Genomic DNA, 68,206 nt, shown 5'->3' on the forward strand with positions numbered 1-68,206 from the left:
ATGCTCCCTATTCAACCCCAGGGTCCCCAGGCTGGAGGACTGGAGCATCAAGAGGCATGGAAGGTAGAGAAGTAGGTCCTTTCAACACGCCTTTCCCCAGTTCTAATGTGTGTCTAGCCCTGTGCTGAGAGAACTAATTTCTTCCTTGATCTAGGAGGACCTTCAGAATCACGTTGTCAGACAGGAGCTGAGAGACCGCCAGGCAGTATAGTAGATAGAACACAATCTGTGAAATTGGGAGGACCACACTCAAATCCCACTTTGGACAATTAGCAGCTATATCTAAGTGGTGTCACGATGCACAGAGTGCTGGGCCTGGAGTCAGGAAGATCATCTCCCCTGAATTTTTAAATCTGACCTCACCCATTACTAATTCTGCCCCAGGAGAAACCCTCAGGACCCAGCAGGTCTTCTCAGTGCCAGTGCCACGGGCTCTGATCCAATGGCAATCACACAAGCTCGCACAAAAGGTCAGTCCCGGAAGGCCTCCCGGATGCTCAGGTGGTGATGCAGCTTCTGGAGGGGTCCCAGAGCTTGATCCCATAGAGCCTTCCCTTGGAATATAGGCTTTCTGACATGCTAGGAAACAATTACTGATCAGATTTCCAGCATAAGCCAGCCCCTTCCTGTGGCTGGTTGACATAGTCTAATCTCACACAGGGCGGGAACTTTACCTGGTCTCTGAAAGATGGAGAATTGGTTAAAGCGGGGATATGATATGGATATTCCACTTGGGGAAATAACCTAGTGAGAAACTAGCCAGTCTGAAGGAGAGACACGGGGGCAGAAAAGAAAGGGGCGGTAGGACACGGTCAGTTTGGAATTCCAATTAACCGGGGGGAGGAGGGACAGATTTGGGATCAAAAGTCATTAAATTCACTAATTTATTCAACAAGTATCAAGAATTGGCTCTGTGCCAGGCTCTGTATTAAGTGCAAGAGCTATGCAGACAAATATGAAAAAGGTGATGCCCTCAAGAAGCTTACATTATATTAAATAACAAACTGAATTATCTGGCTCCCAACAGCAGGCGCAAGAGGAGATTGGATTGAGGTTTTGAATCTATAAATCAATTGGAGAGAGTCACGGCTAGGAAAAGCTCATGGAGACAAATGCCAGATCACTGAGTCACACCTGTTGGAGGGAGGGGTACAGTAACTAGTGTAAGGCTGTAGGAGATTTCCCAGACTATGGGTCTCCCAGTAATGCTTATGGGGATGTCATTCCTAGAATAAAGACTCTGGGTACTTTATCCAGGGAGGTGTTCATCTTTCATGGACACATACAGAACACTGGAAAAATCTCTCTGGAAAGAAGACTCATTTAATTGCTACCAATCCCTGCACTAGCAGGCTCTCTAACTCCAATGTATCAAAAGCAAGTTCAATTCAATTCCACAAACACTAAGTATTTCCTGTGTATAAGGCCCTTTTTTAGGTACTAAGGAATACAAAGAGAAATAGGACAAAGATCTTACTCTAATGAAGTTTACAATCCAAAAAGGAGAAAAAGACATTTCCATACGTAGTTATAATACAAGGTCAGCCTTTATATCAGGAATGCATAAACATAATAGTAAGTCATGAAGTATCATTTTCCCAGGTTGCAATCAGAAAGGAGAAGGTATTATTTGAAGTTTTATTAGAAGCAAAAAAATAAAAAGTTTGTTTTCCAGATTTCCATCACCTCTCAGGGACCTCTGGCAGAAGATTTTAGCATTTATTCAGTATTATTTATTATTTTTACTACTTATAAAATAGAATCTTAGAATTTCAGAACTGGAAGAGAAGAGTATCTGATAATTGATCAGGTACACCCTTGTGACATCACTAATTAAAGGTCATTCAGTCTTGAACATATGCTGGAGAATTCCTGTGCCGGAGAACTCAATGTCCTAGACTTATGAGGCTAATTCCAGAGACAGAAGAGGTGTCTCCCTATCCATTTTTTTCCATATTTGACCTTAAATGACTAATGAATAGTTCTATGATAAACTCTTTCTACAGCACTGAAAGATAAAAGCAAAGGTCAATCTACAACCCACATCTATTCCAATGTGTTTTATTGAAGTGTATATTTCATCTAGTGGGATTAAAGATGGGCAGCAAATGCAGGAAGCACAAAGGCTGCCAGGATCTCCCCATGCACTTGCTTCCAGGTGAAGGATACAATACTCTGGACCTGCTGAGTCGGCTACCAGCCACTGCACTATTGTCCCAGGATGAATTTTTGGTAGCGGTATTCTTGCTTACACAGAGAAAAGGCTACACTTCTCCACGATTTATCAGTAAAAGATTATCTTCATGATTGGCCTTGAATCTTTGGGAGCATTAATTGGTCAGGGTATGTGTGGCTGAACTTATGACAGTCTGTTATGAATTCATGGTTTATCTTTAAGACAACTCAGCTTTGGCATAAATTCAATCACTTCATTAACCTCAAGAACAGATAGCTCTTATCTTAGATGGAGGCTTAAGATAAGTTTAGGAAGTTTCTCAAAATTAGCCTAAGGATGATATGCATTCAGCAATCTTAGAAGGCACCTGCTATTTCAGGAAAGCAGGCTGCTCAGTTTAGGAATTAATAATTATCATGATAATGACCTTGGAAGAAGCAATTATTATTCTAGAATTGGAGGAGAAAAGGAGTAGAATCTCTTGAAAAAGTTACAAAAGGAACCAAAAAAGGAATGTTGACTACTTAATATGCAAGATATGAGATTATTAAGTGGTTATACCTGAAAAGAAATAACATGCAAGGAAAAAGAGAAAAAAATACTTATTATACATGTTTCTTCTATTTAAGAAAGTTGTTTTCCAAAATACAGGTGGTACTTCTTCTGTTATTAAATGGCTCTTCCTATTAGGAATGGCTTCCTTTTGTTGACCAGAAATCTGCCTCCTTGTAATTTTCCAAGCTCTTGCCCCATGCTGCACATTTGCCCCAGTTCTTCCTTCTACTACCACATAGAACAAGTTTAATCACTTTTGACATTTAGAATCCTTGAAGGCTGGCCTATGGGCCTAATAAATCTGTTCGGTTCCAGGATAAACATATTCAGTTATCAGATGTCGAGCCCACTCACCTTCCTAGTTTTCCTTCTTTAGGAATGTTCTTTCTTGCGAATGTTCAGCGTAGAAGCCAGAATATAATACAATACTCTAGCTATGGTCTTCTGCTAGGTAACTACAGTTTTGTAAGGAATCCAGCTTCAGGCCTGAGGCCTCATCAAAACTTGCAGGGTTTCCTGGGAATTCCAGCTTTACCTCAAGTCAAAATATCTTGGCTCCAACTCTTTCTTTTTTAGTAAATTTGTAAACAAGCCGGAATTTAGGAAAGGAAGTAGCAAGATAGCCAGGGAGCCAGACTTATGGGGAAAATATGTGGGTAACATGCCAGCCATATAGACATATAGACAAGTGGGCATACTGGCAGGCAGAGGGACAAGTAGACTGATAGACACATGAGGCGGCAGGCAGCCACGGAGACAGACAGTTAATCAATCAGACACACATTTATTTGGCAGGACAATATGGTAGGCAGTCAACTAACATTAAGTACCTACTATATGCCAGTCACTGTGCTACGCATTGGGGAGACAAAGAAAAGGGAAAAGAACACAATCCCTGCTCTCAAAAAAACTGACATACAAAACAGAATGAGAATGAAGACCAATGGACAGACATGGACATAGGAAGGCAGACAAAGAAACTGTCAAGATGGCAAGCAGAAAGCTGCTTTGTTCATGTCTCCATCTGCAGCTCTCCAGAAAGCTTTTAGCACAAATCTTGACTTAACAATCTCAAGGACAGTAAAAAATTAAGGTGTCTGAAGCACCATTTTCTACTTGTTAAGACTGAATGTATGCTGAATTCTAGTGCCTCACACACAGAGATATTCCAATTCTTAGAACACTGATGAGACAGCTCTGTCAGCTGCCTTCTGGCAGGTAAAGAATACCCCTAGGGAAAAGAGTCAACAAGAGCAGCTCCATGAAAATCACTGCTCCCCCCCATTTCTGAAACATGCACATGTGTGCATTTCCCTCACGTGAGTGGCTTTCTGCATGCAAGCATTGGCCAAATACGTATCCTACACAAAGGCCTTTTCCCACTCATGATGTATGCATTTGTGGGAGAGCAGGTACCAGGTTAGTGGTTCCATTTTTCCATTGCCATTTTTCTTACTATTCCATTTCATTAAAAGTCTTTACTTTGAACTGATTATTTCTTCTGGCCAACTAATGAAGGTGAATATATCAGTGGGGGCTCACAAACTGTGATTTTTTCAGCAGAATAAGAGAATGAGGGCAGAGAAAAGGCTCCCAGAGAAAGAACCTTGTATCCTGTTCTGTTCATCCTGAGGCTGAGCTACAGGGTCTCATTTCTTTTAGCTAGACCAAGTTAGTAGTGCCTCTCACTGGGAACTAAGGGCTCATAGGGTACCAGATGTAATAACTCCAATTCCCAACTCTGGTCTGGGAAGCAAAAAGCTTGGGCTTGGTAATGATTGTGGTTGAGAACCTGGGGACCGGGTATGTGGGCTCTGAGCTTCATAGGGGTGCCTGGATTCTCCGCTGGGGTCATACAGTACGGCATGTGATCATTCCAACAATCCTATAAGACAGGTTTTATTTTCCCCCTTTTTATAGCTGAAGAAACAGAGGCTTGGAAAGATTAAAGAGTTCACATGCTAATGTCAAATGATAAAAATCCCCATCATCTCACTTCACTAATCTGACTCAGTCCTGCCCTCTCTTCTCCTTACCCTGCAACAATTAGACCATAAGTTTTTTGAGTCCAGGGTCTTTGTTACTTATTTTAGTTGCACCTAAACTTAGTTACCTCATCTGTACAAGTGAAGGGGTTAAGCCAGGTGATCTCTAAGATCTCTTCCAACTCTAACAATTCCATGCCTGATTATGCACCTCATCCTCATGTCTTACCCTATGCTAGACTGTGAACTCCCTGAGAGTAGGAATGTTGTGCCACAGTTTCCTTTTAGTGTTCTGCCTCAGTTTCCCTAATTGTCCTGCCTCAGTTTCCCTAAATAATCCTGCCTCAGTTTCCCTAATTGTCCTGCCTTGGTTTCTCTAAATTGTCCTGCCTCAGTTTCCCTAATTGCAACCCCCCTTTTATGCTCATTAGCACTGAGATAATTAGAGCTGTGGAGATCTGACATTCCAGAAGATAAGACTCCAGATGTCCTATCTCAGATACCTAATTGGCATTGTTTATACTCTAAGTTTCAGACTTCCTGTCTCTAGCTAGACACCTCCTTAACTCCCAGTTTGTAAGAATTTATGGTCCTACCCCCAGTCTGTCAGAATCAGATTGATGGTCCCCTTCCTGGAGATTCCCGCTCACCAGAATTTGGACTTTGCCACCCCCCCACGCCTTTGTTTAGCTACACAAGCTTGGAGCTACATGTGTGTATATACATATATATATATATATATATATATATATATATATATACACATATATATACATACATGTCATTGAGAACTCACATTAGTTGCTGGATGCTTTGACATCAGTCCTGGAGGCATCATACCCCCAGCACACTCTCTCCTCAGAAATCCAAATAAAATATTTTTTAAAAACTCTCTAATCTCTATCCTGCCTCAGTTTCTCATTTCTGCATTCCATTCACAGGTCATAGGATTAGAGATTTAGAACTAGAGGGGACCTTAGAGTTTATGTGCATAAACTCCTCAATTTTATAGATGGGGAATTAAGGCAAAAGAGGATAAATGAATTACTTCTCAGGGTCACAAAGCTAGAAAATATCAAAAGCAGGATTTGAATTAAGGTCTTCAGTGTTCTATCCACTATGTCTCATACTTCCACTACCACCATCAAATTTTATAGAAGGTCTTGCTAACAGTAAGTGCTAAATAAATAAAACATGTCCCCAAAGCTAAAGTACAAACTGCATTAAGATTTTTGGGACACCTTGTTGTTTTTAATTGAATTAATTTCCAAGAACATAAGTATTTCACTAACAAAATCCCTAAAAGACAAAGAAAATGTGGCCAGAACAAACCTCAAAAGTCTTTTTCTCCCTGCTTTTCATTATCCTGCTGTCTCTGCTCCCTAAATGGGGAATACTTATGAATGCTAAAGTTATATTCACATTCCTGCTTTGACTGCTTCTCTAAATCTGTCTGGAGGGAACTGCAATTCCTTTGAGGTTTAGTTCATGGCCCCAGGCCCTCCATCAAGCCACCAACTAGAACTATTTACAGAATCTAAGTGCTTTGAAGCAAATACCAACAGAGGCTCCTCATATCCTCCAAGCTCCCAATCCTCAATTTATCACAGAAAACATGACATTTCCCTCCCAGGCCCAAAACCTAAACCTGTTACCAAACCCAGACATCCTACCCTGCGACAATAACTAACAGGAACTGCTAATAATTCCCAGGCTTCCTGGTCCACAGTTGACCCTGGCTCTGGCCTAATAGGAACTTTTTATTGTACTTGGGATGCTTGCCCTGTTGCCTCTGCTCAGGTTATACTTCTTTCCCTGCCTCCAAGCTGAACCATCAGTTCCCCAGTGACTGAAGTGGCCCAAAGCCCAGGAGCACCCATAGATGGAAGGAAGAGGAACATTATAAACTTAGCTCAAGTTTTCCCCTTAGCAATAGAACTCTGGGACTAAATTATCTCTGCCTCATTATTCAGTGCCTGAAATTAATATCCTAAATCTAAGAAATGGTGTACCTTAAACTGGTACCCTTGCTCTATTTATATTTTCTACCTATCCATCATTCTGGGCTCTCTCCAAGAAGCAGAGTTATATTACAATGGATGGATTCTCAGGTAGGCAGAGGTGAGGGTTATATTCAGAAATGAAAGTAATCTAAAAGAAGGAAAGGAAGGCAATGAGCACTTATGTAGAGTCTATCATACGCCAATCACTATGCTAAGTGCTTTTGCAAATATTATCTCACAATTCTGCAAGGCAGATGCTGTTATAATATTTATTTTATATTTAAAGATACTGTGGTAGACAGATTTGAAGTGACTTGCCCAGAGTCACAGTTAATAAAGGGTTTTGAGACTGGATTTGAACTCAGCACTTCATTCATATAAGCTGCCTTAAAAAAAAAAAAGATACAAAATATTAACAAAAAAATTTTTTTGAGAAAAGTTCTAAGAAATGGGGAACAGAGGCAGAGCGCAGGGCACAATGATGACATTATGTAGAATGGGCTTTCAGCTCTCCAGGCCTCATTGCCCACAGAACCCTGAACTCTTCTGGAGAAATCTCTCATCATCCTTTAAATGAGACTGCTAAGAAGGTTGTTGTGGCTGTGGTACATTAGGAAAATCAAGAGAAATCATTGCAAACCAGCTAGGAGGGAAAATTATTCAGTTCAATAACCATCTACTAAGTATTTTATACAAACTTAGATACTGGAGCTACATATAAGACAGAAAGATACAATCTCTTTAAGATCTTACCTAGTTAGTTCAGGGAATTGGAGATTTTTTTTTATTTACTATTTACTTTTATCCAGTTACATGTAAAAACAATTTTTAACATTTATTTTTAAAACTTTTGAATTCCACCAAGAGAACATTGTAACAGTAACAGGAAGATTATGTGATGATCAACTGTGACAGACTTGGCTCTTTTCAACAAAGCAGTGATTCAAAACAATTCCAATAGACTTGTGATGGGAAATGCCTTCCGTATCCAGGAGAGAACTACAGGGACTGAATGTGGATTGAAGCATAATGTTTTCACCTTTTTGTTATTATTTGCTTGGGTTTTTTTTCTTTCCCTTTTGATCTGATTTTTCTTGCACAACATCACAAATATAGAAATATGCTTTTTTTTAACATTTCCCTTATTTAAACTATAGCATATATATGTGTGTTTGCTATCTTGGGGAGGGGAGTGATAAAAGAAGGGAGAAAAATTTGAAACATAAAATTTTATGAAAATGAATGTTAAAAACTGTCTTTTATATATTTGGGGGGAAAAAAAACTTTGAGTTCAGTTCCAGATTCTCTCTCTTCTTTTCTCTCATCCCTCCCCCATTGAGAATGCAATCTATTCAATATAGATTGTACATGTATAGTCATGTAAAACATTTCTATAATAGACGTGATAAAAACCATGGAAGAGTGAATCTGATGAAGTTTGGTGCAGGTTGGCACAGGTCCTTCGTAAAAGAATTTACAAACCCGAAAAGTTAGACTGGCAAAAAGAAGTTTATTGACACTGAGAAGTTAGCTTTTGCTAGGAGGCTGACTTCCTCAGTGGCAAGGTGGCTTCTCAGTGAGCAGGGGATCATCACAGGCAGCTATGCCAAGGAGAGGTCCCTTGGCCTGGCATGGTCCTACTTTGGGCCTCTGCAAGGAAGTGCCCCAAGTTGCCCTTTTGTATAAGGAATTTGAAACTTTGGCTAAAGGCTGGGGGTAGTTGAGTTGAAATTACCTGGAACTCTTCGAATTGAATAGAAATTTTCCAATTGAATGAATAGTCCTAGACTAATCTCCAACTCAATATAGGTCGATACAAATCTAGATCTCCTGCTCCAGCTAAATAGGAGTGGTCCTGGACTCAACTAGCCCCACCAAGATAACAGAATGAAACCACTTTATCTTGATTCCCTTGGGTGGGTCTCTGAAGGGCAAGAATTTCTCAAGAGTTCCCCCCAAAGTCAGAGGACAGCTTCAGGGTCCCCCCCATCAAATCCTCAAAAAAAATTAAAAAAAAAAGAATGCTTCAATTCACATTCAGACTTGTTGCAAGGGAAAAAAGTTCATAAGTCTTATTTGACTTCATAACTCAGATGCGGCTCAGGTGGAATAATGGATACAGTACTATCCATTGGTCAGAAAGAGCAAAGTTTAAATCCTTCCTAAGACATTTATAGCTAAGTGGTCCAGGGTAAAATTCTTCCTGTCTCAGTTTTCTCATTTGAAAAATGAGCATAATAGAATCCTCCCTGATGTTCTACTGAGCACATTAACCTAACACTTGCTTTATTTTTTTTCATTTTCCTTTTTCTATTTTCTATTCTGTTTTTTTCTTATTTTGTATTTTATTTTAAAAAATTTTTTAATTGTAAAAAGAAAGAAAAGTGGGGATAATAATAGCACCTATCTCACAGTCATGAGGATCAAATGAGACAAAATACATAAAGCACTTAAAACTTTCAAGGTAATAGCAATGCTAGCTGTTACTATTATAAAACCTATGATCCCAAAGCCAGGCAAAAATCTCATTTCCATATCTGAACTGAGTAAGCATTGAGTCTCATCTCCCTGCTCACTGTGAGCTAGGTAGGGAGCAAGACATTAGGGTAAAGTGACAGGTTAAATCCCAATATAGATATAAGAAAGTCCTAGATTTGATCCATTGAGGGAAGGGAGAGATAGGATACCTAGGCTCAATGATAACTTCATGTGATAGGTGAGAAAGCAGGATGTCTGGACTCTCTGATAACTTCATTTGAGTAATAGAGAAGTAATAGTAATAGAGAAGTAATAGAGAAGCTTTTAGGCTTGTAAAGTATTCTTCACAATAACCCTATAACAAAGCTAAAGAAACTGAAGCTAAAAAATATTAAGAGATTATTTTTCAAGCTCAAGCAGTTAGTGTCAGAATTGAGATTTGAAACCAATTCTTCTCACTTCACTAATCTGACTCAACCTCCATACCCATTAGAATGCTATGTATCTCTGTTGCTCCAGTCTCAATGTCTTCATAATTAAAAAACGCAAGGGTTAGGCTAAATCACAAGGGTTAGGATAAATAAATCACCTATTAAGGTCCCTTCCAGCTCTAACAATCTGATTCTTAGACTGTGCTCTTTATTATTTGCTCGACCCCATACTGTTAGTCAATGTCTCAGTCTACAAGCACCTGACAAACACCTTGTACACAAATACAAGCAAAAATGAAATACCTTTAAGGAGCTTTCATTCTAGTGGGGGGGGGGAGACACATAAAAGGGAACTAAAACAGGGGAAAAATCATAGAAGGAGAGAAAGATAATTGACTTGAGCCCTTCATCAAAATGGAGGTTCCATGAACTCATCAATGAGAGAAAGGGCTAAAGGGGCATCTTCCAGCATGAAAAGGCAACTGGGACTGGCAAAAGCCAAAGACTCAAAAGCAGAGCAAGGAAAGGAGTGCTGGATGGCTAAACTCAATTTGCCAACAACTATTTATTAATCAACCACAGTGAATTGTACTAGATCCCAGAGATATAAGTACAACAATCAAAACAATCCTTACTCACAAGGATTTGTTTTCCAACAAACACATATATAAATATAGGCAACTTAAATGTTGAATAAATACACATATATGTTTGGACATACACACACACACAGCACAGAGTAGCTAAACACAAGGCAGTATGGGAGGGAAGCTACTCAACAGATGGAATTCACAGAAAAGGCTTATACAGAAAATTGTAAGACAGGCGTGTCATCCATGTGTGGGGAACAGCAATGCAGAGACACAGAATCATGAAACAGGACATCTGGTGTGTGAAGGATAGAGAGATCACAAAGTGTAGGAAGGGCAGTAGTTTCCAATGAGTCTGGATATAGAATTTGGAGCCAAGGTGTGTAGAGTAGAGCTTTCAAAAGTCAACAGGGGAATTAATATTTTCTCTTAGAAGGAATAGGTGGAGAATGGCTGAATAAATTGTGGTATATGAATATTATGGAACATTATTGTTCTGTAAGAAATGACCAACAGGATGATTTCAGAAAGGCCTGGAGAGACTTACAAGAACTGATGCTGAGTGAAATGAGCAGGACCAGGAGATCATTATATACTTCAACAACAATACTATATGATGACCAGTTCTGATGGACCAGGCCATCCTCAGCAATGAGATCAACCAAATCATTTCCAATGGAGCAGGAATGAACTGAACGAGCTACACCCAGAGAAAGAACTCTGGGTGATGACTAAAAACCATTACATTGAATTCCCAATCCCTATATTCATGCCCACCTGCATTTTTTATTTCCTTCACAAGCTAATTGTACAATATTTCAGAGTCTGATTCTTTTTGTACAGCAAAATATTGGTTTGGTCATGTATACTTATTGTGTATCTAATTTATATTTTAATGCATTTAACATCTACTAGTCATCCTGCAATCTGGGGGAGGGGGTGGGGGGTAAGAGGTGAAAAATTGGAACGAGAGGTTTGGCAATTGTTAATACTGTAAAGTTACCCATGCATATAACGTGTAAATAAAAGGCTATTAAATTAAAAAAAAAAAAAAGAAGAAGGAATAGGAAGCTGCTACTGGAGTTGATTGAGTAAGGAAATCACATGATCAAGTCTGTGATTAAAGGAAATTATTCTAGCAGCAGTGGGTGGTAAGGTGAACTAGAAGGAGAGAGATTTGAGGCAGTAAGCTAATTCGGCAGGTGAGAGGTGAGGAGGCTCTGAACTAAGGTAGTGGCTAGGTGAGTGAGGAGAGATGCTACGAAGGCAGAAATAGTAAGATCGAGTGACTGAATTTGTGGAGTGAAAGAGTGAGGAATCCAGGATGCTGCTGAAATTATAAACCTGGGAAAGATATAAAGTTTTTAAATGGGGGAGCATTCAGGGAAGGAGGAATGAGTTTAGTTTTGGACATGTCAAATTGAAAATATCTTTGGCACATCCAGTTTGAAATAAGTGATAAGCAATTTTTTGTGATAGAAGATAGAAGCTGAGGGGAGAGACAAGGGATAGAGTGGAGGGAAACAGGAGGAAGAGAAAAGAAGAGAGAGGGAGGGAAGGAGGGAAAGAAGAAGAGGGAGAAAGAGGCAATGAGAGACAGAGACAGAAGCAGAGAAAGAGAAAGAGATGATGGAGATACAGATGCACACACACACATATATATAGAGAGAGAGATATATAGGTACCTATGTCTATGTGTTGAGTGTACAGATCATTAGCACAGAGATGATAATTAAACCCAATGCACCTGATGAGTTACAGAGACAAAGAGAGGGAGTAGGAAAAGAGGGGAGGGGAGAGACCAGAAAAGAGAGCCTTGGGGAACAGCTACATTTAGAAGGCATGATATGAATAATTCAACCAAGGAAAATGAGAATGAGAGGTTAACTAGAAGTGGTAATCACTAAAACCCAAGGAAGAGAGAATGACACTAGGGTCAAATGCAAGAGATAAGGGAGGAAAAATGAAAACTGAGAAAAAGTCTTTACCCCCCTCTACTGGACCACAAGCTCCCAGGAAAAGAGCAGGAATGAAGTTTAATTATTTCTGTCCCCTCATTCATAATTCTAAAAGTCCCCAATCATTTAATCCTTTCAATTCCTTAATTTTCCACCCTTAGGCAGCCCACCTCCACCATAGATCACTTATCTATATGCCAGATCTATAAGATTTTATACACCAAGATGAAGGACTTCTACTCCACAACATATCCAACAAATGATTATTCAGATTTTGAGATGTCTATAACATCTCCTCAAGCAATCCATTCTAGTTTGGGGTGATTGTTGCTAGAAACTGCAAGAAAATTCTTTCTCACACTAAACCGAAATTTGTTGTTGTTAGATCATTTTAGTTATGTAAGATTTTTCATAACGCCATTCTTGGTTTTCTTGGCAAAGATACTATGGTTTGCCTTAACTTTCTCCAGGTCATTTTAGATGATGAAACTGAGACTAAGTGACTTGCCCATGGTCACACAGCTAGTAAATGTCTGAGGCTGGATTTGTCTTCAGGTATAACTGACTCCAGGCCTGGTGCTCTATCCACTGTGCCCAAAATAACAAACAGAAATTTGCTTCATCAATTCAACAAGCACTTATTTAGTCCCACCTATGTGCCAAGCACTACATTAGGTGTTAGCTATCCTAATACATATAAAAGTGGGGCAAACTCTGGCCCATGAGAAGGAAGAGGTAGGGAAGAACCCTGATACATACTGGCTATATGACCCCAGGGTAGTTATTAGCTTGTCAGTACCCTGGCTCTGATATCTATGGTTCTATGAAACCCAAGTGGCACTTGTATAATAAATACCCTTCCTTAGTTCAAGAGCTAGACTAGAGTTGGTGCCTTATTATGCAACATCGTCCATCTAAAATTCTCAACCAAAACCTTTACCATCACACTCTTACATTTTTCACCCCTCCTTTCATTACTCCCAGACCTCTCATTATTCCCAGGTTCTGTGCAACTGAAGTATCCTATATCACTTCATTACCAGTCAGTTTTTTTTTTTCCCCCATGTAGGATTATACTTAGCTTTGCTGAATGTTATTCTTGGTTGCAAACGCAGCTCCTTTGCTCTTTGGAACAGCATATTCTATTCCTTTCAGTCTTTTAATGTAGAAACTGCTAAATCTTGTGTTATCCTGACACTAGCTCCACAGTATTTAAATTTTTTCTTTCTGGTTATTTGTAGCATTTTCTCTTTGCCCTGGGAACTTTGAAACTTAACTATAATATTCCTATAAGTTTTCATCTTGGTCTCTCAGGTAGTGATAGCTGGATTTTTTTCAATTTCTATTTTATCCTCTAGTTCTAAAACTTCAGGGCAATTTTCCTTAATTTCTCTTTCCTGAAGCATAGTGTCTAGACTCTTGCTGATCATAACTTTCAGAGAGTCTAGCCATTCTTATATTGTTTCTCTGAAATCTGTTTTCCAGGTCAGTTTTTTTTTTCAATTAATAGTACTTTATTTTTCCAAATACATAGTTCTCAACATTCATCTTTATAAAACCTTGTGTTCCAAATTTTTTCCCTTTATTCACCCCTCCCCCCTCCTAGATAGTAAGCAATACAGATTAAACATGTGCAATTCTTTTAAACATATTTCCATATTCATCATGCTGTGCAAGAAAAATCAAATCAAAAAAGGAAAAAGCAAGAAAAAAGACAAATAATAAGAAAGGCAAAAATATTTTGCTTTGATCCATATTTGGTCCCCATAGTTTTCTCTCCAGATGTGGATGGTACTTTCTATCCATGTCTATCTATTGGAATTGCCTTAAATCACTGTTGTTGAAAAGAGAGAAGGCCATCCCAGTTGATCATCACATAATCTTGTTGTTTCTGTGTATAAGTTTTCTTGATTCTGCTTACTTCCCTTAGCATCACTTCAAGTAAGTTTTCTGAAATAAGCCTATCATCCTTTCTTATACAACAGTAATATTCCATTCCCTTCATATATCATGATTTATTCAGCTATTTCCCAACTGAGGGGCATCCACTCCATTTCCAGTCCCTTGCCACTATAAAAAGGGTTGCTACAAACATTTTTGCACTTGTGGGTCCTTTTCCCTCTTTTATGATCTCTTTGGGATACAGACTTAGTAGTGACCCTGATATATCAAAGGATATGCAGTTTTATAGCTCTTTGGGTAGAGTTTTAAATTGTTCTCCAGAAGAGTTGGATCTTTTCACAACTTCACCAACAATACATTAGTGTCCCAGTCCCACATTCCCTCCAATATTAGTAAAATGTCCTGTCATCTGAACTAATCTGAAGGTTATGTTATGCAAAAGTACAATGCTGTAAAAAACAATTATAATAGACACAGCTGAGAAATTTTTCATAAGTATGTTTATTTTGATGTTCCCTTCCAAAGTAATCTCCCCACACTCTGAGATAATTATAGACCATACACATCTGTTAAACCCAAGACAGAATTTACATTGTTATCAATTAATCATTCATAACTGTAAAGGGTTTTTTAAGATTTACCTGTTGAAGTTTTGTTTCTGGGTTGGTGTGCATATCAAAAATCCAAAAAGGCGGCTTTCTCCTGCAGAAATTCTTATAATGGCTGTGGGAGCTCCAAATGTCCATTTTTAGAGGAAAATATTAAATAGTATATGAAATTTAACAGAAGAGTACAATAAATCTTGGGATGAAGTCCAATTTCCTTTATTTTTTTTAAATGTCATATTGAAACTCTGTCTTTTCTCATCTTAGGTAAAAACCGTGCAATTCAAACCGGTGTTTCTTGAAGGTGAGTTTTTTCTATTTATTTGCTTGTAAAGTCATGTTACTCCTGTAGCTCTATAATTCACAATAGGTCTATGTAAGTTTTGTCTGGAACTGGTTCTTGTTAGCATCCAGTGGATTGTGGTAAAATGCAGTCTATTCGACATCCAAGAATTCTAAGAAATTTTCATACCTATTTTCTTCATAATTTTGAAGACTACAACTGAATGACCAGCAGATTCTATGGCCCCACTCCCCCACACATGTCAGTTGTTACACATTGCTGGGTAAAGTTAAATCTTAACTGCACACACTTCTGGTTAGAACCAGTTACAGAAGCTCTCCCACAAACTTGCTGATACAACACAGCTAGAATTCCACCTTCCTCATCTTGAGTGGCCTTCCTAGTTAATTTTTAGAAACCATGCTCCCTGACCCTAACACCTTACCAGCAATGTGACACAGCCAAAGCAAGTATTTGTCTGGAAATTCCATGTAAATCCAGCATCCTAAAGTACCATGCCTTTGAGCATGGCCCAAATCCCTCTGCTTGTCTGGGCTATCACCCACCATGTTACCCTACTGTAGCTCAAGATGGAAGTGAGGGAGCCAGCCAGCCTCCATGGGACTCTAGTCCTGACTGAAGGCTTCTCTGCTGAATTTCTGCATCATAAACCACTTTGAGGGATCTTTTTTTTTCATCCATTTATCACAACTCTACCCTAAATTTCCATGACAATGATTTTTTAATTACTTAAGCTCCATCCTTCTCCAGTTCTGCACCTATTTGTAAAATTGTAAATGAGTGTCATAAGACAAGAGCAAATGCTCCTGATTTTCAAAAAAAGAGATGAGACTGAAGTCTGCAAAAACAAGACAAATAGCTTGAATTTTTTTCCTAACAATATTCTAAGACACTATTATAGAGATAATTCACAAACACTGATAACTAGAGAGTACTAAAAGGCAGCATAGCTTTATCAAGAATAAATAATGGAATTTTGCCAGCCTAACCTCACTACTTCTACTGAAGGCAATTAGACTGGCAGATCAGGAGAATGATGTAGATGCAATTTGTTAGAATTGCTAGATTTGAACAAAGCATTTAGCAAAGGTTCTCACATTATCTTTCAGAACAAGATGGAGAGGTATGGACTATGTAACAGTATGGTTACTGAACAGATACAAAAAATAGTCACCAATGAAAGATCAATCTGAAAGGACTGTCCCAGCTATCTGTCCTTGACCCTTAGCTCAACATTTTGAAAGTAACTTAAAAGGCGGCAAAGAAGGCATGTTTGGCAAATTTGTAGAGGGCAAAAAAGTTCAGAGAAACATTTAACCTGTTGGGAGACAAACTTAAGTTGACAAAAAGATCTTTGACAAGATAACGCAATGGCCCAAGTCAAATAAGATGAAACTTCATACGGGTCAAAGTAAAGTTCTACACTTTGTTCAAAACCATCAATTTCTCAAGTACATGATAGGGAAGCATCAGTTCACATACACAGAAATCTGAGATTCCAGTGGACCACAAGTGCAGTAACTGTCAGCACAATGACAGCAGTCTAAAAAGTCAATGCTATACTAAACTTCACTAACAAGATCAGTGCCAATCAAGAGAGTAAAGGTTCTAATGCCCTCAAATATGACCAGACCACATCTAGAGCATTATGTTCAACTCTAGGTACCAGCATAACTTTATCAAAGGTCAAGAATGGAGTCATGCCAGTCCAAGCTCCTCTACTGAACCAAGTAGCCACAAACAAGTTTTGAAGACACAAACAAAATGTGGCCCAAACTGAGGAAGGCACCCAAGACAGAAAACTGGAGTACTCAGGAGGTTCTGTTGTAGTATAAGATAACTGTCTTCAAGTATCTAAAGGCCTATGAGGTGAAAGGAGGATTAGGTTTAATCGGCTCTGTCTCAGGGGAAAAACCAAAAGTGAGGAAGTTATGCAAACAAATTTACATTTTATGTCAGTAAAAATTTTGGGAAGTGCAAAAACAGAAGGGGTTACCTCCAAAGGTAATTAATGAGTTTTCTCTCACTAGAGGTCCTCTATTGTAATAAGAATTCTCAATCAAGTATGGATGGGACTAATTTCTGAGGAATCTAACTTTTAGGTTCAGTGATTCTATTTCTCTAAGATTTATGGATTCCTTATAGCTCCCACTCTTATTTATATCTCACCTGTTTTCTTCAAAGAAAATCACATGCGTTGGGAGAAAGCCCAGTTGACTCAGTTTCTAAAAGATGCTTCATAACTCTTTACACCCAAGAACTAGATTAATAGAGCTAAATATAGGACAGCCTACCCACAATCCTAAACCCCAAACCTTAGCTCTCCCAGTAGACTCCAAATGCCACTAACTCCTCCCCAGCAAAAACACTATGGTGGTTCCTAATTCCATAGCAACTCAGGATTTGGCGATAACCACCTCCTTTTTCCTTTGGTCTTATGCTTGATATTTTCATGTCCTGGCCAGGTACTAATGATGTGGACTAATTGATCTAAGAAATATTTCTAAATCCAGAAACTGCTAATCATTCCATCACAGTCACTATATTGTACTTCCCTGATAGTAGAGGGATGCTTTCCTTATGTCCATTTTCCCATTCCCCTACTGAAAGTCTAGGACTTATCAGTTGCCATTGCAAACACGAGCTCCATTCATCACTGAGTAAGGTGAGCTCCACTAGTGTGGTTACCAAATTGTTCACTTCTCAATTCACAAAGCCATAACCTCCTAACTTTACCGACATGTAACAGGAAGGTTTGAACAATGGCAGGATTATGTCAGGATGACAACTCGTGTTTTAAAAAATTAGATCTCAAGGGAAGACCTTCCATTGCAGGAATAAGAATAACCTTTTATGGTAGGCAGTGGAAAGAACAAAAATATTGGTCAGCAAAAATACACGTGTTTACAATACATACATGCACACAGCATACCCACACTCCTTTCCTCAGTAACAATAGCTTTCAGGGCACTGACTTATCAAAGAAGAGGCACAAAGTAAAACCCCTTTCCAATATTGTGGTTTAAAAAGTCTACAATGGGAAAAGTGAAGACACTCAAGCCAAACCCACAGCAACAAGGAAAAATGGGACTTCCTACAGCAGGGAGCTGGATACTACCTTCTCTACCTTCTCGGGGGAGGGCCCAGCATTTTTATAGACTAAGTACCTATTCCAGGAAATAAGCCAGTGATTCCTCTTCCAAATTCTGGTCTTTCAGCACTGACCTGAAAGAAAAGAGAAAATACCTCAACCACCCTCTCCCTGAATCAAATAGAAAGGAAGCAAGTTGTCCCACTAGGCCAGAAAGACAAAAGGATGTGCTCCTCAGGACAAAAGGATTTCAAAGTCTGAGTTTAATCAAGTTTCAATATAATTTCTGGTTAAGATAAAGGGTGAGATGGGGATATTAATAACTGAGATTAGAACTATTTATTAAATTGAACATTTTTTCTATCTGGCTCAAAGTCCAAGTCCCCTCTTCTCAAACAAGAGTTAAAAATATTGTGAAACCCTACAGTTGTCCCTCTACAGTTCTCTGATCCAATAGCTTTCTATTTGAACCCTCTTAAAAAGATGCTTTCCTCAATTCATCTCAAAGGATTGATCTTCTTACACTGAACAGCCCAAGGAAGGGACTCTGGGCACCCAAATCTTTCCTAATCCCCTTAAGGACAACTCTCCTTTTCTTGGCATATCAGCTCCACCTGTGAAATAGCAAAAGTCATATGCCCTCCCCTCCTAGAAGATAACTATTTACAAAAATAACAGTAAATACCTTACATGCCAAATATTAATAAGTTGTGTGTGTGTATCTATGTCCTTTCTTTCCTGGCACACTAATAGCCCTTCCTCGTTGTCAGATCTCGTCAGAAACATGGAGACTATTTGTATTTATTCCCATGGGAAAAAGAATGTTAGAATCACTCTCATGTGTAGTTTTGTTCCTCAAACATAGTTGCCACTGGAAATAGGAAAGGAGGTAAGGGATGATCACACCCAAGGGAAGAGTCACTGAAATTATCCAAATCACCCTGATGTCAATGACAAGGGACCACAAATACAGGAATTCCTTAACAGTGGCTAAAGAGGCAAAGCAAATCAGCTGTATCCAATCCATAGTCTCTTGGAGTGACTAAACTCTAGCTCAAGACATTACATTCCCATTTATTTCACATTCCTTGAGTTTCCTAAAAAGTAAAAGGTGGAGGTAAATAATTAATGTTTCCTCCATTCATTACTTAGATTAAGCTATCACAAAATAAACCTTATTTCTCATAGGCACATGGCACTCAGGCAAGGACCAAACACAATTAGACAAACATAGGTCCTGCCCTTGAGGAACTCATAATTAATTTATGGGATTATGATCCCAGTATATTTTTCCAAGACTTAACAAAAGTTACAAGTTGTCTGAAGATCTGTCATATTCAGAATATGCACAGGGTCAAAGTTTGGTGTGTACTCTTCGATGTGTCATAAGGCCAGACCAGTGCCTGAAGGGTTTCCCACATTCTTTACATGAATAGGGCTTCTCTCCAGTATGAATTCTCTGATGTTGAGTAAGAGCTGAGCTTTGATTGAAAGCTCTCCCACATTCATTACACTCATAAGGTTTCTCTCCAGTATGAATTCTCTGATGCTGAATAAGGGAAGAGGTCTGATTGAAGGCTTTCCCACATTCTCTACAATGATAGGGTTTGTCTCCAGTGTGAATTCTTTGATGCTGAATAAGGTCTGAGCTCCCCCGGAAGGCTTTCCCACATTCACTACATGAATAGGGTTTCTCTCCTGTATGAATTCTTTGATGTTTCCTAAGATCAGAACCACGGCCAAATGCTTTCCCACACTGAGTACATTTGTGAGGTTTAACTCCCATATGACATTTCTGATGTTTTCGAAGTTCTGAGTTCTGCTTGAAGGTTTTCTCACATTCATTGCATTCAAAAGGTTTCTTGACAGTCTGATCTCTTTGATGTACACTAGAAGACAAATTCTGGCTAGAATTTTGGTCATTTGTATTAGATATGTAGGGTTTCTCTCCTCTATGTTGTATAAGTAGGTCTGAGCTCAAATGGCAACTACTTAGACTTCCATCATATTCATCACCATTCTCTCCTAAGGGAGTTTTTTCAGAAGGAATAGTCACTAACATAATTCCATCCTGGGAAAAGGATTCATCTATTTTTTCCATTTTGTTTCCTTGCTGCTCATCTAAAGTGCTTTCACATTTATATGTTTCTCTAATCTTGGGTCCCTTGGAAATATCCATTGGGAATCTTGCAGGTTTCTTCTCCTTTGATTCTACTTCTTCAGAAAGTTCCTGTTTTAGAAATGACCATTTGGTACTAGTCTCAAAATCTGAAATTATCAAGAAAAAACACAAATGTCACATGTGTTAGGAAATAAAAACTTCCTTAAAGGAATACTAATTAGGGTCTGCACCTTTCCCAGCCCTTTACATACATTAACTGTTGCATTTATTACAATTAATTTAAAGAAGAAGGAAGTATGATTATCTTTATTTTTACATATTAGGAAACTAAGAATAAGAAAGATGGCAAAATCATGGACTTAGAATGGAATGGATCCTCAGAGGCCTCCTCTTTTATTGATGGAGGGGTAGAGCAGTGCTGATAGAAGAAAAAGTGGAGAAAGGGAGAAAGAAGTCAGAAGCAAAACATTTTTGAGGAAGGACAGGGTGAATGAGAGAGAATAAAATATATGGAGGAAATAGAGGGAATACAGTTAGCAATCATAACTATGAAACAATTTTTAAAATAAGTTTCTCTGAGAAAGGCTTCATTTTGCAAATATATGAACAAGTCAAAAATATAAAAATAAGAACCATCCCCCAAATGATAAATGATCAATGATCAAAAGATATGAACAGTGAAGTTTCAGATGAAGTAATCAAAGCTATATATAGAAATATGGGAAAATGTTGTAAATCAATGCTCCTTAAACTATGGGTCATGACTCCAGATGGGTGTTATAACTGAATGTGGGGGTTGTGAAATTATGATTTCTTATCAGTAAATATTTGATTTGTATACCTATTTTATATAAAATAAATGTTTATAAATAAATTATATATAAAATCTACAAAGCGAGGATTGCATAAAAATTTCTCAGGCAAAAAGGCAAGAAGTGGGTACAGAGTAGAAAAAGTCCAAAAAACCCTGCTCTAAATCATTATTTATTGCAGAAATGCAAATTAAACAATGAAATACTATCTTACACCTATTAGAGTGGCTAATAAAATAGAAAATGAAAATGACAAATGTTGGAGGGGATGTGAGAAAATTGAAACAATAGTGCACTGTTAGTGGAGTTGTGAACTAATTCAACCATTTTACAGAGCAATTTAGAAGTCCAAAGGCTTATCAACTGGGGAATGTGGCATATGATTGTGACTGAATACTATTGAGCGAGATGCTCTCAGAAAAACCTGGACTGACATGAACTGAAGCAGAGTAAAGTAAGTACACGTATTGTAAGATGTTTTAACTATGAATGACTCAGTTATTCTTAGCAATACAATGATTCAATACAACTCTGAAGAATTTCTGATGAAAAATGCTATCCATCACTTCAGATGAAGTCTTCTGTTTATTTTATTTTTCTTGGGGGGAAGGGGAGGTTGATTTACAACATGATGACTAATATGGTAATATATTTTGCATGACTACACATGTATAACCTATATCAAATTGCTTACTTTCTCAATGAGGGGGTGGAATGAGAGGGAGAGAATTTGGAACTCAAAATTTTAAAAACAAATGTTGAAATTTGTTTTTGTAATTGGAGGAAAATAAAATATATTTTTTAAAAAGTTAAAATTAGGAGAGGAAAATACATAATAATCATAACTGTGAATGGAATGAACTCATTCATAAAATTGAAGTGGACAGAAGAATGAATTACCTTTTTAGACAAAGAATGGTTTCAGAAAAACCTGGAAAGACTTACATGAACAGATGCAAAATGAAGGGAGCAAAACAAGAATACTGAACAATAACAGCAATATTGTATGACAATCAATCATGAATGGTTTAACTATTCTCAGTAGTATAACTCCAAAACTAATCTAAAGGACTTATGCTGAAAAATGCCACCTATAGAGAAAGCACTGGTGACATCTAATGCAGATGCTTTTTTAATGCTTTATTTTTCTTTTTTTTTTTAAGGTATATATAAAAACAGTTTTTAACACTTGTTTTTAAAATTTTGAGTTCCAGATTCTCTCCTTTCTTCCTTCCCATCTTCCCCCCACTGAGAATGCAAGCAATTCAATACAGGTTATATCTTTCTAGTCAGTATGCTTTAATTTTCTTCAGGTTTGTTTTGTCTATTTTCTTTCACAACATGATTAATAGGGAAATGTTTTATCTGACTGCACATGTATAACCTATATCAAATTGTTTGCTTTTTCAATGAAAGGAAAGGCAAAAAAGGGAGAGAATTTAGAACTCAATTTTTTTAAAAAGGATGTAAAAATTGTTCTTACATGCCATTGGAAAAAAATAAAATATTAAGGCAAAAAAGTAAGGGGAATATATGCCTAATTTCCTATAAATCTAATCAAAAGGGCTTGAAGAAGGAAGCGATAGAACATTTGTTTATTATCACCAAAAGAGAAATTCAGTGTAAGAAGGAGAAGAAATACTCAGAATGTCACCCCTGCAGTGGCTACACTCTCCTTCTGTACCAAGCAAGTGATAGTTTTGATTCTGAATTGGCTAAAGCAAGGATTGTCCTGTCACCTAAAATCCATTTAGTCCTCCCTTGAATCTCTATCTTAATCTGTCAGCACCCATCCTTCAAGACTCATCTCAAATGTTTTCTCCTCCATGATGCCTCACCAATTCAATACCTTAGAAATCATATCTCCTAAAAAAACTAAAAAAAGACCAAAAAAAAACTAAAAAAAAGACCAAATTAAAAAGCCCCAATCAAATACTAAATTGGAAATTCTAAAATTAAAAGGAGAAATTAAAAATATTGAAAGTAAAAAAACTATTGAACTAATTAATAAAACTAAGAGTTGGTTCTATGAAAAAGCCAATAAAATAGATAAGCCTTTGGTAAATCTGATTAGAAAAAGGAGGGAGGAAAATGAAATTAGTAGTCTTAAAAATGAAAAGGGAGAACTTTCCACCAATGAAGAGGAAATTAGAGAAATAATAAGGAGTTATTTTGCTCAACTTTATGCCAATAAATTTGATAACCTAAGTGAAATGGATGACTACCTCCAAAAATATAGACTCCCCAGACTAACAGAGGAGGAAGTAAATTGCTTGAATAGTCCCATTTCAGAAAAAGAAATAGAACAGGCAATTAAACAACTCCCTAAGAAATCATATCTCCTACCTCTGAATTCCCAAAACATTTGGTTTATACCCCTCCAAGTCACAGAACATAGACCAGCCGATATGGGAGAGGCCAGATGACTGAGGATCATCTAGTACAATTTCCTTCTGAAAAAATGCAATCCTGAAAAATGCAATCCCTGTATTTTACCTCCCTTTTTATGGCTTTGCTCAGGCTATCCTCCAGGCCTGAAATGACTCTTCCTTTTCAATCTGCAACTTCCTTTAAGTCTACTCCCAATACTAAGCCCTTCCTGATATCTCCCGTACTTCCCCTTATTTTTTGTATTTACTTTTTGGGGTACAAATTGGATGCTCTCAGTAGAATCCAAGTTTCATAAGGGATGTTATTGTTTTATTTTAAGCACAGGACCATTTTATAAATATGATCAAAGTTTGTTGAATTAAATTAAATTCTCTCCAACAAACGTTTGCCCAATCCCTTTTTAAAGTATCCCATTAACAACTATCTTACTCTCCTCTGAGGTAGCTCTTTCCAAAACTGGACAGCAATCCTCATTAGGAATTTCTTCTCTCATAATCAGCCTAAAAATTTAGCCTTTCTACAACTTCCACCTATTTGACTGAATTAACCTAATCCCTCTTTCATATAAGAAATCTTCAGATATTAGAAAATTAGTGTCCATGGCCTCCTAAGTCTCCTTCTCTCCAGACTAAACACTCCAGTTTCCTTTAACTGATTTCTCCTGTGGCATGGTGCTATTCAGCATCTTGATTCCGCAACACTTTTTTAGACTTGCTCCATTTTATAAATGGTCTTCTTAAAATATGATATCCAGAAACAAACACAATACTCCATCCAGATGTAACCTGACCTGGGCATTACGGAGTAAAACTATGAGCTCTTTCACTCTAGTCTAAACTTGTATTAATTCAGGGAGCAGGACTTTTCCTTTCTGTGCCACCACAGGTAAAATTTGGTGGCAAGGTCCTCCTGATCTTTAACAAATGCCCATCATGGACAGAAGCAGCTACACCCAAAGAAAGAACAATGGGAAATGAATGTAAACTGTTAGCATTTCTGTTTTTCTTCCTAGGCTATTTTTACCTTCTGAATCCAATTCTTCCTGTGCAACAAGAGAACTGTTCAGTTCTGCACACATATACTGTATCTAGGCTATACGGTGACATATTCAACATGTATAGGACTGCTTGCTATCTGGGGGAGGGGGTAGAGGGAAGGAGGGATAAAGTCAGAACAGAAGTGAATGCAAGGGATAATGTTGTAAAGAAATTTTTTTTCAAAATAAAAAAAAAATTTTTTTAAATGCCCATTAGCATCTCTCTGTGAGAAGAATGTTTTATTCTGACAGCAGCTCCCCAAAAGAAGGCAGAGTTCCTTCCAAAACAAAGGATGGTGTTCTTCTGCAACAGATTTGCTAATGGGAGAGGAAGACTGGAAATTTGCCCCTCTGAACTCAAATTCATTTTCCCATGAAGGAAAGAAGCTTTCAGATCTCCTTGGGTTATACTAATTCCGTAGTTTGAGGATGAGGTTATTTTGGACCACAGTGAATTCCTGTGAGTAAGCAGGCATTCTACAGCCTCTTCCTTTGTGAGAGAGCAGTCTGGCCATTCTCAGGAGGAATGAACCAGAAACAGTGGAAAAGCTTGGTCTTGTAGGTCCTAGAATTTGGAAAGAGGAAGAATGCTAGAAAAAATGAAGAGTACCTATTAGTAGGCTTAAGTTTCACAGGCCAGTCCTGCTAGACTGTTATCTGACTTTTGGTTACTTTGCTTACAATTAACCTAAGCTGCTAGCAAGTCTAGGGTGATGCATCCATTGGTAATGGCTTTATGATTAGAACCAGTATTCCTATAAGCAACATTATCTGAGATGGAAATTATCATTTCAAGAGATTACAGGGCAGCGGAACAAGCCTTGGGTCTAGAATCAGAGGCCCAGGGTTCAAAAATTAATTGTGTTACTTACTACCTATGTAGTGACCTTGAGCAAGTAAATTTACTTCCTGAAACCTCAGAGTCCTCATTTGTAAAATGAGAGGGTAGGATTACATCAGAGTTCTTAATCTGGGGTTCATGAATTTAAAAATCAAGTTTTTGATAACTATATTTTAATTTCACTGGTTTCCTTTGTACTCCTAAGTATTTCTTGGGCATTATTCAGAGAAAGGGCCTATAGTCAAAAGAGTTCATGACACAAAAAATGTTAAGAACCCCTATACTAGGTGGTATCTGAGGTCCTTTCAAACTGTATTATCTCTAATCTAATGAGTTTCTACTGAATTATGCTTTCAAAAATTTACATAGAATTTTTATTCAAAAGCTAAGAATACAAATATTAACTAGAATTACTAACTGTTCTATCATTTTCATCATTAAGGCAAGATCTAATGAAACAGAGAGATATGTGAACTGTGCTTTTAATATTTTCAAAATACCTTTAGGTCCATCACTTCATGGTATTTGAATTGTTTCTCTTTCTTATTCCTGAAGAGCCAGGAAACTCTGTCACTAGATCAGAGTATATAGTGGGGAGTAAGGTATAAGATCCACTGGTAGGCTACTGCAATTATCCAGGTATGAGATGATAAGGGCCTACACTAGAGTGGTAGCAGTGTTAGAGAGGAGACACATTGAAAGATATTACAAATGTGAAACTGACAGGCACTGGCAAGAAAACAGATGTATGGTGTGATATAGTGAAGAGAAGAAACTCTAGGTTGTAAGCCTAAGGGATTGGAAGGATGCTATTGCTATCTACAGTAATAAGGAAGGTAAAGTAAGGGAAGGTTTAGGGGGAAAAATGAAGAGTTCCATTTTGGACATAATGAGCTTAAGATGTCTACTGTACATACAGTTTGAGACATCTGAAAGACAATGGGAGAGGAAAGATTGAAGTCAGCAGAAAATATGGGGAAGGATAGGCAGATATAGGAACCCTTAGCACAAAGATGGTAATTAAATCCATAAAAGTTGCTTAGATCATCAAGAAGAAAAGAGAACCATGAATAGAACCTATGCTTAGAAATTTTACTTGAAAGAGGATCCAGCAATGAAGACTGAGAAGAAAGTCAGAAAAATAGGAGAATCAGGAAAAAATAGTGTCTCAAAAATCTAGAGAGAAGATTATGAAGGACCAGAAAATGTTCAACAGTGTCAAAGGCTAAAGAGAGGTCAATAAGAATGAGGTCTGAGAAAATAACAGTGGAATTGGCAACTAAGAGATCATTAATAACTGGGAAAGAATAGTTTCAATGGATTGATAAGGATGAAAGCCAAATTTTAAGCAGGTAAGGAAATAAGATGAAAGGAAAGGCACCTATTGTAGATAGCCTTTTTGAGGAGTTCAGCTAGTCAGGAGAAATATTGGATGGTAATACAGGAAGGATCAAGTGAGGGTTTGGTTTTTTTGTTTTTTTGTTTTAAGATAAGGGAGACTTGTTTGTAGGCACTAGAGAATGAGCCTTTCCTTAAGTCTTCAAGATTAGTAATGATGATTGTATTTATTGGATGTGTTGGAGAATTCCTCAGCCCAATGATCATAATATCCTCCTGGGGATTAGTTCCTTCCTCCTTTAACTGGAGGCCAATAAATCTAGAGGTAGGACTAAAAGATAAATACTTTAATTAGCACCAGCTGATGGGCAGTTCCCAGGTAGCTATATACTCCACAGAACTTTTGCACCTCTGGTGTGAATGCTTGCTGGGCCTTTTCAGGGCTGCTCATCACCTCTGGTATCCATTTTTACCCAGCTCTCACCTATGCCTCTAAGAAGCTATAGCATGTGTTGTGGTCACAATCTGGTAAACTATCAAAGCAGATGGGCTAAATTAGGTTGAGGGTAACTAACAATCCCTCAAAACCCATGAAAGTGGCTGAAGCAAGTGCTATGAAGCACCGCATCCTGGACCATCACCAGTTATCTCTGACTTTTGTTCTGCCACTGGACTTTGACAGGAAAAGTGAGGCAACTTTGTGCAATTCTGCCTCACTTAAATTCAATTCACTCAAAAGTCAAGACATCACTTCCTAAATCATTGGTCTTCTTCAAAAAGGAAGGATGAACAAAACCACTCTCCCTCCTTCCATATCTTGACAAATATCAGGCACTCTTCTCTCCATTTAATCTAGCTCAGCCTTGAATTGCTCCCATCATAACTTCACTATTATTCAAATGTTCCTGAATAATGGGTGGAAAAAAGTGAAATTGTGGAGGTCCATTAAAAATTTATGTTCCATAATCTCAACTAGACTCTCATTGCAACAAGTCAATTCTTTTCTATTTCCCCTTAATCAATTCACTATCCTCTGTCCTTACCCCACCACCACCTATCACCCTCTCTACAAAGAGTCTAGCTTCCTATTTCCCTGAAGAAATACAGCTAGTCTACAAGTGCTCCTTCTTATCTCCATATCTCATTGCCATGCATCCACTTTCCCCTACAATTGCTCCCTTCACCTCAGTCTCTCATGAGAAGCAGGTCTTTCTTCTTGTCAAGGCAAACCCCATTATGTGAATAAGTTATTTCATTCCATCCTTTCTTTTCCAGCAGCTCATCCGCACTATTTATCTTCAATGTTTCCTTGTCTATTAGTTGCTTTCTTCTCATATTAAAATCATACAGTCCTAAGATGACTGGTCTTTAAAATAAAGATCTCTTCATGGAATCATAGGCTTTAAATAAAAAGGGATCTGAAAGGCCATCTAAATCAATTCCTCACTTTAGATAAGAAAAACCGAGGCCTAAATAAGTTATATGACTTGCCTCAACTCACACTGATTGGAATTGACAAGGAGCATTTCAATGATGTCCTTTGATCTCAAATTCTATACATCACACTATCTCTTAATCAGTGAAGGCAAGAAACTCATGAGCCAGACTCTGTTCCAACCCATTTAAAAATAACTCCCTCTCCCATCACCTCTGCTCTCTCTTCTTCCCCTTCTGATATGCAGTCTTGTTCCTCACCTCTTTCTTGTGGGAACTGGGGCTCTGGAGACCCACACTTGACCTGGGCATTCATAGGCTGAAGCTGGACATTCAGTGCATCCTGTGCTGCTCTTAAGGATGCCATCTTCTCCCAGGACCCTGCCTCTTTCTGAGTACTTGATGCAACCTAAAGATAATGAGATATGTTTGGCTTTGTGAAAGAATTATCATGGAAGCTAAAAAGAAAACACAGAAAGAAAGCACATTTCTTCAAAGATACCAAAAAATGTAGGAAGAACCAGAGTCTTGTTTGTCAGATTCCAATTGGCTGTATTAACAAAAACCATAAAACAGCCCAGGAGGCACTTTTTCTTAATAAATAAATAATCTGCTGCCTTTCAGGAAAATGGCTGAGTTGGCACATGAAAGAATAAATCACAGGAAATCTCATGAAATTTGTGCTAATATTACCATGATGTGGATATTTGAACAATGAATGATTTAGTGTTTGGTAAGATGAATGTGCAAGAAAATGGCAAACAGTTGTGAATTAATATTTATCCATTTTTGCCAATTAAAAATAAATGTGGGGCCTAGTAAATCCACAATGTTATTTAAACTTTTGGAAATTATGAGAAGCTGTTATCACAAAACAGTTGTTCTTTTTTTAAAATATATTTTATCTTCTCCCCAATATTTAATTATTTTAAAAAATTTTAATTTTAAAATATTTTTGAACATTTTTCTTAGTTTTAAGTTCCAAATTCTATCCCTCTCTCCCTCCCCACCTCCTCCTTTCTCTTTAGTAAGCAATCAGATACAGGTTGTACATAAAAGAATTGTTCTTAAGCACAAAGCCTAACTGTAAAATGTTAAGAAGGATTTTGAGTACAGAATATACTAGTTGAATAAATTGGGAAATCTGATTATCTCTTTTGTTATTGTGATGGAAAATAAAAGATTTAGAGCTGAAAGGAATCTTAATCTGAACCAAACTTTCATTTTATAGAAAACTGAGGCCCAAAGAAATTAAAAGGCTTGCTCTACTAAGAATAAAAGCATGATTCATGCCAAGGTCCTCCCAATTCAAATTCAGCACACTTTATACTCTACCAGTCTCCCTCCCACTCCATGCTTATTTTCAATCTACATTTTCAGTATCTCATTTGATCCCTTCTCTTTGGTTTCCATAACTTCACACTATCCTTGCTCTCCTATATCACTGATGACTCCTCTATATACTTCTATGGTTCTTTTCTATATGCTTATAAATAGGCCTTTCCTAGGATTCAGTTCTTTGCTCTCTACTCTTCATTTTCTATACTTTTCCACAGATTTCTCATTCTCTTTTAGGTAAACTTGTGAATTAAGTCAACCAGGTCAAAAAACTTGGTCGTCCTTTATTTTCTCCCTAATATTCCATATCTAGTCATTCAACAAGTTCAATTGATTTTGTCTATCCACATCACTTTAAACAGTTCCTCACACAAAGAAAATGTTTAATTAATGTTCATTGACTGACTACTGATATTGCTTCCTAAAATGATCTCCCTGCAATCCAGATCTTTTTAACAAAAAAAGTCAATACACAACCAAAATAACCTTAGTAAACTATTTTAATTACATATTTTTATTCAAAAACAAATTAAAAACCACAACTATCCTTCACTGGCTCTTCCAATAATCCTGAAAAACCTGCCTTGTTAGATAGACCCTGTTCCCTTTTCTAGTCTCATCTCAAACTATTAGCTTATAGCAATCCTCCATTCCAAACTAGTCAATCATTCCCTAAATACTTGAATTGGTTCACCAAGGACTAATATAGTTATATGTATCTCCTGCCTCTCTTCTGGACTGCAATTACTTAATAGATCTTTCTAATGAATGACCTGGGGCTTCCCAAGCTCAAAAGTCCCCAACCAAACAAACAAATTCTTCTCACCCCCAAAGACTCCCATTTCCTTCCGAAGAATCTTAACAACAGCTCTATTCATCTTATTCTCTGGCATAAAAAAGCTTCCAGTAATCTATGACCTATTCTAACATTAAAAGACCACGTCCTTGCCCTAAATGCTTGTTCTGGCCATTAATCACCTATTTTGTACTCACACCTGGAATACACTAACTTCCTACTATCTATCTTTTGAATTTCTTCCAATCACCCTTTTCCAGTTTATAGTTCAAGGGCTATACCTTGAACTCCCTTACCTCCCCCTTACCTCCAAAAATCTTTCTAAGTATTGAACCCCTCCACCACCGCCAGCCAGAAGCAAGCACTCCTTTTTCTGAACTCTTCATAACATTTTGTACCTCTTTGTTGTTCAGTGATTTCAGCCACATCTGACTGTCTTGACTCCATCTGGGATTTTCTTGGCAAAGATATACAATGGTTTGCCATTTCCTTCTCCAGCTCATTTCACAGATGAGGAAATTGAGGCAAACAGGATTAAGTGACTTGCCCAGGGTCCTACAGCTACTAAATGTCTGAGGTCATATCGAACTCAGATCTTCCTGACACTGGGGGCAGTAGATAGAGGGAGTTAGTTTTCTGAATTCAAATCTGGCCTCACATCATATCTTTTTTGTAGTCTTCACATTGATTAACATTGATATAACTATATCGTAGACGCTCAAAAAATATTTCTTGAACGATTCTACCAACATGTTCTCTATAACCCCCTACCATTAGGAGGAAATTCTTACATCTCATATCTTCCAAGAGCAGGTGAGCAGCTGGCAATGAGAGACTGGAGTCTACTCACTTTCTTTTCATAACTATTCCCTTTGTCAACAAATCAAAGCAACATTTATTACATGCCTATCATGTACACGGCACTGTATTAAGCACAATCCTGAGGCAGAACAGTAAAAGGGAACTGTGGCAGGCAAAAAGCAAAACAAAATAGCACTGACTGCTCTCAGAAATCTCTCTAACAGAGGAGACAAAAGAACACTCTTTCCGACCTGTTGTCCTGGGTCAAGAAGTTCTCTCTCCAAATCTTCCAGCACAGTTACCACCTCCTCTCCACTCTCTGGATGCTGATCTCTCACCCAGCTCTGCAGATCCTCCGGCAAAATGGTCAGGAACTGCTCTAGGACCAGCAGCTCCAGAATCTGCTCCTTGGTGTGTATCTCTGGTCTTAGCCACTGATGGCAAAGTTCCCAGAGTTTGCTGAGAGCCTCTCGGGGTCCAGGCGTGTCATAATAGCCAAACTGTCTGAACCTCAGGCGGAAGATCTCCTGGGTGGAAGGGCTGTTCCTTTTGTGGCTACCTTTCTCCCCCCATAGATAATCTTCTTCTTCTTCTTCCATGTTTACTGCCTGGAATCTCTCCTTCACTGTTGGATTCTGAGGATCCAGGGCTACAGCCTCTCTAGATTCCACAGCCATTTGAGTTCGTCCAAGTAAAGAAAAACAAAACTCCACAAGGGTCTACTCCTCAAAGATGCTCTCCTAAGGATGCTCTTCAAGGGCGCCCCTAAAGTATAAAAAAACAAAGTTAACAATGAATTAGTAAAATAAACAATTCTATTAGAGGATTTACACAAGTTAAAGAGGGTCATTCCGAAAGTTCATTCAATGAACCTAAAATGTGACAGAAAGGGAAAAAAAAAAAAAAAACACTAACGAATTAACTAAATGATTCCTAAGCAAATTTTAGATAGCTGGGAAAATAGAAATGAACAGAGTTCAAACGCCCCCTGGAGGCGCGAGAGATCACTAAAGTGGGACCCCAGAGTCCGAGTAATGCCGGAGAGCATGCGCACACACCCAGATTCCCCCCCCCCCCCGCCCCCCAGGAATGCAAAATCTCCTCACCCAACCGCACCCCGCCAAGTCTCCCCAAGCCCCCTCACCACAACTCCATCACCCTTCCCTCCTACTCCAATGCCAGAGAACAAGAAACTCAACTGCCAAAATCACAGGCCTGAAGGGTGAGGATTCTCAAGTGACGCAAGGACTTGCAGCCGTCAACACAATCTCTTTGGTCTCTCCTTCCTCGCCTGAGGCAGAAGCGAGTTAGTAATTCCCCAACTCCGCCCCTCCGCCCTCCGTCCGACCCTGTCCGCACCTCCACTTCCAGATTACATTTCCCGGAACCTCCGGGCCGGGTTTCCGCCCTTTCCGGGGTGATTGAGGCCGACGGACCACTGTCAAGCGGTTGCTATAGAGACAGGGTTGAAGGACACGTGACTCCGAAAGAGACAAGTGTCTTCTCCGTAAGGGCCAGGGGTTAAGTTTAAAAGATCAGTCAACACAAGCGTGCGGGAGGCAAAGCAGTCCTCTAGCTTCGATGGGTGAGGGAGCTAAAAGCTCAGAGTCCAGCAGAGAAAGGAAGTTGGCGGTAGGTCTCTCGAGAACTTCGCCGCTCGGATCTTTGGGAAATGTAGTCCGGAAAATGGACGTCCCTTAGGCCCTGGTAGCCTCTGGGAATTGTAGTCTAAAGACAACTTGTACACTCTTCCGTGACATCCTGCTCAACAGCAGGAGAAGCGCGCTCGTGTCTTTCTCCCTTTAACGGAATCCGACTGGCAGGACTCTTAAATGTTTAATTGAGTTTGGCTTTTTAACCTAGATATTCGGGCCCCTCTACCTTTTTTTCTTTCCGAACCTTCTTGTCTCTCCTCCTTACCTTTTTGCCCTTAGGGAAGATGGCGGTGGGGATGAAGTCTATTAATTCCAGGATGGAGTTTGGCGCCGGGAAATCGGGCAGGTCCCGCGCCGGTGACGTCATCACGGAGTAGTAGCCAGGGGAGTGGGGCGGGGGTGGGAGAACGGGGAGCCTCGGGGTCGGCCTGGCTCTGAGGAAGGCGGAGGAGAAGCAGCCAACTGGCGGGAAACGACCCTCCGTTCCGCTCTGCCCAGGTCCCGTAGGGGCGGGAGCAAAGGTGCGGTCCTCCGTCTTTCTCCAGGCTTTGGGGGCTGGCGTTCATCCCACACCGACCTCTTCAGTGCCCGGGTAGCGCTGTGTTGTCCCATTCTTTTGTCTGCACCCCACCCCCCCCCCCCCCCGCTCAGGAGCAGACAGCTTTCCTACCTATTTTCTTTCGAAACTCAGCAATAACAATAGCTAGCGGTTCAGGTTTGCCAAGAAAGTCCCTTGTAAACAGTGTCTCATATGTCCCGCAATCCTGGCGTGGAAGGACTGCTATTGCCCCATTTAACGGATGCTAAAACTCCGGCAGAGTTTAAGTGGCAGCCCGAGAAGTGACTGAGGCTGGAGCTGCACTCAGACGTTCCCGACTGTGGGCGCTGCACTGCTCACCTCCCACCCCACCCCATGGGGAGTTATTGGGGAATACCAGCCCTTCCACTGTTTACTTTTCTTATGGATTCTCTTTCCTACCTGCTTTCCCAATAGATTTCGCTGTGATGTTACTAGTGTTACTTGATGGAGCCCAGGATGGTACAGACATTAGAGCCCCATAGATAGGGAAAATTTATCGGGCTTCTTTAATGACCTCAAACGTCTTGAAATGAAAGGCCATCTTTTAGTTAACTTAGTTTTATTAGTGTTGTGGTCCCGCTTCAAATTTTGGAGCCCCAGAGTTTTCCACGTATAAAGAATGATTTGTCAGCGGTAAGATTGATATTGACTTGATGATTCCAAAGGTACCTTCCAAGCTCCAAATTAACATAGATGAAATATAATGTAAATTTGTGTTCTTGAGTCTAACAAATACTGTAACCTAAATTTACAGTTAGGCCTAATTGGGAACTTTTCCTCATCTTGTTTGTTCCACTGATCTACTTAGTCATTTTTTAGTTTTGATGATTACTGTTCTGCAGTAAAACTGGAGGTTTGAAAGGGCGGCTAGTTCTTCATTCCTTCCTTTTTTCTGTTGTTTTCTTTAGGATTATATTGATCTTTTCTTGCCCTTGGGTTAAAAGATAGGGAGATAGATCAGTAAAACAGATGAGAGAAGGGAAAATCAGAAACAATGGTACTTAACAATCAGGGTTCAGTAAAGTGGAAAACAAATTACTTAGGAAAGAACTCTATCTGATAAAAACTACTGGGAAAAATGGAAATCAGTCTGGCAGAAATGAGATTTAGATCAACACTGTATTCCACAATACTATTTAAATGAATGTGTGGCTTTAATATTAAAAATTGTATCACAAAAATTAAAAGAGAAGCAGATTATATACTTCTCAAATATATTCAACCTTCCAGTACTGGATGCATCTTCACTTACCCTTGACTCACTAGTAGAGATGACAAAGAATATTTTTTGCTCCCCATTGCCATTTCCAGGTTCTCCTCCTAGCTCTATCATTCCAGCCTCCCCCTTTGGGGTTCATGCTGTTCATATCAACTACCCAATCAAAATCCTGGCAGTTGTTGTCTGCCCACCTCCAGGTCACTCCCCTTCTTTCCTTGCTATCAGGCTCACAATTTTTTTTTTCTTTTCCCCAACTCCTGCCCTCATACGAAACACATAATGACTTGCCCTCAAACACCCTAATCACTCAATTTCTCAACCTACTCACCTCTCATGACCCTCATCCAATCTCAATCACACATAAAGATGTTCATACCTTGATCTTGCCCTCACAAATATACCACCTCCCTTAATGAAGAATTCAGAAATTCCCTTATTTGACCATAATCTATTGACTTTTCACTTCTCTTTCTGCCTTCCCATACTAAATCCTCCTCTTAGTTCACTTTGTGATCTTCAAGCCCTTGCCTACTTGTATTTAGTTTTACAATTTTAAAATTAGTCTCTTCTTTTAACATTTCTTTATAGCCAGGGGTTAATCTAATCAATGGAGTTTCTTCCATGCTCCAATCTCATCACAAAACCAGGGAATGAAATTTCTGAATGTAAAGAGAAAGATAAAAGAGAGATTTTTTTAAAAAATAATTTTTAATTGATGCTTTCTATTTCTTACATCACTATAGTATTTCACATATCTTTCCCCTTTCCTTCTGAAAAAGTCATCCCATATGACAAATAGCATGTTGGGATTTTTTAGGGAAAAAAAAAATCAGGTTAACTAACAGATACATTGAGAAAGTCCAAAAAAAGATGCAATAGGTATTATAATACCTATGGACCGCCTTATCCATACCAAAGGGTAGGTTGAAGGTATCTTCTTATATCTCTTCATTTGAGTGTTTATCTTTATAATTTTGTTACATTTGCTTTTGATTTTTTGGTGTTATTTTCATTTACATTGTTGTAGTCACTGTGTATAATGTCTTTTTTGGCTCTTCTGACTTCACTTCTACATCTGTTCATGTAGCTCTTTCCATGTTAATTAGACACATCATTTCTCAGACCAGAGTGGGGATAAAGTGGCCCTGGATTCAAATTTAGAGAAAGATAATGGAGCTTAAAAAGTCACTCCTTTTTCAATGAAATAAATGGTCCCAAGCACAAAAAGAGTTCTTGGGAAAACTTTAAAAGGACTTTAAAAATCAAATGAGAGAGATCAAGAAAATTAAAAAACAACTGATCTACAGAATAGAGTGAGTAAAAATAGTATGAGAATAGTTGGATTACCTGAAAATTATGATTAAAAAAGTATCTTGACACAATATTACAAGAAATTATCAAGGAAAATTTGCTCCAAGTTCTAAAACAAGAAGGCAAAGGGAAAATAGAAAAAAAAAAAAATCCACTGATCTCAATCTGAAAGAAATTCCTGAAGAAAAATTTTCAGAAATATAATAGCTAAGTTTCAAAGCCCCTAGGTTAAAGACAAAATATTGGAAATAAAAAGGGAAAAAAATAAATATCATGGAGCTACAATAAGGATTACACAATACCTAGCAGCTATTGAAGGACCATAGGTCTTAGAATACTATATTTCATACAGCAAAAGAGTTGGGGTTACAAAGGTAATCTAGGAAAGTTAAGTATAATCCTGCATAAAAAAACATAGGACAAAAGATGGACATTCAGTAGTAAAAAAATTTTGAAAAATTTTTTAGAAAGAAAACAACTGAAGAGATGATTTGCCTCTCAGACACCCCAAACAATAGAAATATTAGAGGAACAAATAAATGCGCCAGCAAGGACAGTAATAGCAACAGTATTGTGGGGAATAGACAAGGTGAAGAACTTACAGGAATTCTTTTTCTGTATTTTATTTTCATTATTTCTGTGTTTCCCCTATGACCTGTATAATATGTGCAGGCTCATATCTACTTGAGCCTTGGCCAGCTAGAAACATATTTACTTAACCTGAGCTGATGACATTTATTGGTATTTGACATTTATCGATATTTAATCTATTAGCTGGACCACTGTCTGCTTGATTAAGCCTGAAGGCCTGACTTTCTGTTTCCTTAAAATCAGGAGATTTCAGGGAAACAGAAACCTTCCATTCCAATCTCCCCAAATAGAAACAACCATTTAGATGCCTCTCCCTCCCCTTCTCAATGTTCTCTTACTTGTGATGTAATCTCTTGTATAAAAGCTATGTATTTTTACTACTCCTTTAGCCCTCCTACCACGAGCTTTCTCTTTCTTATCTCATGATGGGACGGCTCATCCTCCAGAGGTTTTCAATAAACAACTTTTCTGGCTTCTACTGAGTGATCTCTCTGAGTAGTCATTTTGGGTAAGGGTCTTCTACATCCCTTATCCAAGGCAGAAAGACCAAAGAGACTTCTTCCTAAATGCACAAAAGGAAACAAAGTTGAAGATGGACATGTGGTAGAGGTAACAGTGAAGAGGAGAACAAGGGATATTATGGATAAAACCTAGCAACATCCCACCTACAGGTGAATCAATGATTTTTTATGGGCCTACATTAAAATATGGGAAAATACATTTAGGTCAGGGCAGAGATGGAACAAGGGAAGAGAGAAGAGTGAGTGTTGCATTAGTATCACATTAAAGTCTAGCAATGAAGAAAAGGGAATTCTGTAGTCTCAGAAACAAAAGAGACTACAAAGGGAGTAAGTGAGAAAGAAAGGGAAAAGGTTAAAAGGAAGGAAGGAAGGAGAATTTATTTGGAGGTGAGGGAGATTCAACTGATGAATGTGTCTATGAATGAAGAGAGATGATAAATGGAAATCAGTACTTTATACTGGATGAGGCCTGGAGAGATTGGTGCTTGAAAAGCCTACTTGTTCTGGAGGCAGGGAGCTTGAATGGATGAACACACTTAGCTCCTGGAGGTGTAGGAGAGCAGGGATATACAAAGATTTCCAAACATATATAGGAAATAAAGGTCAAGAAAGGCTATAGATTAATAATGGGCTATATAATCAGGAAGACTAGAGGAGCTTTTCCTTAAGGCAGTATCGTCTCTGACACCTGCAATAATTAGCACAATAGAAAAGAGAACTGGATGGGGTAATCCCTACCAAACAGTGGCAGAAAGTCTAAAATGGATATCTTGGAAGCTTTGACTGCATGGAGAATAGAGAAAATAGATTAGATAGAGGCATCATGAATCAGACAATGAGAGTCTAGAATAAATAAAAAGAGAAAATGGATGATGAAGAGATGGAGAAATGCTTTTTGGAAAGGGACACAAAAATGAAATTTTAAAACTAAGGACTAGAATGGGCTAAAGTTGAGGAGAGAAAGGGAGAGCATCAAACAAGAAGAATTGATCGGTGATGAGGGGAAATAGAACCAGTGGGCACAGAGTTACTTTAAAGTAATTGAATAAATATAATACAGCAGAAAAGGAAACTGTTCATCGAAAAACTTCTGTACAGAAAATATTAATGCATTTAGAAGAAGAAAGGAAGTGATCAAATAGAGGAAAAAATATCTTTGTATCATGTTTCTCTGATAAGGATCTGATATCCAAGATATATAAGCAATTAATATATAATGTATTATATTAGGGAAATCATTCTCCAATAGATAAATGGTCAAAGGATATAAATAAACAGCTCTCAAAAGAATTGCAAATTATTTACTATCACATGAAAAAATGTTCTAAATCATTAATAAGAGACTTGCAAATCAAAACAACTCTGAGGCTTCACTTTATACCCCGCAAATTAGCAAAGATGACCAAAAAATGGCAATTAGTATTGGAGGAGCTGTGAAATGGTTTGATCATTTTGGAAAGCAATTTGGAATTATGTCAATAAAATAACTAGAATGCTCATACCCTTGGAACCAGAGACCCCAGTACTGAGCTTATACTCTAAGGAAGTCACTGATAAGGAAAAAAGTTCCCACATATTTCCAGTAGCACTTTTTGTGATAAGAACCAGAAACAAAGTAGATACCCATCAGTTTAGAAATAACTAACAAATTGTGGTACATGAATTGTGGTATTACTGTGCATAAGAAATGATATATGTGATGAATACAAAGAATCATGGAAACATCTACATGAACTAATGCAGACCAAAATAAGTAAAGCCAAGAAGATAATGTACACAGTAACTACAACAATGTAAAGAGAGTAACAGACCAAAAAGTCAAAAGTCAATGTAATAAAATTATAAAGATCAAGTGGGGCTTAAATGAAGAGACAGGAAAAGACATCCTCAACTTATTCTTTTGTGGAAGCAGAAGGTATACAAATGTTACACATTGCACATGTTTTCAAACTTTTTCAACATACCAATTAAGTGTGCTTTTTTTCTCTTCAAAAAAATTTTTATCAATAATTTTTTAAATTATTGTTTTATTCTATAGATTTGAGCTGAAAATTTGAGTGAAACCCCACACACGTGTTGATATCCTACCCCAGTTTCCACTGTTCCCTAGGTCTCTGGCTGACATTGCTACAGCCCAGCATTGTTGCAGCCCCACATGCTGCTCCCTAGACAGGGTAACCTTCCACTTCTCCTCACCTCCACTCAGAGTAGAGAGAGGGCAGAGTTCAGTTCAGGTGCTTATTGCCAGAGAAGGCTGTGATGAGAACAGGGGCTACACAAGCACTGAGGGCATTGCTAAGATGATCTCTGACCACAAGGCTCTGAGTCTTATTCTACACCTCTTAAAGAATGTGAGGGCTGCCGGAGGAGGGGATGCTGATGTGTTAGGTAGCTTCTTTCTATTAATTCATCAGAGTTCTTGCTCTCTTAGCCCATTGGGACAGTTGCAATTAGCTTATCCTTTGGCATAATGCTTATGTTGGAGAGGTCGGAGAGATCCTGAAGATCTTGTTGATCACATTACTGTAAGTCACAAGAAAAATAAAAATAAGATGAACAACAATGGTGAGCTTCTCCCCAACCCTAATGGTGATCGGAGTTATTTATCTGGACTCATAAAGTAGCATCCCATCCTTCTCTCAATCAACTGAGGATGCCTTTTATAAAGCTCACCCAGCACAAAGTACATGGTCCAGTAGCAAAATAATAACAAAAACAAGATACCGCCTCTAGTTCTTTGGAGTATAATAACAAAAAGTAAGAAGAGATGGATGATAAAGATGAAGAAACTCTCAGTCTTTAGCCCCAGATCTATAAGATTTATATATGCCCCAAAGAAGACAAAGGATATCCTAAACTGTGAGAACACAAGTTCTTCAAAATGCTTAATGTTAAATTCTATTCAATTTGCTAATACATCTTATAAAAGCACTAAAAGGCTCTATACAAATCTCCCTTCCTCCACCACTATCCCAAGCTATAATTTCCTTATTACTTTTACAAAAAAAGGAATGGAGAAGGATGAGGAAAAGGAAAAGACTTATCTGTCAGTTTTTCATTCCCACAGTTCCATTCCTTTTTCCCTGTGTATACTTGTACTATGGTATCAAGTTTCACCCCCTAAAACTACCAAACATAACAGTATAGGGGAAAGAGCACTAAATTGTTTTACAGAATTCCTAGAATTACTGGTCCCAGTAATAGTTCTAATAACTGGATTATTTTAGGCAAAACTTTACCCAGATTAGAAGCTTCCTCGGCTATAAAAAATGAAAGGATTGCAATTACTTTAAATTACTTTTCAAAGTCAACATTTTAGAATCCTCATGAAGTCATTTCCAAAACAAAAATCTCCTTCCCCCCAATAAGAATGGATCATGCCATTCCATACTTTCCCCAACCTACACCCTACCCCACTCCAAAAAAATCCTACTGACTCAAAGAACCCAAGCCTGAGATCTAATGAAAATCAAAAAGCAAGAACCCAAAACAACAGAATTCTAAGATTTCAGACAGCAGGGCTAAGAGAAATAAGTTGGGAGAAAGGATCACTATTAGCAAGTATTTCCTAAATGACAAATATTTACCAAGTAGTCATTGATTACCTGGTCCTGTATCAATACCTTGTAGGATTCATGGAGTTTGGGTGAGAGGTCCCAGACCTCACAGAACTACAAAAGGGAATCTCATATTGGAGATATTTCTCAGCAGTGTCTGAAGAATTAAAATGCATGCAATATATTTGTTGCAGAAAAACACTACAATGCTCAAAGCATGTTTCTGAATGGAAGAAGTCAAGCAAGAAAAAGTGAAGTTGTTTAAGGAGGGTGGAGCAATCTAAGAGGCAAACAGTGCTGGCTAATGCACATTTGGCAACTAAGCTAAGACTAGTGGTCTCAAAATTCCTTTAAATATTAGATTGTACTTCCACTTGTCCCTTCCCTGTTATCTCACTTCTCACTCCACCACAAACCTCAACAATACATCAATATGAAAACATTGGGGTTTTGCCAATACATCAATATGAAAACATTGGGGTTTTGCCAGAGGGAAGGGAACACCTTATAGTAGATGAGTTAAAATGCCTTTGCTATAAAGCTTTGAAATAAAATATACTGGGGTGACCTTACCTTCTTATTCTTTTTTTCTTTTTCCTCACTCCAAATTTATCTTCACCTACCATTTGGCTAAGGAAGCGGTCCTTTCAATGGCAAATTCTTAGTGTCTAATCAATCAACATCTCTTAAACACTTAACTAAGTCCAAGGCACTGGTTTAAGCTCTGGGGTACAAAAAAAGAGCAAATGTAGCCCCTGTCCTCCAGAAGTTTGAGGATGATCAACACTCCATACTGGTATTTATTTTTATGTAGGGGTGTGGCCTCTGGGACTGGCAAACCAAGGTAAAACTGTGATTATAGATCAGAAGAAAGTTAAGAATCTGGAAAGCAATAAATGAAGGCAGAAGGGGAACCATGTCATTTCCTTAGGATGCAAAAAAACCATCAGCAGTATTCACTGTTGTTAATTCTATTGGTGTTTACATCATTGGGGGGGGGGGTTAAAAAAAATAGGGTTTATTGTCTAGATAGACTAAGAGTACCTTCAAAAAGTGAGCATCATTAGACAAGAAGCCAATGCCAAACGATCCCTAGGTGAGACTCATTAGCTTCCTAAAGGATGGTAAGGGACAGTGTGAGCATATAGAACTGTAGCCTAAGATATAAAGCAATATAGAGCAATAGGAGCCAGTCCTGGCAGAGCCTGGAGGCGACAGCAGCAGCATCAAGAGGACATTTTGAAGAAGCTGAAATATGGATTGTACAATGAACAAAAAAGCAGTTCTTGCAGTCCCGGGCCAACAGTGCCTACAGGGTAATATTGCTTTTTCTATACTTCAAGCAAGTAACATTGAAACTAAAAACTACTGCAGCTATACACATACACACACACACACCACCTTTGTATATATTAAAGCATCTGGAATTATGTGTAAACAGAAGCATCATTTTAAGATTTCTACAGCTAGAGAAAGCCTGACAGAAACTGAGTCAACATGTAAGAGGTCCTGTCCAATCACTGTGGAAAGGTATGTGAGGCCCCAAATAATTATTTTAAGAGACAGGACCAGCCTCTAGTAAAGTCTGAAGATTTTACCAAAAAAGATATTGATGGTCAAGTTGATTTCCTTTCTGTTCCTCCAAAAAGATCCTCTATCTCCTTACATCATGCATTTTCTCTGAGTGCCTACCAGGCCTCCTGCCTCTGATTTCCTTCAAGACTCAGCTAAAATCTAACCTGCAAAAAGCCCTTCCCACTCTCCCTTAATGCTAGAGCTTTTTCCTTCAAAAATTACCTCCAAATTATAGAGTGTTAAATTCCAGAGGCCAAGAATTTATTTAGGAATGCTTTGGCCTTTCTTTGCATCCCCCAAGACTCAGCATAACATAATAAAGCTCTTTATAAATGTTTTTTGACTTGACTTGCCTGAAGAAACAATTGGAAGCATTGAGATATCTATTGGAGATTATAAAAATTAAAGTTTCTACTGTAGATTACATTTTATAGACTAACATGCTGCTAGAAGTCATTGGAGCCTTGTTTGATACTAATGTCAGAGGGACATTTTTGGACTGAACCTTTTAAGAGATGGTATCCAGCCCAACAGATGTGTTGATATTAAAGTATCTAATATTGAAAAAGACAACTATCATCAGTGTTTTTCCTTTTTAATGACATTATGTGACACTGTCTTATATTGTTCAGCAGACTGTTCTTGGTCTCAAATGCCTTTAGCCCAAATGTTAATTTGGGAAGATTTGATAACAAACTCTCAAATACCTTCTAATTCATCTAGAAGTGACAAATTTTTTGTCTCCTTTCCATTATTAGGCTAGGGAGAGGACATACCAATGTCCTCCTACTTTTGCAACGAGCCCTAGACTGACTCAAGGTTGGTAAGGTTATTGTTTGATTTTTACGGGCCACTTTAATATATTCTAGAAGTATGTGTTCTCTCCAGCATTAATAGCATCATTTTTAATTAGTTCAATCTAGAAATTTTCCTCAGTTCTATCAGTGATTCAAAAATCCAAATCATGAATATGCTTTATCAAATTACAAAAAGGTAGACTGACAAACCAAAAAAGAAAACCGGAAGGATGGAAACATGGACTGTTTTCTAATCTTATTCAACAAGTATATTATTATATAGCACTAAGGATACAAAGGAAAAAAATTAAAGAATTCCTGTCCTCAAGTAGCTCAATTTCTTACAAATGGGGCAACTCACAATACACAAATTACTTGTTTATGGAAACTTATTTGAACAACTCAGAGTTTGGTGCCATGAATACTATTTTTAAGGGAATTATGGAAATAGAAAAATCATTTTTTATTTTTCTGTTAAGTACAGAAATGCAATTGCAAAGATTACTGTTCCTAGATAGATGACGATTTTTTTTCTACTTATTTGCTTATAAAATTTTATTACTGTATCTCTATAATTAAGAAGAATGGTTTTGTGAGATGAATCTGGGATAAGCTCTTGTTGGCATCCAAGGACTTTAGTGATAAAGTAGTCTGACCCAATAATACTGAGAAACTTTATTATGCAATTTCTTCACATTTTTTGAAAGAATAGCCAGCAAACCCCATGGCCCTAATCTCCCAAGCATGGCACAGGTTACACAATGCTGAGTAAGGTTAAAGTTTAACAACATCCAATTCTAGTTAGAACTGGCTGCTGAAACTCTCCAGTAAGTTTGCTGATACAGCATAGCTAGAATTTTACTTTCCTCCTCCAAGTTGGCTTTCCTGGTTAATTTTTAGAAATCCTACATTAGTTGCTGTTCCATATTCCCTGACCCTTTTACCCTACCAGCAAATGTGACAATCATCACAGCAGGCACTTTGTCTGAAAACCCTACATAAACCCAGTTCCCCAAGGAGCTGTACTGTTAGCCAGAGCCCATTCCTCCTGTTTATCTGGACCACCACCCACTACTACAGCTGCCCCAGTATAGCCGGAGATGGTAGGATTGAGGGAAATCACATGTAACTCCAATCTTGACAATGCTATCCATCTGCCCAAATTCTTCTTTGCTGAGCTTTGCTGTATCATAAACCATTTTGACCCATCTGATTTACTCATTTGCTACAATTCCACCCTAAAGCAATCATTTGCTTTATTAAGCATTTGATTAATGTTTTTTAATTAATTATTAAGTGCTTAGTATGTGCTAGTCATTGTCAAAGCCCTGGAAATAAAAAAAAAAAAGACAAAATTCAGTCCCTGTGAGGAGGAGCTCACAACCTAATGGAGGAGACACGTGCAAGCAAATATATACAAAGCCCGTTATCTGCAGGACAAATAAAAGATAAAATCAAGAGAGAAGGCATTAGAGTTAAGAGAGGTTGGGACAGGCTTTCTGTACAGGGTGACATCCTAATTAGGCCTTAAAGGAAGTGAAGCCAGACTAGACGCCATTGCAAAAATGCTGGTGGTCTGTGAGGTAGGTAGCATTTCCAAACTAAGCCCCACAGGTATGGCTGGGCACTCTCCTCCCAATTCTCAACACCACATCCCACTAATATATTGTGTAGTAGCATATACTGAACAACAATAACAGATTCTGATGTTGAGAGTTAATTCAAATATCAAAAATTAATTTTTTGACCATTTTGGCCCAAAATAAGATCTTCTGCTCTGCTAAGAGAAAGGATCCGAGTAAGTTGTAAAACAGGACACAGAGAAATAAAAATACCAAGTGACCAACATGGATAAATATGTGTTCAAAATATATACATACCTATAGCATAACTATACATCCACTACTCAGTGACCGTGGCTTTCAGGGTAAAAAGAGAAGATGCAAAGTAAAATCCCTTTCCACCGCTTTAGTTGAAAAAGTCTACATACTATAAAAAATGATGAACAAGCTCATTTTAGAAAGGCCTGGAAAGATGTACAAAAACTGATGCCGAGTGAAACAGAACCAGGAATACATAGTACACAATAACAGTAAGAATGTTCAATAATCAATTATGAAAGACCTGGTCCTTCTTAGTGGTTCAGTGATCCAAAGCAATCCCCATAGACTCTGGACAGAAAATGCCATCTGCATCCAAAAATGGACTATGGAGATTGAATGTAAATCAACACATGCTATGTTCAATCCTTTTTTTCTGTTTTTATAAAGTAATATGTATTAAAAATAAGTAATTTTTTTTAAAAAGAAAAAGTCTATATAACTACAAATCAGAAGAAAAATTAAGTTACTCAGGTCAAATCCACAGCACTATGGAAAACAGGAATTTCCAGAGACAGAGGAGACAGCCTTCTTAGGAGTCAGAAGGGCTCCCTTTGTCCATAGTGTCCATAAACTAAGTACCCACTCCAGGAATTGAGAAAACTAATCCTTTTCCAAATCCTACTTTCTCAATGCTGATCTGAAAGAACAAAGGAAATACCTCATTCATCTTCTCTCTAAAGAATGTAGTAAAGGAAGCTAGATATCCCATTAGGCCAAGTTATCTGAGGGATGTGGTTCTCAGGATAGGGATGTCAAGACCTGAATTTAGTTATCATTCAAGATAAATTCAGGCTAAGAGAAGAAGGGGCAGAGAAATCAACAACTTGGATCGGGACTATTATGCTGAATAGCCTTTGTACCTGGCTCGAGGCCCAGCTCCTTATCAGATAGAAATCAAAATCATTCTGAAACATCTGTATGATGTTATTCTACATTTCTCCAAGGCAGTGACTGAAGTTTCTGTTCAATTTGAACCTCTTTTAAAAGAAGTTGTCCCCAATTCATTTCAGAAAATTCACCTGCCTATATTCTATATAAACATATATATATACATATAGATATCTTAAGAAGAAGACATTGACCACCCAAATCTCTGTCTTGATCTCCTGAAGTGCAGCATTTATTTTTCTAGGATATCATTTTTTTTTTTTTTACTCTTTGCTTTTGTTTTTTACAGATGACCATTTAAGTTCCAAGTTATCTTCATCTCATATTACAGATGGACAATATGTGATACAGATGTAAATGTGGAACCATGTAACATATTTCCATGTTATCAATTGCTTCTCTGGATATGGATAATATTTTCCTTAATAAATCCTTCAGGGTTGATTTGAATGATCATATTACTCAGAATAGCTTAGTCATTCACAGTTACTCCCTAAATAATATTGCTGTTACAATATACAGCAAACTAGTAGTTTCACTGCATTACATTATGCAAGTCCATGTTTTTTTGGATTTTTTTTGCTGAGGCAATTAGGGCTAAGTGACTTGCCCAAGGTCACACAGTTGGAAATCTTAAGTGGGTGAAGTCACATCTGAACTCAAGTCTTCCTGACTTCAGGGCTGGTGCTCTAACCACTGCCCCACCTAGCTGCCCCAAGTCTATGTTTTTTCTAAAATTTTCTAAAATGTTTTTCTGCTCATTATTTCTTATAGAACAATGGTATTTTATCACAATTATATGCCATAACTTAGTCATTAGTTGACTTAGTTTTCATAATTTTCTTTCATGACTTTTTTCCAATTTTTCCTCTACCTATATTATTTGACTTTTAAAGTCCTTTTTAAACTCTTCAAGAATTCTTTTTGGGCTTATGACCATTTTATATTTTGTGTTGAAGTTTTACAAGTAGCTGTTTTGATTTTATTGTCTTCTGAGTTTGAACCCTGATGGTCACAGTAATTATCTCTGGTCAGGTTCTTCCTCTGTTGGTTTTTTTTTTTTAATCAGCATATTTTTTCTTGTTTCTTAACTTTGTTAAGGTCAGGCTCTGCTCCTAAGGGTTAGAGGCAATGTCTCCAGCTTTAGGTTTTTTGGTGCTCTTTTCTTGATCACCACATGGTTGAAAAGAGATAAGTCTCTCATAGTAGATCACATAACCTTGCTGTTACTGTGAACAATGTTCTCCTGGTTCTGTTCACGTCATTCACATCAGTTCAGGTAAGCTTTCCAGATTTTTCTAAAATCAGCTTGCTCAATATTTCTTATAGAACAATAATATTTTATTACGTTCATATATATAATTTATTCAGCCATTCCCCGATTGATAGGCATCTACTCAAATTTCAATTCTTCACCACCACAAAAAGAAATTCTACAATCATTTTTGTACATGTATGTATAATTTCTTTAGTTTAGACATTTAGTTGTCTAAATCATATACTTACTTGTATTTTGTTGCTATGTGGTATGTGATATTGATCTATTCCTAGTCTCTGCCACTCCAATGCTCTCCAATTTTCACAACTGTTTTTGTCAAATAGTGAATTCTGAAACCAATAACTGGATTCATTGGCTGTATCAAACATTAGGCTATTGGGCTCATTAGTCAGAAGAAGAAAAAACTTAAAAAAAAAAAGACACCACATTTAGGAGACTCAACATTTAAAAAAAAAAAAAGGATGCAAAAAAAAAACAAGAAATAAAGTATAAGAAAATAAGGTGGAGAGAAATATACAACTAATAATCACAAATAGGAATGGAATAAACACCCTTAAAAAGGGCAAGTATAGCAGAATGATTACAAAACAAAGTTGTTTACAAGAAACACACTTGAGACATGAAGATATATAGAAAGTTAAAGTGAGAGGCTGGAGAAATTTATTTTCCTTCACTTGAAGTAAAAAAGGCAGGGGTAGCAATGATGATATCAGATAAAACAACAAAAATAGACCTAATTAAAAAAAAAAAAAAAAGATAAAACAGGAAAGCTACATTATACTGAAAGGTACCACAGACAGATTTATACTAATACCCAACACATATACATCATATATCACAAGATCTAAATTTTAAAGGAAAATGTAATTAATTAATAAGGAGAAAGAAATTGAACTATAATAGTGGAGGAGTTCAATTTCCACCATGTCATAACTCTGACTAAAAAAAAATTTTTTTAAAGAAATGAAAGACCTAAATATCACTTTAGAAAAATCAAAGATAAAACACCTTTGGAAAATATCTATCTGGAATAGAAAAGAGTATTCCTATTTTTCAGCTATGTATGGCACTTTCCCAAAAACTGACCATGTATTAAGAACATAAAAACCAGATAAAAATGCATATAATCAAAAATATTAAATTCAACTTGTATGATAAAGCAATAAAAATCATCTTATAAATGAGCAAAAGTAAAAATCAATTAGAATTAAGTAACTCAAATATAAAGAATAGATGAATCAAAGAATGAATCATAGAAGCAAATAAGATAACAATAAGAAAAGAACATAATAAAATTTGAGGGATGTGGCCAAAGCAGTACTTAAAGGAAATGTTATGACAAATATTTTCAGCAATAAAAAAGAAAGCAGATCAACAAATAAGGCATGCAAGAAAAAATAACTAGAAAACCAGTAAATTTAACATACCTCCTAATTAAAAACCATGGTAGAAATCTTAAAAATCAAAAAGGAGAAAAAAAATTGAAAGCAAAACCCCCAATCAACTAATAAATAAAACTGTGAACAGGAAAAAAAAAAAGGAAACAGATAAGCTATTAAATAATTAGATTTAAAAAACAAAATTACCATTATCAAAAAAGGAAAATGTAAATTCACAATCAATGGAGAAAAATTAATAGGAACTTATTTTGCCCAATATATGTCAATAAAAGTGAAAATCCAATATAACAACTCCCTCATCACTGTCATACTACTTTTTTACTGTGGAAAAAATTTTTTTTGAAATCTCTCCTCAGAGAGATGCCAGTGGAGGTCAGGAGGTAAGTTGGAATAATCAGCTACAGAAGACAATCCAAAGACAATATTCAGGATACCTTCTTATTAATGACAAATGATGACAAATATAGGAAATCATAAAGAATGGATAAAGGAATAGAACAAATTTGCTCTAATTCCTAGTTTCTTGGAGTGAGTAAGCTCTGGCTTGAGAGATTACATTTCGACTTATTTCAAATTCCTTGAGTTTCCTAAAAAGTAAAGGAATCAATGAACAATGTTTACTCTCCCTACCCCTTGATAATACATATTAGTCTATCAGGAAAATAAATCTTAATGAATGTCTCATAGGCATATGAAAATAAGAAGAGAGCCATACAAAAATAAGACAAGCACAGGCTCTGCCCCTGAAGAGTTCACAATTACTTTATAAGGTTATGATCCCAGGATATATTTTCTGAAATTTAATAATAGTTACAATGTTGTCTGAAAATTTGTCATATGCACACGGTCAAAGTTTGGTGTGTACTCTTCGATGTGTCATAAGGCCAGACCAGTGCCTGAAGGGTTTCCCACATTCTTTACATTCATAGGGCTTCTCTCCAGTATGAATTCTCTGATGTTGAGTAAGAGCTGAGCGTTGATTGAAAGCTCTCCCACATTCATTACACTCATAAGGTTTCTCTCCAGTATGAATTCTCTGATGTTGAATAAGGGAAGAGTTCTGATTGAAGGCTTTCCCACATTCTCTACAATGATAGGGTTTATCTCCAGTGTGAATTCTTTGATGCTGAATAAGGTCTGAGCTCACCCTGAAAGCTTTCCCACATTCACTACATGAATAGGGTTTCACTCCAGTGTGAATTTTCTGATGTTTCCTAAGATATGAACGGCGGCTGAATGCTTTCCCACACTGAGTACATTTGTGAGGCTTCACTCCTATATGAATTCCCTGATGTTTTCGAAGTTCTGAATTTTGCTTGAATGTTTTCTCACATTCATTACATTCATAAGGTTTCTTGACAGTCTCATCTATTTGATGTACACTAGAAGATGAATTCTGTCTAGAGTTTTGGTTGTTTGTATTAGATATATGGGTCTTCTCTTCTGTCGGAATTCTATGTTGTGTAACTAGATTTGAGTTCAAATGACAACTACACAAGCATTCGTCATATTTATGTCCATTCTCTCCTAAGGAAATTTTTTCAGAAGGCATAGTCACTACTATAAAATTTCCATCCTGGGAAAGGGATTCATCTTCTTCCTCCATTTTGTTTCCCTGCTGCCTAGCTAAAGTGCCTTCACATTCATAGGCTTCTCCCACCTTGGTTCCCTTGGAAATATCCATTGGAAGCCTTCCTGATTTCATCTCCTGTGACTCCCCTTCTTTAGAAAGTTCTTGCTTTGCAAGTGACCACTTGGTACCAGTCTCAAAATCTGAAATGATCAACAGAAAATACAAATGTTGTGTAAACTGGGAGAAAAGAAACTTCTTAAAAGAAAAATTGACAAAAGTTCATATCTCAGAAGCCATATATATATATATATATATATATATATATATATATATATATATATATTTCTCGAAGCCACATAGACTATAATCTACTGTAATTATTACAACAACCCTTTCAATATGCAGGAAGCATGACCATCCTTATTTCTAGATGTTAGAAAACTTAAGGATAAGAGAGATGATATGACTATAGATTTCGAGGGGGAAGGGTCTTTAGAGGCAATCCATCTCAACCCTCTTTGACAGATGAGGAAACTGAGGCTAAAGAGCAATTCAATTACTTGACCAACTTCACACACCATGAGTAGGTTGTGAATCCGGGACTAAAATCCAGATTTATTTTAAATATATCACTATTTCAATGAAGCCATTTTGCCTCTTAGGAAACAGAATAATCAAAATTAAGTTGTATGTTGTTCAAAATATGCATACATGTTTCAATGGGCTTTTGCAAACAGAATCCCAATCTAAAGTTAAATGGTAAAAGGAAACAAAATTGAAAATACAGGTACCGAGAGAGAGGTAGGCAAGAGTTATCTTGCAGAGAAGACAAGGTAGCCAAAAAAAAAAAAAAAAAGTCTACAATCAAACAAAAAAAAAGGAAGAGACAAATTGGAGAAAGTAAGAAGCCAAGACAGAGGAAATAATTTCATACACAAAAATATAACAGAACTTTTTTATTATAACAAAAAACTTGGAGGAAGTAAACATTCATAACCTGAAGAATGACTGAACAAATTGTGGTATATGAAAATAATAAAATATTATAGTGCATAAAGAAATTATCAAGGGGGGCAAGGGAATGGAACCAAGATGGCAAAGAAAAAGGCTGCAACTGTCCTGACTTCTTCCAAAAATCCCTCAAAACATCTTTAAATAATGCCTTAGTTTTTCTTTCAAATTAAAAAAAAATTCCTTAAAAAATAGAATTGGCGAAATGGAAAAGGAAAACCAAAAGTTCAGTGAAAAGAAAAATTCCTTAGAAATCAGAATTGAGCAAATAGAAGTTAATGACTTTCTGAGAAATCAAGAAATAATAAAAACAAACCAAAGGAATGAAAAAAAAAGAAGATAATGTGAATTTGGAAAAACAAATGACTTGGAAAATAGATTCAGAAGAGATAATTTTAAAATTATTGGATTACTTGAAAACCGTGATCAAAAAAGGAATCTAAACATCATCTTTCAAGAAATTGTCAAGGAAAATTTCCCTGATATTCTAGAACAAGAGCGTAAAATAGAAATGGAAAGAATCTACCTAGAAATCCCCAAATGAAAACTCCCAGGAATATTATAGCCAAATTCTACAATTTCCAGGTAAAGGAAAAAATATCACAAGCATCTGGGAAGAAGCAATTTAAATAGCATGGAGTTACAGTCAGGATAACATGAGAATTAGTTTAAAAGTTCAAATGGTTTAGAATTTGATATTCTGGACAGTAAAGGAGTTAGGATTACAATGAAGAATCACCTACCCAGCAAAAGCGAGTATAATTCTTCAGGGAAATAAACAGACATTCAATGAAATAAAAGACTTTCAAACATTCTTGATGAAAAGACAAGAGCTGAAAAGAAAATCTGACTTTCAAATACAAGATTTAAGATAAGCATTAAAAAGGTAAATAGGAAAGAGTAATCATAAGAAATTTAATGAGATTGGATTGTTTGTATACATATATGGGAAGATGATACCTGTAACTCATAAGAATTTTGTTATTATTTGGGAAGTTAGGAGTATATGTAGGCAAAGGGCACAAGTGTAAGTTGTATATGAAGGGATAATATCTAAAAGAATTAAGGAGTGAAAAAAGGAATGCACTAGGAGAAAGGGAAAGGTAGAATGGGATAAATTATCTCACATAAAAGAGACAAGGAAAGTTTTTACAGTGGAGGGCAAGATGGGGGAAAACGGGGAGGGGGAAGGGAGGGAGTTAACCTTACTCTCAATAAAACTGGCTGAAAAAAGGAATCACATTAAAACAAGTCTCCCACTACACACCTCTCAGATTAGCTAAGATAGCAGGAAAAGATAATGATAAATGGTGGAGGGGATGAAAACTGAAATACTACTACATTGTTGGTGGAGTTGTGAAATGACCCAACCATTCTGGAGAGCAATTTGGAACAATGCCCAAAGGGTTATCAAACTATGCATACCCTTTGATCTAGCAGTATCTCTACTGGGCTTATTTCCCAAAGAGATCTTAAAGGAGGGAAAAGGACCCATATATGCAAAAATGTTTGTGGCAGCTCTTTTTGTAGTGGCCAGAAACTGGAAACTGAGGGGAAGCCCATCAGTTGGGGAATGGTTGAATAAGTTATGGTACATGAATTATGGAGTATTATTGTTCCATAGAAAACGATCAGCAGGATGATTTCAGAGAGGCCTAGAGAGACTCCCATGAACTGATGCTAAGTGAAATGAACAGAACCAGGAGATCATTATACATGGCAATTACAAGCCTATACAATGATCAATTCTGATGGACATGGCTCTCTTCAACAATGAGATCATTCAAACCAGTTCCACTTGTTCAGTGATGAAGAGAGCCATCCTCACCCAGAGAAAGACTTTTGGGAACAGAGTATGGAACACAACAAGCATTCTCACTCTCTCTGTTACTTGCTTGAATTGTGTTTTCTTTCTCAATTTTTCTTTTTCTTCTTTCTTGATCTGATTCTTCTTGTGCAACAAGATAATTGTATAAATATGTATACATATATTGGATCTAACATGTATTTCAAAGTATTTAACATGTATTGACCTACCTGCCAGCTAGGGAAGGGGGTAAGAGGAAGGAGGGGAAATTTTGCAACAAAAGGTTATGCAAGGGTCAATGTTGGAAAAATTACCCATGAATATGCTTTGCAAATAAAAAGTTTTAATTAAAAAAAAAAGAATCATTCAAATACTGAATGGCAGGATAAAAAAAAGAGCCTAGACATTCTATTTCAAGAAATCTTGAAAGAAAACCCCCCCAGATCTTTTAGAACCAAAAGACAAAGTGGAAATAGAAGGAATCTACTGTTCACCTGCTAAAAAAAAATTCCAACATGAAAATTTGAAATTACAGCCAAAATCCAGAGTTTCCAGATCAAATAAAAAATACTGCAGATAGCCAGAAAGAAAAAATTAAAGTACCAAGAAATCATAATCAGGATCATGCACTATACACTATTTAGCAGCACCACTACTAAGAAATGGAAAGCTTAAAATATGACATTTCAAAAGATACATCTATGTATAGGGAAGGAAGGAGAGAATACACACACACACACACACACACACACACACACACACACACACACTTCTCTTAACCACACCTTTGGCTTGTAGTCAAAAATAACTTAATAAAACAGTACAATCCTACAGGAGAAATAACAGACCTTTAATCAAAGAGAGGACTTCCAAGTATTCCTAATGAAAAGACAGAGCTGAGCAGAAACTCCAAAGTTCAAACAGGAGTTAAGGGAAATGTAAAAAGGTAAATTTAAATAAACAATGATAAAGGATTAACAAGGAGAAACTGTCTATCTTCTAATATGAAGAGATTAAGTGATTCCTCTGAACCCTATCATCATCAGGGGTCACATAGGGGATTGGAATTAGAGTGGAATCTAATTTGAATTAAGCTTTGGAGTAATTTTGTTATGTCTTGATAAGCCAAGAAGAATAAAAAGGAAGGGGAAGAGAATAAGTGAATAGGAGGGAGAAATTTAAAGAAAATTATCTCCTTAATTGAGGTTCACAAATAAATATCTGATACTTGATAGGCAGCTAACACTTGAACCTCACCCTTAATCTGAAAGTGGTCAAAGAATGAAAGAACACATGCATGTGCATGTACACATACACACACACAGAGAGTTGGATAGAGAAATACATATATCAGAAGGGAAATAGGAGGGAAATGGAAGAAAGGAGAAATAGAGGAGAGTAGACTAAGGGAAGATTGGTTTTAAGTAAAATCCTAAGAATATATTTATAGCTCTTTTTGAGGTAACAAAGTATGGGAATTATGAGGGAGTGCCCATAAACTGTGTGATCAAAAACCATGGTGCTATAAGCAAATGGTGATGGGAATGGTTTCAGAGAAATTCGGGAAGAATTGCATGAACTGAGGCAGCAGGAAATGAAAAGAACCGAACACAATTTATACAAAGACAACAATACAGTATAGTAAAGACAACAATTTTGTAAGAATTAGGAACTCTGATCAGCATAATGACCAACCAAGATTCCAGAGGACTAATGATGAAATGTGCTATCTACCTTCTAATAGAAAAATAAAGTATTCAGAGCATAGAATGAGATATTTTTTTGACATGAGAAATTTGTGTTGCTCTGGTCCTGAAATTGGGAAGATTAATATAAAATCAACCCCTGGACAAGTTACATTACAAGCCCCAAATCATACTGATTCGAACTAGCAAAGCAAGAACTTCAACTAATGTTCTTTAATACAAAATCCTGTATGTCACACTATCTCTTTTTTTTTATTTCAGTAGTATTTTTATTTTTTCAATTACATGCAAATTCAGCTTTCAACATTCATCTCTGCAAGAGTTCAAGTTTCAAAACTTTCTTCTCCCTCCTTCTCCCCTTACCCCTCTCCAAAACCACAAGCAATCCAATATAGGCTATACATGCCCAATCGTTCCAAATATAACCTACACAGTAGCCATGGTATAAAAGAAAAAATCAAAACAAAAGAGAAAAACCATGAGAAAATAAAAGCAAAGAAAGGGAAAAAAAGATGAAAATAATATGCCTTAATCCATACTCAGTCTCCACAGTTTTCTCTCTGGATTCAGATGACATTTTCTATCCTAAGTTTAGTGGAATTGTCTTAGATCACTGCATTGCTGAGAAGAGCTAAAGTCTATCACAGATGATCATCACATAATCTTGCTATTACTGTATACAATGTTCTCCTGGTTCTGCTCACTTCACTCAGCATTAGTTCTTAGAAGTCTTTCCAGGCTTTTCGGGAATCAGCCTGCTGATCGTTTCCTACAGAACAATAATATTCCATTACATTCATATATATAATTTATCCAGCCATTTCCCAACTGATGGGCATCCACTCAATTTCCAATTTTTGCCACTAGAAAATTAGCTGCTACAAACATTTTTCCACATGTGGGTCCTTTCCCCTCTTTTATGATCTTTTTGGGATGGAGACAAACCCAGTAATGACATTGCTAATTCAAAGGATATGCAGAGTTTTATGGCCCCTTGGACATAGTTCCAAACTGCTCTCCAGAATGGCTGAATCAATTCATAACTCTACCAATAATTCATTAGCATCACACTATCTCTTAATCACTGAAGACTGGAAACTCAGGAGCCAGACCCTGTTCTAACACATTTAAAAATAACTCCCTCTCCCATCACCACCTCTGCTCTCTCTTCTTTTCCTCCTTCTGATATAAAGTCTTGCTCCTCACCTCTTTCTTGTGGGAACTGGGGCTCTGGAGACCCACACTTGATCTCGGCATTCATAGGCTGAAGGTGGACATTTAGTGCATCCTCTGCTGCTTTCAAAGGTACCATCTTCTCCCCGGTACCTCCCTTTCTCTGTGCATTTGATGCAACCTGAAGATAGTGAGATATGTTTGGCTTTGTGAAAGAATCATCATGGAAGCCAAAACATAAAATATAGAAAGAAAACACATTCTTACAGGGATACAAGACAGGAGAAGAAGAACAAGAATCTTGTTTGTCAGATTCAAATTTGCTACATTAAGATAAATCATATAACAATGAGACACTTTTTATTAAGAATGAATAGTCTCCTGCCCTTCAGGAAAATGGCTTACTTGGTACATAAAAGAATTTCCACAGGAAATTGTTATTGATATACAGGAAATCTCATGAAATTTCATGTGATTATTTAAACAAATTAATGATTTAATGTTGAGTACTGTGAATGTATGAGAAATCTTAAAACAATTATAAAAATATTCCTATTTATATTTATCCATTTTAACCAATTAAAAATAAATTATGGGCTTGCTTACCTTTTACCATTAATAAATCTAACCATAATGATAATATTACCTTAACTTTTAAAAACTGAAAAATCATGCTGTTACAGAACATGCATAAATCCTAAATATAAAATATTAAGAGAAGATTTAGAGTATAGAGCAGGTAGTCAAAAGAAATCTGATTACTTCCTTTGCTGTTGTGATAGAAGACAACAAGGGAATCTTAAAAGTTATCTACTCTAAAGCATTCATGTTACAATATTAGAAACATATATAAATTATAGTGCTCCATCTCCAAAGTCTTCAATTCTTAAAATTCCTTTTCTAATCACAATTTAACTCTCCACCACCTTTCCATTCCTACCAAATCTGCTCTTCATAACCACAATGATTAGTCGCCCTCAACCTTCACTGCTGTTCCAGCTCTATCCAACCTTGATCCCCAAAGATCAGCTATTTCGGTGACATTTAATAATCACCCTAGAATCTTTTACCTCTTTCACTTTTCACAGTGGCCTATACCCAAACTTGAATAACCTTGGCTAGACCTAAAATACTGAATGCTACTGGAGAAAGTAAAAAAACTGTACACAGAGGGTAAGAAGGTCCAAAACAACCGCAAACATCAGGCTGGATCCCTCGTTACAACTTGTTCTATCACATTCCCGAGATTTCAAATGTTTTCTACTTTCCCAAAATCTCCAATGTTATTTCTTAGCCCTTTCACCAATTATACATAATATTATTTCCTACTTACCCTAAGAAAACTGAAATCATCTGACCTAAACCTCCTCAACTTCTTTCTTCCTCCCTCACTTCAAAACCTCTCTTATCACCCATCTTTTCTTCCCTCTTGACCCAAACAAACAGTTGGCCTTCCTCTTTGCCAAGACTAACTCTACTTATCATTTTGATCCCATTCTCTCTTGCCTTTCCCAAGATTTTGTTCCCATGATAATCGTTCCCATAATGAATCAAGAAGATAGGAGGAGCAATCTGGCTTCAGACACTTATAGCATCTGGGAAAGTCACTAATGAGATGACAAGTGAAAAGCACTTAGCAAAACTTCAAGCTATGATTATTAAATACCCCTTTCTCTCATCAAGCTCCTTCCTCCCATCTCTACAAGCCATATTTTGCCTCCCTTATCCTAAAAACAAAAACTTTCTACTGACATTGCTACCTCTCTCAAATGACCACTCAACCTTTTTTCCTCCTCTTCAGTGTCAAGTTTCTAAAAAGGATAAACTACATTAATTATTTCTTTTCCCTCATTACCCGATCTTCCCTACTATTTTGGTTTCTCTATTCTATATTAGTGACCATTTCTAATGTGTCAGCCTTGACCTCTCTGCAGCTTGTGACACTATATCCTGCTCCCTCTCTCTTTCCTCTTTTTTTCTTCTCCCCTACTTGCTTCCCAGACACCGTACTCTTAGTTTTCTGTTTGCCAATCCTCTTCCTCTCTTCTTTGATTTCTTTTCTTTCTCTTGCTTTCCTCTAGAGGTAGATGTTCTGGAAAGCTCTATCTTTGACCCCTTTCTCTTACTACTTTTTCTTTCTTTTGGTATTATTATCCCCACTCACAACTGCAATTCTGGTCTCCATGGAAGCAAAGGGTTCCTTCTACTATGTCTCTCATTCTCTTTTGGTCTACAATTATTTGCTAGAAAGGCTTCTTAAACTTTTTCCACTTGTAACCTCTTTGACATGATCCCAGGTATATATGCATATAAAACAGGTATACAAATCAAACATTTATTGATAATAAATTATAATTTTGTGACCCAGCTTCTTAAACTGTGGTTTATAATCCCATATGGGGGTGCTAGATGACCTGGAGTATCCAATCTCCAAATGTTCCAAACTAAACAAATAAATTCTGCCCATTCACCCTCAGTTCTGTTAAAGAGATGAACAACCTCTCAAACCTTCACAAAATCTTTGGATATAGCCAACAAGGGAGAAAAAAAAATGCAAATTTTGTTGATTCTTTGTCTGAGATCTTTCTCACAACCATGCCATCGTTTTCATTTACATTTCCACTACAGCAGGTCTCTTTCCTCTGGACTAGTGCAATAATCCTTTTAACCACTTTCCCAGACTCTAGGCTCAGCACTTCCATTCATTGCCCAATGAATCTCAACAATAACTCTATTCATTTCATTTCCTTCCATAAATAAGCATCAATAGGTCCCTACTACCTACCCTAATATCAGAAGCGCTCTTTCTAGCTCTAAATGCTTACACTATTATACATCTATATACACAGTCATACCAGGAAGGCACTAACTTCCTTCCTCTCCCATACCCTAGATCCAATGTATCTTTTGAAAGTCTTCCAATGTACAGTAACACAGACATCTCCTTCAAGAACTTTTCTTGGCTTCAAGTCGCTCCACCACTATCAGCCAAAAGCAAATGTATCCTTTTCTGAACTCTCATAATAATCTGTACCTCTCCTATATATCTTTATTGCATTTAACTGGGATTATAGTTACTGTCTTATCTTCCCAATCAGATTCTTAATACTCAAAGAAGTTACAAAGCTCAGGCATATACATGTTCACTGAATGGAGTCTAGTACCATTGCATTGATTTTTAGATAATACAAGAAGCAAGAATCGTCATGCTTTTTTGTAGCATTCACATAATTACCAATGCCCTAAACAGAGTAGGCAAGTCAATAAAAATCTGAATGAATCCATAAACATGTTTCCTATATCCCACATCCCCCTACAAGGAGAGAATTGCTTCATTTCTGACACTTTCATATGGTCAAAAGCAGTTAGTAACAGGAGGACAAAGCAAACACAGAAGCTAAGACTCTGAGCCACTTAAGTTACACTAAAGATTTGAACACAGCACTTTCTTCTCATTCCTTTTCCCTTAATCAACAAATTAAGTCAATAAGCATTTATTAAGCACCTACTATGTACCAGGCACAAAGTGCTGGGGATACAAGGAAAGGCAAAAACCGTTCCCTGTTCTCAAGGAGTTTACAGCCTAATAGAGGAGACAACATAACCCACTTCCCCACTAGAAGTCATCACACCTGCCTCTTTCCCACCTGACGTCCTGGTTCACCAAGTTCTCTCTCCAAACCTTCCAGCACAGTTACCACCTCCTCTCCACTCTCTGGATGCTGATCTCTCACCCAGCTCTGCAGATCCTCCGGCAAAATGGTCAGGAACTGCTCTAGGACCAGCAGCTCCAGAATCTGCTCCTTGGTGTGTACCTCTGGTCTTAGCCACTGATGGCAAAGTTCCCGGAGTTTGCGGAGAACCTCTCGGGGTCCAGGCGTGTCACCGTAGCCAAACTGCCTGAACCTCAGGCGGAAGATCTCCTGGGTGGAAGGGCTGTTACATTTCTTCTCCCATATGTAATCCTCTTCTTCCTCCACCTTCACTTGGACGACTTGAAGTCTCTCTTTCCATGTGGGATTCTGAGGATCGGGGGCTTCAGCCTCTCGGGGTTCTAGAGCCATTTGAGTTTGTGCAAAGCTTTCAAACACCTCTCTAAGGGTCTGTGCCTGTACGGTCCCCTTTGGCTGCTCTTACACAACACCGCTAGAGATGAGAAACCAGTCAACAATGAGTTATTAATGAAGAGTACTATTAAGAGACCTTAAACAGCTTACTGAAGGTCGGCCAAAAGGGAAATTCATTGAACGCAACTCTGACAAAAGTTAAACAAGTAATTCCCAAGCAATTTTGGATATTTTCTCTTTGGGGAAAATAGAAATGATCATGAATCTGTGGGCCCCCTAGTGGCCACCGGACCTCACTGAGGTCACACTTCAGGGGGTCGCGGTAATGCCTGCAAGCCTGCGCAAAAATCCCAGCAGTCGACCTCTCCCCCCGACTCGCAGCTGGTCCCCAGTAATTTATCTTTTCCTGTCTCAACACGCGCTCGATACCATTCTGGGGCCAGGAAACAGAAGCGCCGAATTCAGAGATTTCATACGTAAAGGGCTTTCAGTTGACACCGGGACTTGCAATCGCATCATCTCGAATCTCTTTTAGTGGTTTAGCTCCTTCCCATTGCAGAAACACTTCAACCCCGACCCTCCGCTAACCATAGCGACCCTCCCAGCACCAGACTACATTTCCCGAAACCTCCAAGCCAGGTTTCCGCCCTTCTCTGGGTGATTCAAACAGACCGACCACTGTCAAGCGGTTGCTATAGAAACGGGCTTGGGCTGCACGTGATCCCCCCAGAGGCCATACTCGGGCTCCGGGCTGCCTCTGCACAAGAGAGCACAGGTCTACACTATACGGGCGCTGCAACCAGTGCTGCTGTTCAAATGCTTCACTGAGTAAGAGAGCTCAAGGCTCAGGATGCAGCAAAGAAAGGAAGCTGGCTCCTGGGTCCCAGAGAACGGCGCCGCCGCCCGGATTTCTGGGAAACATCCAGGGAAATGGCCGTCCCGAGACCCAGAGGCCTCTGGGAATCGTAGTCCAGCGACAACAAGTAAAAGCTTTCATGACATCCTGTGAGCAGCTGCTGGAAATGCTTGCTCAAGTCCTCCCTCTCAGGGAATTGTCCTCCCGCAGCTCTGCTTATTAAACGCGTCCTGGCTTCTCCACCTAGAAGAGGGCGGGCCCTTCACCCTCCCGCCTCCTTACCTTCTGGCCTCCAGAAGATGGCGGTGGAGATGAGGCCGAGGAACCCCAGGACGGAGTTTGGCGCCGGAAAATCGGGCCGGTCCCGCTCCGGTGACGTCACTGAGGGGGAGTCGGGGTCGGCCCGGCTCGGGGGGGGGGGAGGCGGGGGAGATGTAGCCGATTGCCGGGGCGACCCTCGCTCCGTTTCGCCCAAGCCGCGGGACTCCCTTTGGGCGCGGGAGAAAAGGTCCGGTTCATCGTTGGGGCCCGGCCCAGCCTGCGGTCCTTCGGCTTTCTCCAGGATTTGGGAGCAGGCGTTCATCCACACCGACCTCTTCAGTGCCCGGGCCTCGCCGTGCAGTGCCATTCGCCTTTTTCTGTCTGCACCCAAGCCCTCACTCACTCAGCTTTCCTATCTGTTACAATGGATTATATTTCGAAACTCAGCAATAACAATAGCTGGTGGTTTCAAGTTCGCAAAGAAAACCCTTGTAAACAGTTAGTGTCTCATATCATATATCCCGCAACCCCGGCGTGGACGGGCTGTTATTACCTCATTTAATGGATGCTAAAACTCCGGCTGTTTAAGTTGTAACAGCCTGAGAAGTGACTGAGGCTGGAGCTGCACTCAGACGTTCCCGACTGTGGGCGCTGCACTGCTCACCTCCCACCCCACCCCATGGGGAGTTATTGGGGAATACCAGCCCTTCCACTGTTTACTTTTCCTATGGATTCTTTCCTACCTGCTTTCCAAGCGAATCTCCCTGTGATTTTGTTATTTAACGGAGCCCAGAATCAAAAATAAGGTAGAGCAGCACAGATTGGGAATGGGAAATTTGCCAGGCTTCTTCTTCGGTAGTAAAGTCGTTTCCGAATTTCCCGACCCCGTGGCCCAACTAGTATGATTTACCATTACCTTCTTGTTTGATACCGAATTTGAACTCGGGTTTTCCAGCTTGCAGGGCCCGTTCTTTAAACACTGAGTCATCTAGTTGCTTTCTGTGCACCTTTAATGACCCTAAACTTCTTGAAAAGTGACACGTTTTTTAATTCCAATATTCTACTAGTGATGTAGTGTGGTTTCAAATTCTAGAGCCCCAGAGTCTCCCAGGAATTAAAACCAGTTCATTACCCATAAGGTTGATATTGACTTGATGATCTTTATTGTTCATTTCAGCTCGGAAATTATTGCTCTTAAGAAATTTGGGTTCTTGCATCTAACAAACGCTAACAATTCAATCGTTTCTCACTTTTCCTTATTTAATTTCCCCTCCATTTAAATATCCATTGCTTAAACTATACCAAATAGTTTTGATGATTATTTTATATTAAGATTTGAGGCCCAGAAATTTCATTATCCTTTTCTTCCTGCCTTCCCTCCCCCACAATGTTTCCTTTAAAATTATAGATTTTTTGATGCTCCAAATGAATTCTTTTATTTTATCTAATTCTATAATTTATGTCCGTTGTACTTTGATTGGTACAGCGTGAAATCTGTAAATTAATTTGGCCAGTATCGTCATTTTAATTGCATTGACACATTTCAAATAGTAGCAATGAATGTTCTTCCAATTATTCTAGTTATTCATTGAATAAAGGATATTATCGATGAAATATATTATTGAAAAATAAAGCTGGTTGGTCATGTAGAAAAAGAGAGCCAATTATCAGTACTGAGGATCAAAAAACAAATCATAGAAACAATAGTTCTATGAAGGAAACATAATGATGTTTAACATTACCAATATTTCTGAGATAATATACCAAATATTCTGAATATTTGTTTCCATACCATACCAATTATTTGGTAATATACCAAACATTTCTGAGATGCATCTAAAGCAGTCCTCTGTGAAAAAGGCATATCCAGTCAAACATAAAATGAATAAAATAGAACAAGAGAGAACTTAAATGTGTTTAAAAGTTAGAAAGCCAACAAATAAACAAATCTTGATAAACACAAAAGAGAGAATATTAAGAAAAAAAATAGAAGAAAAATACACAGGCAACAAAAAAAAAAAAAAAACCTAGAAAGGAAGCTGGGTGTTTTTTTTTTTAAGACAAATAAAATATAAACTTTAAGCCAATATGATTTAAAAGGGGGCAGAAAAATCAACATAATAAAAAATGAAAGTTGAAATCACAGCAAAACCAAAAGAAAAAACTATTAGAACGTATCAAAGTTGTATATTAACATACACCCAAAAGAAATAGAGTACTTTTGAAATATATAAAATATTCAAACAAAACCAAATAGAAATCTTAAAATTCAAAAGCAAAATAGAAAATTGTGGACAGCTAGATGGTGCAATGGATAAAGAGCAGGGCCCTGAAATCAGCAGGACCTTGACTTCAAATTTGAGGTTGGACACAATACTAGCTGTGTGACCCTGGGCAAGTCACTTAACCCCAATTGTCTCCATGAAGAAAAAAAGTACAGGAAAATGAACTTGCTATAAAGTAAATCCTAGTACTTATGGATTCACTGGAGAATTCATAGAATTATCAAACCTTTAAAGAACAATTGAGACTCACATTACACAAAATATTCGTCAGAAACTATTTTTTATAAGAAAACATGAAACAAATCATTCATTATGACCAAGTTGGATTTTTACTAGGGATTTAAGGAAAACAACAATTATATTAAAAACAAAAACAACCAAAACTACCTCAAATCTCAAAAGATATGGAAAAAGCCTTTAACAAAATGCCATACTCGTCTATGCTTTAAAAAAAAAAAAAAAAAACAATAAATTTCCTAAATTACTTTTGTTAAAGAAACGTTTGTCCTCAATTCACAACATTCAAAAGACATGTAAAAAAATTATTTAAAAATAAAGAAAACCCTAGCACATTGGATGGACCCCTCTGCTAAATTTATGGAAGGACATGAAATGAGTCAAACAGAATGGACAGGCAAGGATGTGTTATGTCCTCCTCTGAACTCTTTCCAGCCTAACAATGTCCTTAAACAGTAGGACTAGAACTAAACAACTCTCCAAATGAGTTCTGAAAAAAGGAGTATACAATGAAACTATCACCTCCCTAGAGGTTAATAATTTTTTGATTATCATGGTGATCTATTACTGGTTTTATTTCATAATGATCCATAAATATACAATGAGATTTCTGTTCATCTATATTTCTCTATATATCTTTTTTTGACACAGCAGGTAATAAGTTTCTAAGCATCCCATGTATACTTGAAGTAAAATAGCTTTTCCCATTGAATGTTCTACATCTATCAGATTTAGTTTTTTTGATATTCTTATTCAATTCAGTAATTTCTTATTTGTTTTCATAGCAGTGTTTGGGATTTCTTGCAAGACTGTGAGATTATTTATTAGTTTGGTTTTTCCCTTATAAACCTTACTATAAAATTGTTAAAGATGTGTATTTAAAATTTCTGTGTTAAAATAATAATAACATTTCTGTGTTCTCATTTTTAACAATTCTTTAGCATATTATATTGCCCTCAATTATTCTTTCACTATATCCTGATTTGAATTCAACTTTTTCTGATATCATCTGTGCCATGTCTACATTTCATGAATTAGCCATAGCATGATAAATTTGGACTAGCCTTTTGGTTTGCATCTATGCAAATCCTTCTGCATTATCAGAAGGAGGATTATCTTTTATCTTTTATCTTTCTCAACTAAACTATTAACAGTTTTAAAAACTGTCTACAACTTGCTCTCTATTTCCACTCCTTTCATTCTTCAACCCTTTGCAGGAACCTTAGCTTTTACACCTCATTGCCAAATTCTATTAGTCTTTTCCTGCTTGACCTATCTACTGAATTTGACATAATGGATCATCCTTGTCTTTTCCCTTTTGGTCTGATTTTTCTTACATATGACAAATATGGAAATATGTTTAAAAGTATTGTACACGTATAATCTATTTATCAGATTGCTTACTGTCTTGGGAAGGGAGGAGGTAAGGAAGAGAAAAAGAAAAACAAAAATGAATGTTAAAAACTATCTTTACAGGTATTCGGAAAAATAAAATACTATTGAGGAAAAACAAACAATCCTCCTGGATGCTCCCTACTCACTTGGTTTTCATGATACTACTCTCTTCCCATTTGTCTGACCATTCCTCATTCTCTTTGGTTGCTCATCTTCTATATTAGACCCTCTAACTATAACTGACTCAATTCCTTTCCCAGATATATCTTAAATTCAACATGGTTGAAACAGAACTCAATAACTTTCTGTAAAAACCTTCCCTTCTTCCAAACTTTCCTAATTCTGTGGAAAATTTCATATTTCTTCCAATATCCCAGATTTCTAATTTTGGTGTTATCCTGGACTCTTTATTCTCCTTTATCCAAAATATCCAAAAGATTTCCAGATCTTACAGTTTCAACCTTCATAGTATCTTTGACATCTGACCCTGTTTTCTTTTGTAATCTTAAAATGATGAGGGAAAGAAGGTACTGAAGAAAATATTTAGTACTCATCAGAGGCATCAGGCAGAAAAGCAAATATATATATGACAAAATGAAGTAAGTTATGTTCTCTCCAAAATCCAACAGAAAAAAAAGACTCATATCTACAAAAATATCCATAGTAATTTTTTTTTGGCAATGCCAAAGAATTAGAAACTGAGGAAATGCCCATCAATTGGGGAGTGACTGGATAAGTTGTGGTATATGAATGTACTTAATTACTGTTATGCTGTAAGAAATGAGGAAGAGGGATGGGTTCAGAAAACTGGGAAGACTTGTATGAACTGATACAAAAGAAAGTGAGCAGAATCAGGAAAACAATTTATAAAATAACATCAATATTGTAAAAATTATCAACTTTGAAAGACTTAGTACCACAGACCAATACAGTGACCCAAATCACAATTCCAAAGGACTCAGGATGAAACTTTCTATCTACCTCTAGATAAGAGAGCTGATAAACTTAATATGCAAATTAAGGCATATTTTCTTTTTCTTCCTTTTTTTTTTTTGATATAGCTTACATGGGAATTTGTGTTTTTTTATAATTATATGTATTTGTAACATAATTTTTTAAAAACCTCAATAAGTGAAACATGATAAGGGGGAAGGGACAGAAATCAGAAGTGAAAATAAAATTGAATTGAAAAAACAGCAATATCAAAAGCATGAATTCAGTCTGGTAAGCATTTACTGAGCACTTAATATATGCTAGGCACAGTGCTAAGGGCTGGGAACTCAAATGTAGGCAAAAAGATAGCTTCTGTCCTCAAGGAGCTTATATTCTAATGGGGAAAATATATATATATATTTATGATATAAATATAAAATATATAAAAGAGAACCAAAAGAAGAAAGCATGGTACCCTTCCTAAGATATGGTATCTAGAGAGAGTTAGAACTAAAATCTGGAAGAGAATTAAAGTTGACTGCTTGGACCCTTCCCCAACATGGAGACCCCAGAAGAAACTCATTAATGAAAGGATGGGATCATGTGGTTGGAACGATATTCCAAGGTAAGAAGTCCACTGGAACTGAGGATAATCACAAGGTAAGAAGCTAGTAAGGGCTTAATAGTAAAATCCAAAGAGAGTTACCTCTCTCTGAATATGCTGTGATGACAAGGACTCTGTACATAAGAACTCTATGAATTTGTTTACTCATAAATTCCAGGAGTATTGCAATTAATAACTAATGTACATTTTGAGAACACCTTAAGGTTATGGGGGAGATGTTATGTTCTTACTCTGTGAGTTAATAGTGTCTTCTAGCTTTCTACAGACAAGGTAAACATACAAATAGAGAGTAAGGAATTAAAATTTTAGGCCCTCAGAGTACCTTGAACCCAAGATAATCTTTCTTCTTGGGAACCCAAAACTGCAAATCTGAGTTTCCAGGAATAGTCCACAGGCATACTGCACTTTGTTATGTTATTTGTCTTAATAGAACTGAATTATTAGAAATGTATTATATTTATAATTTACAAAGAACCCAACTACTCTAAACAAGAATATTCCTCTTATACTATTCATTATATAGGTAGGTTTAATTTTGAACTTTGTCTTTATGTGATGATTGTTAGATATTGTTTGCAACTGCTTTGTCTAGTTTTGAGGAGTGTGAAGAGTTTTAAGTACTCATTTTTTAGTTTATAGTCTTGATGTTTGTTCAAAAACTTCCTTAAAATAGTATGTAGTTTCAGAAATGAAAAGTATCTACAAACCTTTCAAAGTCCAAATGCTTAGCAAATGCCCATCTAAAAACCAAAACAACCAACAGGAGACTATGTTTACTGTCTTCCTCATTTTGAACCATCCTTTCAATCCTTGGTATAATCCAAATTTAACTAAACCATAATGAACGATTGGGTGAATTGCCATATTATGTTTGACACAATTTTACTTAAATTTCTGAATCAATATTCATTACTCATGTAGCGATCTATACTTCTTCCTGCATACTTCCTACATACATAGCTATTTACCAACATACATCTCTGGTTTTGATAGTTGTCTTTCCCTGAAAAGCAGCAAGTTTTGTAAAAGAAGTCTGGTAGAGTATTTTCTTTCTAAATTTTTTTGAATAATTTCTGTAGTATTGGTACTAATTATTCTTTAAAAGTTGTATAGAATTCTCCTGTGAATCCATCATAATTAAGAGTCTTTTCACATCTTCAGTAATTATTTTACTGCTAGTTTTAATACCTTTTTTGAGACTGGATAGTTTAAGATCTATTTTTGGTCTGTTACTTTGAGTATTTCATATTTTTTAAGGTATGTTTCTCTTTTGTGTCTATTTTGTTGGCAGATTACTATGCATAGACAGCTCTGATAATTCTTTTTTCCTTCCAATTTTAATATGCTTTCACTTTATTCATATGTTACTTCATTGACTTGATTTTCTGCCATCTCTTTAATCAGGTTAGCTAAGTTTGTCAATTTTATTATTCTTTTCAAATAAAGAGTTTTTAGTTTTATCAATGCTATTGGTGTTTTGGTTTCCAGTTTACATAGTCTCCTCTCATTTTAAATATTTCCTCTTGGATTTATTTTGGGACTTGGTCATCGGTCAATTTTGGCTTTCTTATTTTTAGAAGGCTTATTCATTTTATTAATGAAATCTATTTTGTTTTTTAAGATTTTAAAAGAATTTTACAAATATTATCTTACTTTATTCTCACTACAAGAGAGATGCTATTATTACTGCTTTTAGAGATAAACCACAGGATTAAATAACTTGCTGAGGGTCACATAGCATCTAAGTGCCTGAGGACAGATTTTAACTCAGGACTTCCTGACTCTAAGTCCTTCTAACTTCCTAGTAATGCATTTTTAGGGATATAATTTTCCCCCTAAGGAATGCAGTAGCTACATTCCAGAACTTCTGTTGTGCTATTTCATTATTTTCTTTCAAATGATTAGTTCTTCTAGGATATGTTCTTTGCTCCATTCATTATTTAGAATTCCATCATTCATTCTCCATTTGTGTTTCTACCTTTTGCTGATGCTCTCCAACTGACTCATCTTTATTTCATTATAGTTAGTAAAGGA

The 68,206-nt window shown here is 37.3% G+C and overlaps 1 protein-coding gene across 1 annotated transcript; it reads right to left on the reverse strand.

Annotated features, from left to right (window-relative positions):
• Positions 1-14,728: 14,728 nt before the first annotated feature.
• LOC105749002 lies at positions 14,729-60,003 on the reverse strand. Its single transcript, XM_031945915.1, has 8 exons — positions 59,161-60,003; positions 55,547-55,694; positions 49,093-50,016; positions 32,908-33,197; positions 32,203-32,439; positions 31,239-31,706; positions 28,314-28,461; positions 14,729-20,346 (listed from the first exon to the last, which is right to left on the reverse strand). The coding sequence occupies exons 1-8, from the start codon at positions 59,575-59,577 to the stop codon at positions 19,433-19,435; spliced, it is 3,546 nt and encodes a 1,181-aa protein (XP_031801775.1). The 5' UTR covers positions 59,578-60,003; the 3' UTR covers positions 14,729-19,432.
• Between the last annotated feature and the right edge of the window lie 8,203 nt (positions 60,004-68,206).

Source organism: Sarcophilus harrisii, chromosome 1, assembly GCF_902635505.1.
Source record: "Sarcophilus harrisii chromosome 1, mSarHar1.11, whole genome shotgun sequence".
NCBI classification, from domain to species: domain Eukaryota; kingdom Metazoa; phylum Chordata; class Mammalia; order Dasyuromorphia; family Dasyuridae; genus Sarcophilus; species Sarcophilus harrisii.

Bases quoted from the DNA above. Each gene is read 5' to 3' on its own strand.
- LOC105749002 (XM_031945915.1), bottom strand. From the start codon at position 59,577: ATGGCTCTAGAACCCCGAGAGGCTGAAGCCCCCGATCCTCAGAATCCC. The intron at 50,017-55,546 runs GTGAGGAGCAAG...TGATCATTTCAG, and splicing joins CCAGTTCCCACAAGAAAGAG to ATTTTGAGACTGGTACCAAG. The intron at 20,347-28,313 runs GTGAGGAACAAG...TGATAATTTCAG, and splicing joins CCAGTTCCCACAAGAAAGAG to ATTTTGAGACTAGTACCAAA.